This window comes from Alligator mississippiensis, chromosome 1 (assembly GCF_030867095.1).
Source record: "Alligator mississippiensis isolate rAllMis1 chromosome 1, rAllMis1, whole genome shotgun sequence".
In the NCBI taxonomy this organism is placed as follows: domain Eukaryota; kingdom Metazoa; phylum Chordata; order Crocodylia; family Alligatoridae; genus Alligator; species Alligator mississippiensis.
In genome coordinates this window covers 3,098,540-3,157,605 of record NC_081824.1, presented here as the reverse complement: position 1 = coordinate 3,157,605, position 59,066 = coordinate 3,098,540, and the positions used below count along the sequence as shown (strand labels likewise).

At 49.0% G+C, this 59,066-nt stretch overlaps 1 protein-coding gene across 2 annotated transcripts; it reads left to right on the top strand.

The window, feature by feature from the left end:
• Positions 1-7,005: 7,005 nt before the first annotated feature.
• Positions 7,006-49,922, top strand: LOC132243192 (nuclear GTPase SLIP-GC-like). Of its 2 annotated transcripts, none has more exons than XM_059727909.1 (19): positions 7,006-7,112; positions 9,104-9,266; positions 17,564-17,665; positions 18,146-18,254; positions 18,865-19,087; positions 19,678-19,899; positions 22,262-22,489; positions 23,343-23,518; positions 24,308-24,326; positions 30,233-30,322; positions 32,291-32,399; positions 33,176-33,309; positions 34,723-34,887; positions 36,163-36,320; positions 39,030-39,168; positions 40,841-40,949; positions 46,297-46,433; positions 48,278-48,368; positions 49,438-49,922. In XM_059727909.1, exons 2-19 carry the CDS (start codon positions 9,239-9,241, stop codon positions 49,497-49,499), a joined length of 2,301 nt encoding a protein of 766 aa, XP_059583892.1. In that variant the 5' UTR covers positions 7,006-7,112; positions 9,104-9,238; the 3' UTR covers positions 49,500-49,922. The 2 variants fall into 2 exon arrangements, with proteins under 2 accessions (XP_059583892.1, XP_059583893.1); XM_059727910.1 differs by having other exon boundaries at positions 7,027-7,112; positions 9,108-9,266.
• Positions 49,923-59,066: the final 9,144 nt, after the last annotated feature.

The window sequence follows — 59,066 nt, the reverse complement described above, 5'->3', positions numbered from 1 at the left end:
GGGGACAGCAGGGCAGACCCTACACTGAGAGGCTACTGGACCTGTACCTGTTCAGCCTCCACAAGAGAAGGCTGAGGAGGGACCTTGTGGCTGTCTATAAACTCACAAGGGGGGACCAGAAGGGTTTGGGGGAGACCTTGTTTCCCCTAGCGCCCCCAAGAACAACAAGGAATAACGGCCACAAGTTGTTGGAGAGTGGGTTTAGATTAGACATCCGTAAGAACTACTTCACAGTCAGGGCGGCTAGGATCTGGAACCAACCTCCAAGGGAAGTGGTGCTGGCTCCTACCCTGGGGGTCTTTAAGAAGCGGCTCGATGCCCACCTGGCTGGGGTCATTTGAGCCCAGTTTTCCTCCTGCCCAGGCAGAGAGTCGGACTTGAAGATCTACAAGGTCCCTTCCCACCCGACTGCTATGATTCTATGATTCTACGATTAGGGGCTGGCTGCTGCTGCAGAGACTAGACGCTGGACTAGATGGACCCCAGGATTCATCCAGCTTGTCACTTCCTATGTCAGGTGCATACACTGCACAGAGGGAGATGAAGAAAAGCAGTCGGAAATCCAGGGATGCTTCCTGAGCCCCTTTACCTCTCAGGGTAGTTACCCCACACTCTGCTTTGCAACAAAGCTATCACATTCCACAATGCTTAAAGCTACTAAAGTGAACCCATCCAGAGCTTATATCTGTGCTGCAAAATGTCTGCACCCATTGGACAAACAGCATCCCTGTGAAAGCATCAAACCTGACAGTATGGACAGGAGAAAGCAGCAAATGAGCCACAGGCAGCCAAGACAGCCCATGCAGAAGGGCTTTTCCTATCAGGGTTTAGATAGGTAATTCTTAACCTTCAGGTGCCTCAAGATCTTTTCAGGCATGCCACAGAGGGCCACACAACGTTAGCACTGTTTGGTGGGCAAACATGATTAATGAGATAAACCCAGAGATTTCAAACAGACAATCATAGTGTTAAAACCTCTGACCTGCTGTGGCCATTCTGAGTTTTTTGCAGAAAAAGAATTGCTCTACTATTTTCCTCTAGTCAAAGATCAAGTGAAAGCTCAGGGCTGGTGTCTTCCAAAGGAGGCCTTGAGTCACTGAATCATAGAAAATGAGGGTTGAAGGGACTTCAGAAGGTCACATCTAGTCCAACCCGCTGCCCAAAGCAGCCCCAACTACATCATCCCAGCTAAGACTTTGTCAACCTGGGTCTATCAAAACCTCCAAGGACAGAGATTGCACCACCTCTCTGGGTAACCTGTTCCAGTGCTTCACCACCCTCCTAGTGAACATGTTCTTTCTAAAAGCTAACCTCAACTTCCCTTGCTGTAACTGGAGCCCATTGCTCTTTGTCCTGTCATCTGCCCCCACTGAGAACAGCCCAGCCCCATCCTCTCTGCAACCCCCCGGCAGGGGGTTGAAGGCTGCTGTTCAATCCCCCTCAGTCTTATTTTCTGCAGACTAAATAAGCCCTGTTCCCTCAGCCTCTCCTCACACCACGTTCCCCAGCCCTCCAAGCATTTTCATTGCCCTTCACTGGACTCTCTCCAACTTGTCCACAGAGTCTATAGAAGTTGAGAACCACTGGGTTAGATAGTAAAGTTTCTCTCAGCAACACCCTGCTTGAATCATTCCAGACTCTACACATATTCCAGCAAGAAACCCCCTCTATTTCTTAGAAATCCTAGAAAAATCATAGTAAATTAGGACTCGAAGGGACCTCAGGAGACCACCCAGTCCAACCCCCTGCTCAAAGTAGGACTAAATAGATCACTCCAGCCAGATGTATGTTGAGTCAGGTTTTCAAAACGTCCAAGGATAGAGATTCTTCCATCTCTCCAAGTAACCTGATCCAGTGCTTCACCCCCCAGCTAGTGAGAAAAGAATACTTTGCTTACCCCCTTATCCCAAGCAAGAAGAGGGTAATTTGATAGCCTCTTCCCCCACAAAATAGCAATAGACTCATACCTAAATGATTCCACTGTCTCTGAAATGAGTAGCCTCTGAATGACTGCTGATTTCTCCTCCTTTTTGTGAAGCAGCAGAAATGAAACTTAGCCTACAGCAATAATTGACTACATGCCAGGCTCCTCCTCACTTCCTACATACCCTGGCAACTCAAGCATTTGAAAGATCATGGGAATGGTTTTTAAAACAAGAGCTTGAGCTTTGGCTATTTGCTTGCTCATTTTGGAGCCATTAGACTGCATGCAGATCTCACTTCCCTTGGTATGAATCTCGCGCCGCACATAACTGTAGGAGCTTGGATTTCAGGAGCAATACAAATGCCTGTGGAAAGGCTTGTGGTAAAATCACAAGCATTGGCAAAAGCAGGTGTTGCTTAATTGGTTAAGCACTGATGCTGGATTTGACCCATAAGATAGAGTTCCTTAATGCTCTAAATGTATTTGCTCCTCTAGGGACTAGAGTCAGACCCAACCAAAGCCCTGGATGTAGCCGTAACCCAGTGTTGTGTGTATGATATACAGTATCTGGGTCTGATATAATTAAGTCTCAACCAAGCTCAGAGATGCACTTCCCTCACGCTGCAGGTCCTGGGTTCAATCCTTCGCAATGACCATGACACCAACACTGCTGAGTTGCTAAGAAGTTGTTCTCTCCAGTTTTCATGGAAGGTCCCTCTTCCTCATAGAGAATGGAGCCGGAGCCATATGCTAAACACATCGATATACCGTTACCCACCCCCCAGTCAGAAGACCCATGAGCAAGGCAGCCCTCCTTCCTGGGAAGGCTTGAGGCAGTGTCATCCCTGCTGAGGGGAGCTTGTGGGAGGGGACTGGGGTGTGGAAATGCCCTCCACTGTCTCTGAGGGGACTTCCAAGTGGGCATGGGCAGGGATGGGGAACTTGCCATAAAGGATCTGGGAGCAACCACCATTTTGTGGTGGAGTTTGCACCCGTGTGGCTGGGAGAGAAATGCTGGCCTCCATGTTGTACCAGCTTGGCTGGAGCAGGGGGTGGCCTCCGTGCTGAGGGGATCATGTGGCAGCTGTGACCTCAGCTTTTCAGGGTTTGGGGGCTGCACCACTGGTCACCCTGCACTTTGTGGCAGGCACTTAGGGAGCAGCCTGCTTGATGAGAGGCAGCTTGTGGCAGGAATCTTCTTGAAGAGAAAAATAGTGGACATAAAAGCGTTGGGTTCTGTATCAATAGAGGACAGAGGACAGAGTAGCAGAAAACTGGAATGTCTTCTATGATGGCCACCCTAGACTCAGGGTCCTCCATGTTGTGATGGAGGTTGGCAGTGATGTGGTTGCCTGTAGCCTGAGGTACCGTTTGTGCTGAAGTGTAGTGGGAGAAGTGGGTGCTGCCATGGGGGGGATGCTCTGGAGTGGAAATGGCCAGCAGATTCAGGGGGGACTCGTCACATCTGGGGTGGCATCGAGGGGTGGGAGGATGTTTGCACTTTGCTAGGGAGTGTCTGTATTGGGGTTGTGGTTTCACCCCACACTTTGTGAGGGACCATGAGGCTGTGGGGCAGCCTCAGCTCAGCATTTGTGTTCATCATCCTTCCTGTGAGGCAGCTTGGGACTAAGTGGTGAGGAGAGAGGCAGCCATGTTGTGAGGTAGCTTGGGGCTAAGTGTGAGGGAAGATGGCCTGCTGTGGCTGGAAAATCATGTTAATGCTGGGTGGTGAGAGGCAGTGCCCCTCTGTGTGGGTGAGAACTCGTGGCTGGGGGTCAGCATGTGGGTTTTCACCCCCCTTTGGGGCAGGGGAACCGTGCTGAAGGATGCTTAGAAGAGGTTGGTCACAGGAGGCTAAATATGTGGGACATGACAGGGAGCTGGAGACTCCTGTCACCAAACAGGATCAGACTCATTGATTACAATGGGTGAGTAAACAAGTGGGCAAGATAAATGCTAGCCAGAGGGCAGGCAGCGGGAAGGAAGGAAGAGTGGTAGGAACTAGAGCAGTCAGTCCCCTCCATGGGGGGCCCTGGGAGCCCCCCAGCATTTATTTGAGAAACAGCAAAGGCATGGCAGGAGAGTGAGGAAGAAGGGCTATTCCCATTTTATAGGTGAGGAAGCTGACTCACAGATGGGGACAATGGGACATGCCCAAGGTCTGTGGCAGAGATAGTAATACCCCCAGGCAGCTCTAAGGCAGGCGGGAGTGGAGGACTAGAAGAGGGTATCTTCCCTTGAAGACCTGAACAGCCACAGGCTCCACTTGTTGGCAAAGGCTTTCTTTGTTTTATTACTCACAAAAAACCTACTTATGCTCGTGATAGTGGTATGGACATAAGTTGCATACCTAGACTTTGCACAACCAAGGGTTTCCAGGCCCTCCATTATGCCCCGAGAAAAACAACTTTTATTTTCATCAGAATCTTTCTGTACCATTCATAAATTAATAGAAATCATAGGAATTAAGGGCTGGAAGGGACCTTGAAAGATTGTGGGGTCCAGCCCCCTGCTCTAGGCAGGTATATTGCTGAGATCAAATGATCCCAGCAGGTGTCTGTCCAGTCTCCTCCTGAAAACTTCCAAGGTTGGGGTCTGCACAACCTCCTTGGGAAGTCTATGCCAGATCCTGGTCACTAAGCCTGTGCGAAGTAGCTATTTGCTTCAGATTCAGCTGATCTGGGGGACAAGGATTCAATCTGGTGATTTGAATCACTGCCCCAACTCGATTCAGCCGATTCTGATTCAGAGATTTGGCTGCTGCCCCACCCATCCCCTGCCTGCTCTCCCAGCTCTGGCAATGGCTGCCCCACTCTCACCAGCTTCTGACTCTTTGAAAAAGAAAGCCCCAATTCACCAGGTGCTGCCCCTGCTGCCCCATACCACATGGAGGGGCTCTGCCACGGGCCTCCGCACCCACCCACTCTCCCAGCCCCCCCCCCCCCCCCATGGCTGCCCCTCCTGGCCCAGCTCCCAGCCCTTACAAAAAAAAAAAAAGCCCTAACTCACTGGATCCTGCCCATGGCGGGTGAACTCCTCTGACCCCCACCTGGCCAGCACTGCATGGGGGGCTCTGCACAAGCCCCCAGAAGCCCTGAGGCTGCTGCAGGAGCCAGTGAGTTGGGGGGGTTGGGGGTTATTTTCTTAAAGGGCTAGAGCTGGAGTCAGTGGGGCAGGCATGGGAAGGGCTGGGAGAGCCAGTGGGGGTCAGGGGGCCCATGGCAGAGCCCCCCCATGCAGAAGAGGCAGTGAGTCCAGGCCTTTTTTAAAAGGGCTGGGAGCTGGTGTAGGCAGGACAGCCATGGTGGGGGAGCAGGCAGGAAATGGGGCTTGGCAGGGGTCCCCCCTGTGGTGGGCCAGTAGGGGAGCTCCTGTGTTGAGCCTCCCACCTCACTATGCCTGTCCACCTTCCAGACTCCACGTGTCTCTCCAGGGGTGCCTAAGCCCTAGCAATCCCTTTTCAAGCCCCACCACAGAGTCTGGGGCTAAAGTGTGCTGCCACCACCCCGAGAAGGAACTGTTTGGGTTCTGTGTCCTTGGGGAGACACAGGCCTAATAGTCCTATGGGTACTTGACCCAATCCAAGAACTTGGGGCACTTCCCCAAGTCAGGGGCCCAGAAGGATAGCCTTTCTTAGTCCGCAGACCCAAGGGGCCTCCTGGGTATAATTAAATGCACCCCTCAATAAGTCTCCCACACTACGTACAAAGGAGAACTTTATTGGTTACAGAGGGTAGGGTTAGAATAGGGTCCAGGGTAGAGCAATACCAGAGAAATCCCATCGAGCAAACTCCTGTGGCTGGGGTAGCCTTTGATCTCGCATCTGAGTTACTGCAAGCTGTATATCTAGTTGGATCTCAGGTACCTTACTCACAAGGATCATCCAGAGGCAGCTGGAGATTCCCTCTGGAGGCAAGCAGTTCCTTGATCATGAGTTTTGAGAGACAGAGCCAGTTTCAGATGGTCCAGCTCTTCTTTGTTCCTGAGTATCCCTCATGGCTGCTGTCCCCCTCCTCCTGGGCAGTCCTTAACTTATATAGCCCTTGTGAGCTCATTTACCTGATCCAATGGAGGTCAGCACCTGTTTGCTGTGAGCCAACTAATTTGAAATGCATCACTAGTTGCCGGGCAGACTGTAGCCAGCCAGGAAGGAAGCCCCTCACCCAGGTATGTGATGCCAGTCACGTAGGCAGAAGGAGCAGGTTCCCCCCTCCCTCAGGAACGTATCCAGCTCAGGTTACCCAAAGAGATGGGGTAAAGGTATGTATCCTCTGCTGGGCCCATCCTAATCACAATGTCACAGAGCCGAGTTTTGTGAGGAGAAGCAAAGGTGGCTTTCTGCCACACCCCCATGGTCTCTTCCCCACTCCTCCAGCCTCCCCTCCCCTGGCCCTACTTACCAGCTCGAAGTCCAGGTCCAGCTCCCTGCTGCAGCCAGTGGGGACTGCCCAAATCACCACAGCTCTCAGTCTTTTCCAAATCAGTTCGGAGAGCTTCAAATCAATTTGCACTTTTTAATCAGTCCCCTGATTCAATTTGGATTCAGAGTTTTGGCCACTGATTTGGGCCAAATCTCCTCCAAATCAAATCAGCACCCAAAGCTTCACACAGCCCTATTGGTTACCCTTACCATAAAGAAGTTCTTCCTTACATCCACCCTGAAACCATCCTCTAATGGTTTATGGCCATGCTCCTTGTCCTCTCCTGGGGCACCCTAGTGAACAGGTTTACTCCCAGCTCCCAATATTCACCCCTACACACTTATAGACAGCCACAAAGGGGTGACTTGGTGGCAGCCTATAAGTACTTAAGGGGTGTACACTAGGATCTGGGGAACACTTGTTTACCAGGGCACCCCAAGGGATGACAAGGTTTAATGGTCACGAACTGCTGGAAGGCCTTTTTAGACTGGACATAAGGAAGAGCTCTTATGCTCACAGACAAAAGCCTGAAACTGGGTTGTGAATGCAGTAGAAAGGCTCCAGAATCAATAAGGCAAAAGAATCTACAATTGATTTTTGCTTTTTAACCGCTGGAGCTGCTTGCTTTTTTAAATTAGAGAAATAGGGAGGAGTCTGGCACTAAATCAATTGTCGTTTAGGCTTCAGTTTCGTTTCTCCTGTTCCAGGAAATAGACAATCACCACCGGCTCAGAAGCCGATCTTTTTGAAGAGGTGCAGTACTTCAGGTATGTCTATTGTTTTCCTGTAAAGTTGGTAACTTCTATGTCCTTTGGGGTGCTAAGGGTGGGCTTGTGGCCACATTCCAGCAGTTTTGGTTAAAAATAACTGACAGCTTCTTTCCTGTTGGAAGTTGTCAGGATTTGCATGGGCTTTTGAGCAGAGTAAGTGGTGAACACCCTGTGTTACCATTATCTCGCCCTGGGAAGTGGGCTGATTAACTGCCTGTAACACACTGGTTGCAGTGTGTTCTCACCGTTCAGTGTATTTCATCCCCTGGGCAAGTTTCTGTTTCAGGTAAGCTGGTAGTTTGGGGCCCTAATTGAAGTTCTGATGGGGATGTCTTTTTAACTACTTTAATGAATGTGAAAAAATGAATGTTTCACTGGAAAGAACAGACACAAGAGAAACTTCCCACGTTCCTGCAAGAATCAGGTTGCTTTTCGTTAGGTGCCTTAATGCTGACTTTGCCAAGCAGTTCCTGTGTTTGTATGTCAGCTAGGCACACAGGAGCTGACTAAATGGGTCGCATCAGGGGTCCAACTCCTCCGGAGCTGTGTCTCCAGCAGCAGCTGGCCCCTCTGCTTCAGTGGAAGATGCAACCAAGTGGGGTGATACCTGTTGTGCTGAGCTTCCAGCCTGCTTGGATGGGCTGCCCAGGGAGGAGTCAGTCCTGTGTCCAAATCTCCATTTTCTTTTTCAGTAAAGCACCCACCGTAGCCTCCCCCTCCCAGAGACTCCTTCCCTTTCTAGAAGCTGCTGTGTTTTTTCCTTGCTGTCTGGCCTTGAGTCCCTGGTCTCTGGGCTTAAGAGCAACTTCTGGGAATAAACTGGAGCAGCCTCACAGTGAGCTCCTGGAATATGCTGGTTGCCTTGGATGGGTAAGGTGTGGTTGGGCCACTCCATGCTGGGACATGCCACTGCTATGGTACAGAGCCAGCCATCTTGTTACACACCTGTAGAGGAAATGTTCTCCCTTCTCCCTTCTCCTTTCCAAAATGCCGGGCCAACATCTAAATCTTGTGGCTGCAATTACAGATGTTCTTCTTATCTGTGAAAGGGTCCAGTCCTTCTTCCAAATGTTACAATGTTACACCGCCTTTGGTCTCAATGCCTCCCACAGACTCTTTGTGCTTTATGGGGACAAGAGGATTTATGCGCTTTTTGGGACAATGAGGATTCCCTTCTATCAATCACATATTGGTTTTGAAGTTTTAACTTATGAAAACAAATTGAAGACCCAGTTTCTGTGATTTGCTCTGTATGGGTTGTAGGAGTTCTGGTTGGGTTAGGCTGTAGTTATGTTAAGCCAGGGGTGGGCAATTATTTCAGTTGATAGGCCACTGAATGAGTTTCGATGAGCTGTTGAGGGCTGCACACACACAATCTTTCAGAAGCTATTATTTTAACAAATTATAGCTACAGAGCAAATCATATATGAAAAGTCAAACACCTACTATGACTGGGGATCTCTGTACATTACCTCAGAAGTGTCTCCCGCGCTAACTGGTTTTCCTTTAGCCGCTTACCCCCCACCCCCTCCAACCCAACTGGCAGAGGTTTTAAATATACCATGGTTTTTACTGCCCCAGTGATCACCGGCTGAAAGCCCAGCTGGCAGGGCTCCTCCACCAATCAGGGTTGGAGGGACAAGGGACAGAACTAAAAACATGAAAGGACCCACTACCGGGGGCACTTCTGTTGCAATATACAGCCCTTGACATGCAATGCCATTTGGCTCAGCATACCACAGCTGGCCCTGGCTCTGGGCAGGGGCACAGACTCTCGGTAATTTTCTGGATCATGCTAGTACAGCCGTCCGGTGCAGACTCCCCATGTAAACAGGACCATAGCATGTCCAGGCTCCAAGTGTCCCATGTAACAAGGAAACAGTGATGAAAGTGCTGAGTAGGGTGAGAACGGCACCAGCCGGGGCCTGGTGGGTGAACACAAAGCAGGTGGGTTGGAAAAGGTAATGCCAATCTGTTCTTCCCCCCAGACAGCCTCCAGAACCCAGACATCCTGAAAAGTCACCTTCACCACATTCCAGTCCTCATACTTCCTGGTGTCAAAGAGCAAGAACAGCCCAGTGTGAACCAGCACTCCCTGCTCACTTTGGAGCTGGGCTCTTACAATGGCAAGCAACGCACCACAACACCCAGGTAAGAATGCGCCCTGTCTTTTCTCTGCAGGATAATGTATAAATCAATACACAGCAGCCATGGTCACTCTTGTGTCCTTTTTCTGACTCAGTGAAGCTTAAATTCCTTCTTATGCAATAAAAATAACTGAGCAGGGACTAACCCTTCTTCTCCAGCCACTTGCTTAGGCACTCTTCAGGGAGGCAGAGAATGCAGATTTGAATCCTACCACTCAGAACTGAGAGTGGGACCCATGTTTTTTACATGCCAGGCATATGCTTTCCCTGCTGGTCCATCATACAGATGTGGACTCACTATTGCTATTTTAAAATACATTATCCACTTGCTACTGACTTTTGTGCGGAGCTGGATCTGAGAGGTGCAATCAGAAAACACCTATCAGATCTGAAATGTACAGATACCTAAGGCCAGATCCTGTTCTATCTATTAGCTACTTAAGAGAGAACAAAGGGGCTCCCACTGAAATTCCCAGGAGACAGGTGTGACAGGGGGCCGTCCTAGAGCCAGTTACAATGTTGGCCTGCCCACCTGTGTAGGGCAGGCTGCCTGCCTGACTCATCTGCCATGCCTTTGGTGTAACTGAATAGTTGTTTCTATGCAGGAGGCTGCCCATTTAATGCCCTGATGCCAAGGGTGTAATACACAGCTCCGACCTGCCCTTTACAATGTCCCATGTCTCACAGATAGCATCCAAAATCACTTCTACATTTATTCCCCTGGCCTCATTCCTGAGCTGCATTTGGGCTCTGGCTCAAATTTGGCCTCAGGTGTCGGTAGACATGCCTAGTCCACAAGCCCCTTCACTTGGGCCTCCACTCATGTTCCCCCCACACTGGGGCCTCTACCTCCCACACACACTCTGCACTCCTTGCCTCACATTAGACTTCTAGCTCCTCCCACTTTCCCCTCTCATGGGGGCTTCTGGGCCTTACAACCCTTGGGCCTCAGTTGACTGTCGCTTTCCCTGGACCCCACTCTTGGACTACGGCCCACTCGGGCATCTGTCAACGTATCTGGACCTCACTCCTACTCAGACCTCCCGCTAGACCTCACTCTTATTTAGGCCTTGGGCCTTGGGCCCTCCTGGTCCCTGTGTCATCACCCAAGTAGCCCCACCACACCCTCCAACCCCAGCAGGGTGTAGTTTTAGGTAGGGGAGCATGGATGGAGATTTTTTGGGGATGATACCAATGGCCAGTTTTTAAGGAGTCATCGGCTGATACCTATCTGATTCCAATTCCAATATGCAGCTGGGTAGCTTGGAGACCAGCATCGGGCTGGTAAGGGGTGAGAAGATGTTCTTCCATCTGGGCTGCTTATTCCTGGGTACTCTATTACAGCCTCCACCACATCACATGCCCTCAGTCACTGGTTCAAAGTCACTCAGTCCCTCCCTCCACAGGATTCCTCTCATCAGGTAGCTGAACTTCAACCTCCATCATTTCAGTGTGCTGGCCAGCTGACCTGCCTGTCCTGTCTTAGCAGTGATGTCCCCCTCTTCGAGGAGAACTTCGGCCTGTTTTAAGCTCTATCCCTGCCTCTAGGCCAGTCAGGGTGCCAGTAGCACCCTGCACTGCAGCCTTGGCCTGTACCTTGTGGTGGGCTTACTTGCCCTGGCCCCCTTGCATTGACTGGTTGAGAGCCCTGGGTCAATCACCAGGAAGCTGACTCCTTTCCTCAATAGGAGTCCTCTCCTGAGCCCAGCATAAAGCCAGAAACTCATACCGGGCTTGCCTACAGCCCAGATATCTTATATCTGGCAGCCCTTTACTCCACTGGGTTCATGTGAACACCTGACTTCATCACCAGTTCCAACTGGGGCCAGCCTAACCTCTCAGAGCCTGCTCTTATACTGAGGCTTTTCAGACCTGCTCCAGTCATGTGGCCTCCTGGCTGTCATGTGACCACCTGATAGGCTCTGCTGTCACCTGCTGGCTGCCTCACAGCCTACTCAAGCCCTTAAAATGGCAAGCACCCAAAAGTGCACTGCCACAACAGGTTTAAAACCAGCAAGATAAAGTTCTTCTTTGTGCTTGTGGAACCATTGTCCCAGGAGGTTGTAGAGGTGGATAATAAAGCCAGTGAGTGTTCAGCGTTTTCTATATGCCAGATGCTTTTCCCATGTCCCATGTTGGGCACACAAACAATGGGGCCTTCCAAATAGCAAACTCCTTTTTAAAAAAAGTGAAACCCATTGACTTGCATTAGTAGAAACATTAGCAGCAGATTGAGGGAAGTGATTCTGCCTCTCTATGCAGCACTGGTGAAGCCACAGTTTGGGCCTCCCTCTACAGGAAGGATGTGAACACATTGGAGAGAGCCCAGTGGAGGGCAGTAACAATGACTGGGGGTAGGGGTGCTCTGATAGAGGTTTTGGGGGCCAATACTTAAATAGCTGATATTTAAGGAGGCATATCGGCTGATACCCATCCAATATCCAGTTAGGGCTGTGTGCAACGGCACTGTTCCATTTTGCCTTGATTTTCGACGGTTCGACCGAACAGTGTTTTGTGTCAAATTTCATTTCAAGTTGAAACAGCCATTCCATTCCATTCCGTCGAAACAGAAAAGCTGTTTCAATGCTGTTCTGATGTTTTGCTGGGGACGGGAAGTCAGACCAGCTGGGATGACTTCCCATCCCCAGTGCAGGATCGTGCCAAGGTGGAAGGCAGCCCAGCTGGGCTGCTACCCAGTCCCCCATGCTACATCGTGCCAGGGATGGATGGGGAAGCAGCCCATCTGGGCTGCCTCCCACCCCAGCACAACCCACCTGAGCTGACTCCCCATCCCCAGAGAAACATCAAAGCAGCATCAAAACAGCCTTTCTGTTTCAACAGAATGGAACGGAGCGGCTGTTTCAACTCAAAATGAAATACGATATGAAACACCATTCCACTGAACCGTCAGAACTCACGGTGAAATGGAACGGTGCCATTTCACACAGCCCTAGTGTGGGCCTCACTCTCACCTTCCCAGATGGGCTGCTTCCCCATCCCCGGCCTGATCTAGCACAGGGGAAGCTGGACTGCCTCTCACCCAGCGTGATCCAGCCCAGCTGGTCTGACTTCCCATCCCCAGTGAAACATCAAAACAGCATTCAAACAGCCTTTCTGTTTCGATGGAATGGAACAGAACAGCTGTTTTGACTTGAAATGAAATTCGATACGAAACACTGTTCCGTCGAACTGTCAAAACTCAAGACAAGACGGAAAGGTGCCATTTCACACAGCCCTAGTGTGCTCCGCACTCTCACCTTCCCAAGAATCCACTCCAGCCTAAGTACCAGATAGGGTTCTTTATTTTAGCTCTAACTATTTACAGAAAAGAAGAGAAAAGATTAATAACAAATATAAGACACATATATACATATATGCATTACATAGGTTCAACAACACACATTAAAACCCATAACCAAAATATTATCTATAAACAGCACTAGTGAATAGTCCATCCAAACGAGTGATCCCACATACCTCATCAATATATGTCCATTCACAGATTATAGTCACTAACCCTCAGTTCCACTAGGGCTTCAGCTCACTCTAGTAAAAATAAATGGCAACACTGCTGTTGCTATGAGTGGTCACCAGATGGGAGCGCACAGTTCCTACAAGCATCTCTGGAGTAGAGCGCGTGGTCCCAATATTTCTTTCAAGCAGAAACCTCTGTCTGGATGGCAGCGGGATGATTCCTTCCCTTTAAACACATTTCTTATAAGCAGTACGAGGTTAAATGCTTCCCCATGTTCCCTTTCCTTGTGAAACTAGGGTTGCTTAATAGAGGCTGCCTCCCTTTACCAGCAGGTCCCCTGTTCCTGCAGCCTAAACTCTCCCACGGCTTCAACCCAGCTGCAAGCACAGACTCTCCACTGCCTTTTCCTGGGGCACCTGAGTCCTGCGTTTGCACAGCTTCTCTCCAAGATAAGGGACTCAACTCCTTAATGAGAACCACAGGCTCTTTGTCTTTCCTGGTGTGCTGGCTCCCCCGAGCAGGCTTTCAGTGCCCTCTCTAGGTGGAGAGACTGTCCCAATCCTCTTCCTTCTCTCTATTTCCCACTGTCTGCTGTGTTTATATCCCTGACACAGCCAACCAGACCCCTCCATTGTGCTGGCAATCCAACCAGCTGCATGCGTATTTTTAGGCTTGCACCTTTTCAAAGCTCCTGCATGCAAGCCCCTTCCTGCCCCTTCTGCAAAGGCATTGCTTCCCTGCCCAGCCTGCTGTCTCTGCAGCCAGGCAGCTGTTAGGTTTAGTCTGCAGAAGAGAAGACCGAGGGGGATTGAATAGCAGCCTTCAACTCCCTGCAGGAGGGTTCAAAGAGGATGGTGCTTGGCTGTTCTCAGTGGGGGCAGATGACAGGACAAGGAGCAATGGGCTCAAGTGGAAGCAAACTTTCTTACGTGGAGGGTGGTGAGGCACTGGAACGGGATCCCCAGAGAGGTGGAGTCTCCATCCTTGGAGGTTTTGAAGACCCAGGCAGACAAAGCCATGGCTGGGATGATGTAGTTGGGCTGGTCCTGCTTCAAACAGGGGGTGGGGCTAGATGTGACCTCCTGAGGTCCCCTCCAGTCCTTGTTGTCTATGATTTCTATGTGTCTATGCTGACCTTTTCTCCCTCAGTCTTATTTCTTTGTGGCAAAACAGTTAATAAGGAATTAATGGTGGTCAATATTCTGATTTTTATTTTTCAGTGTAATAAGAACACTAGCAAATTGCCCATCAAGAATGATGGGGAAAGAGGGGCTGGCAGGGACAGAGCCCTGCATCCGGCCCTGCTCCCCGTCTCTTCAGGTCCGACCCTGTTTCACCCCCCTCCCCTCCCCTCTCCCCTTTGGGTGCAACCCTGCTCCACCTCCTTCCCCCTGCTTCAGATCTGACCCTGCCTCCCCATCCCACCAGTTCTAGTCAGACCCCCCCTCACCACTCCCCCCAGTTTGGGTCCACCCCGCCCCACCACCCTCCCCCCTGGTTCAGGTCTACCCCAGCCCAGCCCCCATACAGGTCCAACCCTGTCCTTCCCCCACCAGTTTGGGCCCCACCCCCCACTTTGGGTCAAACCCCACCCCCTCTCCACCCCTGCTTCGGATCCAATCCCACTCCTGCCCTTCTCCCCAGTTCGGGTCCAACCCTGCTCCCCCATCTTTCCCCCCCAACCCCGCTTTGGGTCCAACCCTGCAATGAGGAAGGAGCTCCCAGCTCTCCTCAGGTGGCCCCACCAATTATAAAGTGCTCTTCCTGATTTTATTTGTGTTGTTTTTTTGCCACTGTGGAGGTGGGTGGAGGGAGCTGCTGCACCGGAGGCTGCAGGAGGAGGTGGCACCGATGGCACGGCTCCTGTTTTAACTCAGCTGGCCCCGCCCCAGGCCACCCAACTTGCACAGCCAATCAGCGTATGTGCAGTTGGGCAAAAGTACTACAGACACACAGACTAAGCCTTTTATTATATTAGAATGAGGCTGATAGCAGCCTTGTGGGTCACCAAATCCAACCCACCGCTACTGCAGGCACACATGCCATTTCTATCCATTTCTTCTGGTTCCCAAACTGCCTTTTTTAGCCCAAGTGCTGCTTTCTCCTGGATGCCTGCCTCCACGAAGCATTTATGGAGGAGAGCCATATCCCTTCAAAACCTTCATTTTATTTGGTGAAATAAGCCAAGCTCTTAAGGGAAGCTCTCCTAACCAGCCTGGTGGCCCTTCTCTATACTCACTATAGTTTCATTTTTCTTAAGTCTGGGGGGCTACAACTGTGAACAGTATTCCAGATGAAACCCCACTAGTATCTTATACAATGGTGTTAACATTTCCTCATTGCTACTGCAAGTAGCTCGCTTCATGCATCCTAAATTTGCATTTGTCTGTTCCAAGCGCACGTCAGTTTGGTGGCTCATAGAAATCTTGGTATGTACCAATATACTTTTATATAAAGTATATTATAATGATCGTGATATAATAATAATATCATGATCATTATAATAATTAAATATCATATATTTTTCTCCTCTTTCTTCCCACCTGATCAGCACCTGTTGATGCCAGAATCGCTGGTATTGGTCTTTACATGCATGACCATACATTTCATACCATTCAATGTTATCTCTTTACTGTCACACCCATGCTGCTGTCTGCTCCCAGTTTAGTTTACCCAATTGTTAGACCCTGACTCCATGCGGTGCCCAATGACTTGGGAGACAATGGTCCAATTACCCATGGATCCTGTTACTCATTAGCCAGAGCACAGCAAGGAGCAACCACCAGCACACATTGCTTGCAATAGCTTTTTTCAGAATGGAGACAGCTTCGGGCGAGCTCCCACACTAACAGAATATGGGGAGCAGCCAGGAACAATAGTTTTTTTTCCCCATATTCATACACTTTGGTTTATACTCATTAACATTTACCCTGCCTTGTTCCACCACCGGTTCCACCCATTTCTCCTCCCATCTCAAGCTCTTCCTCTGTTTACTATTTGCTTCATTAGCGTGGAATTGCCCATACATTTCATTCATTTACATGACTTTTTGCTATGAGCTCATGTCTAAGACCTTGGCTTCTCTTCTTCAGTCAATGGGCTGACTTTGACCGAAACCTGGAAGCTTCCGGAGGCCTCTTTGCCAATCACCATTCACCTTTTTGCATATGTTCATCTTGGATTCTGTTACCAATTACATGTTGTTTTTCACATTCCAGTCGGCTTTTCTCTCTCAGGTTGTACCATCTTCCACATTCCTAAAACTTTACCTCATTTAGAGCACGCAGAATGACACAGATCCACTCGCTGCTTTTCCTTCAGAAAATGATTGACACCATTAAAACGGTTACTTAGAATAAGCAAATGTTGGCCAAGATACCATTCTGCCTTGTGGTCAACAGCTCTGCTAGGCCACAGGTCATGCCTTGTATTCAGCTGCAAATCCCATGATCTCTAAGATCCAAATTATTGTCACCCTAATACCAATGACTTTGTAATGCAAAAGGCAAAAACACCAGTGGAAACAAGGGCTCACTCATGCCCTGCAGCAGCTACCCGCACGAGCCACAGAGCCAGGCTCCCTTTGTCTTGTTCTAAGTCCCTAGGAGGCTCTCCATCTGGGCTTCCCAGTGACCTAGCTACACCAAGAAAGTGTTTTTGCTTGGACTGGCAATTAAGATTGTGTCCTGTGAAGTGGGAGGAGGCAGGTGAGTCTGAAATCTGGGTTTCCTATGCCTCAGACAGGTGCTTTAACCACTAGGCTACTGAGCTAATAGGAGGCTCTGTTATGCTGCTCTCTGCTCAGGGTCAAATGATTGCTAGCTGTGCATTTTGCTGTCCACAGTTCTGGGGTTTACATGCTACTGTGCAGCCAGGGTGAAGATGAATGTCAATGGAGAAGCAGTAGGCTTTAAGGGTTCCAGGGCAGAAATGAATCATGTCTGGATATGCGTGGTAGGGACAAATGTATTCACAAAGGTGACAATGGAGCTGCATGAGGCATTTTGGCATAGACTAGAAATAAATACTAGTGCTGTGCAAAACTTTGGATCATGATTCAGATTTGGAGATGATTCGGATGATTCAGAGGCCGAATCTATGAATCTGAATCAAATCGCTGGAAGCTTCAGGCTTTCCAAATCGATTCGGAGCTTCTGAATTGATTCAGAAAAGATTCAGAAAAGATTCAAAGATTTGGCCATAGGGTATAATGGGGAATCAATGAAATATCTATGACTTGGTTGTCTTTTGGCTGAGTCAGATGAATCAGGCCTAATAAATACACATCCCAGTACATTCAGGCTGTTACACAAAGTGAAGCAGAATGTGTTTAGGTACCTGAGACACTTCAAATATACATGTGCGCCCCTTAGGCATCTTAGCAGTGACCTAGAAATTTGCCCGTGTGTCTGCACAGATGGAGATGGAGCTGTGCCTGGATCTGTTAGCCTATAAAAATCAGAGACTAGGTCGGAGATGCTTTAGCTGCAAAGTAGAGTTTAGCCCTGTGTTCTTATTGCAGTTCAAGTTTAGAGCTTCGACAGCCTAAACCTGAAACCCTCTGCATAAGGAGATGAGAAGATGTTCTTTCTCCTGTTCTTTGCCTGTCTCGGCTATTTGGGCTGCAAGTTCTTAGTATCTGTGTGTACAGCGCATAGCACAGCAGGGGCTGCACCCTGGCCTGTGGGTGTTAGTGACTGCAAGTAACCACTCTGGGCTTGGGCACAGAAGCAGAATCCTACCTCTGTTGCCACCCGTAATTATTTGGTTGCTGAAGCCATATCCAGACAGCCCATGCTAATGGGAATACCCTTTACTCTGTCCAGGTGCTGAGGGGGGAGAATCAGCAGAAGGGGTTCCAAACAAAAAGAGAAGGAACAACAGATACCGAGCTTTCCCAAAGGAACAGAAGAGGATCCTGAAGGCCTGTGAGTATAAAAAACCACTGAGCACTGCTGATCCTAGGGGGCCGTGCCAAGGACAGGCCTGAAAGACACAGGGCTGGGGGAGGACAAATCTGGAACTCCCCTCCGTGCAATGGAAAGGACAGAAGCCACTCTGCTTCCTGGGTTTGGGGTGTAGGACTGCACTTAGTGATCTCCATGTGGCTGCTCTGCTCTGTGCGACAGACAGGGTCACCTCGGAGCCCCACAACAGACTGACTCTACCCAGGCACCCGTGCTGTACCCATGGGAGCATCCACTGTGACTGGCAGCTGGGGAAGAGGGCTCCTCTGCCCTGGGCTTGTCCCACTGCTCGGCATCCAGCAGAAGCACCAGTTGGAGTTTGGCCACAGGCCACACAGCAACCTGGGTCTTGGGCACTCTCCCATCCTTGTACCCAGCCTTGCTTTTGAGATCTGATCACGTCCCCAAACAAGGTCCAGCCATGTAACTGTCCTCTTACAGATGAAGATATGGAAAGTGAGACAAAGAAAACTCTGGACACTGCATTTGAGAAGCTGCTCAATGTACTACCCTCTCTGGACAACATGCCGGATGGTGCTTGGTATCTCAAGTGAGTCTGCAGCCCAGTTTCTCCCCTATTGAGTGATTAAGATATCCAGGGCTTCACTTACCTGCTCCAAAAAGAGATCCAGGTCATACCAGGCTGATCTAGCCCTAAGCAGCTGCTCTGTTCAAAAGACTTGTGCAAGTCTGTTGGGGCAACAGGAATTGCTGGACCAAAGGTCCATCTCATTCAGTGTCCAGTCTGACAGCCACCAGCACCAGATGCTGTTTTAGAGGAAGGTGCAAAACCCTGCAGCTACAGACTCCCCCAGTAGGAATCAGGCTCCACAGCCTGCTCCGGTGGCAGTGACCCTTGCAGCCTCCTGAACAGGGTGCAGTGGGGAGGACAAGGCCCTTAAAAAAACAAACTTTACCCTGTCTGCCTGGGTAGCAGGCCTGATCCAGTGTCAATGGGAAGGGGGTTCTCATTGACTCCACGGGGTTTGTGTCAGGCCAGAGCAGACTGGGCATCCTGCAGTCTCCACCTAGCAGGTCCCTTTGGAGGGTATTGTCAAAGGGAGCATTTCTGTTGGTGAGTGAAGAGCTGCCTCACCCCTCCCAAATGCATGGAGCACTGCAGTCGTCCAACCCCTTTCCTGTCTCCTTTTCCTCCCCAGGGACCGCCTCTCCGCACTGAAGGCAAAGAGCTCCTTGGACCCCATTTACATTGGGCTCTTTGGCACCACAGGGGCTGGAAAGAGCACGCTGCTCAACGCCATCCTGGAGAAGAAGTTCTTCCTGCCTGTGTCGGGGAGCAGGACCTGCACCTCCTGCATCGTGGAGATCAAGACCAGCCAGACCAAATACTATGAAGCAAATATCCACCTTCTCTCAGATGAGGCAAGGCTGGCTCTCTTGTGCTCTCTTGAGGTGGTTAGCTGTGTTAGTCTGAAGTCAAGCAGAAGGCAGGGCAGGCCCGTGGTAGTTAAGACGGTACGCCTAGAAATCATAGAACAACCATAGAAATCCTAGAGCTGTGGGGCTAGAAGGGAGCTCCAGAGGTCATATGTAGTCCAAACTGTGCCCGAGCCAGGATCAGCCCTATCCAAACCTCCAGTACAAATAGATAGTCGAATCTCTTAGAAAAAGTATGATCAATCCTGACACAACACCAGACATCATACCTGAACCTGCCACAGGTAAAGCAGGAGAACCGTGGTGGCCAACATCTGGCTTCCGTAAAAGGCATAATAGCCCCACTTCTCCTCCCTCCTGAGTACTCAAAGTCCTTCTTATTCATTCTGACTGAAGAGAGATTAGGATTTATAACACCAGCCCCACCTCATCCAAGCTCTAGATACCCTGCTATTGAAACCCAGTACCAGTGCTGGTAGAGTCGCATCCAGTCCCAGCTATACTAACAACCTGATTCAGTTCCCACCCCACCGCCCAGTGCCCCACAAAAATAATCATTTGATCTTGTCTGGAAGGAATGGAAGAAGGAGCTGAGGAATCTCGTGGAGCTTCTGAGCAAGACGGGGGAAGAGGACGAGGAGGGGAGCCATAATGATGCTGATGTCGAGGAAGTCATTCAGAAGCTTCAGAGTATTTATGGGCAAGGTGCTGAAACCAAATGTTATGAAGACTTATTGAAGATGAAGCCAGTGATAAAAATTCCCACTTTGAGACGTATTCCACTCAAAGGAATGTCGGTGAGTGTGTTCATACCCTTCAGGGCCAGAAATGGCCAGGGGTGGATAAAAATGGGATGTAATGGCTCAGCTGCCCCTCTTCCCCCTTTTGGACGGAACCAGAGCACAGGAACCAAAGTCCCCAAAGTCTGTCAGAATCCTCACTCCCCCTCCATGCTGAAAGACACGCCCTCCCCTTCCTCCCCCTCCACTGTCCCAGGGCTGGGAGACACTTCAAAACCTCTGCAGCCACACTGCTCTGCTACTGTCGCTGTTCCCAGCTGAGCCCACCCCCATGCAGCCTGGATGCAGGAGGCTTTGAATCTCCCCCACACCTGGGAATCAGGGAAAGCAGCAGCCCCAGGCAGGGGAAGAAGAAGGAAGGGGAGGGGAGGGGACAAGGCATGCCTTTGAGGATGGAAGAAAAGGTGGGGGGATTATGACTTGCCTTAGGGAATTTTTAGAAGTCCCCAGAAGCTCCCATGGTGAAGTTTACCTGCACTGGCAGCAGTGGCAGGGGATGAGGCTGGCAGCACAGGAAGCAGCCACTTCTGCAGTGCGGCTGTCTGCTCCTCCACTCCCTTTGGCCAAATCCTGGGTCTGCCCCTGGAAATGGCTATTGGGCTCAGCTAGACTGATTTTCAAATCACAGGCCAGGGATCCTCCCCTATAGATCTACTGCCATGGAGTCCAGTGGGGGTGCAGGGAGACTTGTAGTATCATTCCCTATACTTCTCCTGATGAAATGACTGGGGAAAAGGGAAGTTATTCGCCCATGGTCATACTTCTCTTCTTCTGCCTGAATCCACCGAGGGATACCCTCGTGGAAACTATCCTCATCCATCCCACAGCAGAACTGGTGTTTTCTTCCAGCCTCCTTCTCCCATCTCCTTCTGGGGCACAGGGGAAGCCTCACTCCTGCCCTCTGGCCCTGGTTAGAAGTGTTCAACCAGGAAGTTTTCCTATTGGAAAAAATACATTGAATTGAAAGAAGATTTTTCTGCTGCCAACTGCCAAATTCAGCCAATTGCTCAGTCTTCAGCCAGGAAAGTCATAGAATCACAGAAAATTCGGGTTGGAAGGGACCTCAGGGGTCCACATCCAGTTCATCTCTCTGCTCCAAGCAGGACCAGCCCCAACTACATCATCCCAGCCAAGGCTTTGTCTACCCGGGTCTTCAACACCTCCAAGTATGGAGACTCCCCCATCTCTCTGGGTAACCTGTTCCAGTGCTTCACCGCCCTCCTAGTGAGAAGGTTCTTCCTAATATCCAACCTCAACTTGTCTTGCTGCAGCTTGAGCCCATTGCTCCTTGTTCTGTATCTGCCTCCACTGAGAACAGCCCAGCTCCATCCTCTTTGCAACCCCCCTGCAGAGAGCTCATGGCTGCTATTCAATCCCCTTCAGACTCAATCAGCCCATTTCCCTCAGCTTCTCCTCACCAGTCCTGTCCCCCAGCCCTACAGTCATTTTCATTGCCCTCTTGTCCACTTCCTTTCTGTAGTGGGGGGCCAAAATTGGACACATGACTCCAGATGTAGGCTCACCAGTGCCAAATAGAGGGAAGAATTGCTTCCCTTGATCCACTGGCAACGCTCCTACCAATGCAGCTCAGGATGCCATTAGCCTTCCTGGCAAGAAGAGCACACTGCTGGGTTATATTCAGCTTCTTGTCCACTGTCACCTGCAGAGCTGCTGCCCAGCCAGTCACTCCCAGCCTGCACTGGTGCATGGAATTGCTCCATCATAAGTGCAGGACTTTGCACGTGTCTTTATTGAAATCAAACTAGAAATGTTTTGTTTGGAACCACCCTCTCAGAATGATTTTATTGTTCTTGTTTTGAACCAAAATATTTTCTTGTCCTTTACAGTCACGTTTTGGACCTTCCAGCTTCACACCAGGATGTTTCTCTGAATCATCCACAGGAAAAGCTTTGCTTTCCTAAGCAGCTCTCCTGCTCCCGACCCAGAGGCAGTCCTAACCCTGTACCCAGCAGCCTCCCTGGTGTTCCCCAAGGACCTGTTCCCAGGTCCTCTGGCAAGGTCCTGAAAATGCTGCACCAGCTGTGGGGGCTCCACAAACTTTCAGGTGTTTCTGCAGCACCAGAGGGAGGGATGGCAGGCTTTCTCCCATCCTGGCTGTTCAGCCCTTGCTGCACATTCATTAGCCTGGGTGGGGGATATCTGGGTACAAAGCCTAGTTCTGTCAACTACTTGATGTATGGCCTTGGTCAAGTGCCTTTTCTTCCCTGTATCTTAATTTCTTCATCTGAGGAAAGGTAGGAAACTCAAGGCTCAGTGCATCCTGGGAGGTTGGTTCCTGTTTGCAAATGACTCTGCCATCTAACAGCAGAGGTATAGATATCTGTTTCTTATGTCCCAGGCAGATGAGCTTTCTGAGAAACTGGACCCTTATGTACGGAGGCGGAGTGACGAGGATGAGAGAGAGCCAGCACAGGATGGAGACAAAGAAAAGATGCGATTCTGGCCCCTCATCAAGCATGTGGAAGTGACTCTCCCGAGGTCTGACGTGCTACCGGAAGGTGTCGTGTTTATAGATATTCCAGGGACTGGAGATTTCAACAGCAAAAGGGATCAGATGTGGAAAGAGGTGATTTGTCCGCTGGGCTGTGTGTGGGAAAACCACTGAGCGGGTGTTTGGCAGTTTAAAAGTTATGCCTAAAGTAATCTGTTTCAGATTAATAAAGGCAGGCACGCTTGGGAGAGAGCAGCAGCACTGCATTTGGTGAAATGGATGGAAGTTGCATCTGTGCCATGCTCTGAAGGAGTTCAGGGGCTTTCCAGCTTGGGTCCATTACAAGGGCCCATAGTGCCTTTCTGCATCTGCAGCTCATGAGGAGGAAGAGGCCTGGCCTCTCAAGTGCAGACCTGCAGTGTTTGCAAGTACCTGCAGCTCCAGGTGCCAGGCTGTTCTCGTGCCATGCACTGGTGCTGCTCATATGTCCATTCCAGCCCCCAGCCCAGCCTTCCTGCCTGTGGGCCTAAGTTATGCTCTACCTGCTGTAACTAAAAGCCAGCCCAGGACATTTCTGGCTTGCTCTTACAAATCCTGAGCACTCTCCATTCCCATGGAAGTGAGTAGGAATGCAAGGGGCACATTTCTCATAGTGCCATGGGCTAGTGTCTCATTTCTTTACCCTGCTCTGTGTGGAAGGCTGCTGTCTCCACCAGTGATAGGCAGCAGCAAGAGAGACATCAGCTGCAGTTAGAGTAGAGAGCTGCCTTGACACCAAGCAGGGAAGGCTGGGGTGGCTGCGAGGAACAGTTCAGGTTAGGAGCAAGGTAGAGAAGGGTGACATGCTGACTGGGGGTGGCCTTTCTGTCAGCCTCTGGGGCTGAAACGCCACTCACCCAGCCCTAGTTACACTACTGTTTCCCAAGGGTGTGTCTTGGCTTGTTATTTTGCTTCTGGATACAACTCTCTCTCTCTTTCTGTTTTAAAGGGCATCAATAAATGTTCAGTCATCTGGATTATCAGTGCAATTGTCCGAGCCCAGGGGGAGAGAACCCAGGAAGTGCTGCTGGCAGAGAGCATCAAGGCTTACCAAAGTGGGAGATGCACTGACATCAGCCTGGTGGTCACAAAGACGGATGACCTGAATCTTGATGAATACAAAAAGTAACAGAACAATTATCCTGCCTTTGTGGGGGCTAAGGTCCTTCCTTTGAAATTTAAATATCCTTGCTCCTGCCACCCTTCCTTACAGGTCATGTTCACTGAGCTTCTGAAGCATCTAGCAATCGGTTTAAGCATGTGTTAGGGATTTTGCTTTACTCAGGTGATGGAGCAAGGGCAGGGTGATCCAAGCTAGATTGGTATTTCCCTCCCCCTGCTGGAATTTGTGGGGAATTACACACGGGACTTAATTCATTCCAAAGCCCGTGGCGTGTAAACACAAAAACAACGCACCAAAACGGCCCAGGTTAAAATTTTTAAGGCGAGGTAAATTAACAAAGGTGAAACATTGTGTTGTGTAAAAATGCCAACAGTTCCCAACAGTATTTTGCAACACAGAGATCCCTGTCTATATCCAGTTCCAGCCAGGGAGGAAGGCGGTGGATGGGAAGGACACGGAGGGGTCCCCCAGTTTCTACCCAGCAGAAACTCTTTTACCCTGCTTTCCCAAAAGTTATTTGTCCCAGACCCAAATCCATTCTGTTCTAGCCATACTGTCTTTCTTAGTTCTGAGAAAAAGTCAGAAATGGTTGGGGAAGGGGAGGGAATGCATTTTAAAACAAATACAAAAAAAATAAAAAAAAGAAAAAACAGGGGGTTCTGCTATACTTTGAACAAAAAGCTCTGTTTCCACCTTCTGACCTGGGTGTGCTAAATGGAAGGAATTTTTAAATTTTGCCAAAGTTGGCATTTAAAGTTATGCCTAAAGTTGGCATTTTCACTTTTTTTCAGGGAACGAAGACACAGAAATGTGAGTATTTGCATAGCAGCTGTTCTACTTCTTCCAGATGGAAGCCTTTGAAATGTATTACTTATTTACTTATTTATTAGATGCTATCGTGTGCCCTCACCCTGCCAGTCTCCTTTTCTCCACACTAAACATAGACTCATAGATGATGGGGATTGAAGGGACCTCAGGAGGCCACATCTAGTTCGACCCCCTGCTCCAAGCAGGACCAGCCCCAACTAGATGATTCTAGCTAGGGCTTTGTGTAGCTGGATCTTAAAAACCTCCAAGGATGGTTAGTCCACAACCTCTCTGGGCAGCCTGTTCCAGTGTTTCACTACCCTTCTAGTGAGAAAGTTCTTCCTAATAACCTCCCCTTGTATGGCTGCCTTTAACCCCTTTATCACCTTTGTAACTGAGTTCCAGATCTGCTCCAGTTTCTCTATGATGTCCATATCATCCCTGAAGCTCAGACTTCACCACTGCCCTGTAAGAAGTATTATCACCTCCCATTTCTTGCCCACAATACTCCTGTAAATGCAACCCCAAACTGCATCTGCTTTTTTTGTGACTGTTTCATGCTGCTGCCTCGTGCTGAGATTGATTCAACATAACCCCTGGCTTCACAATTATCCATAAATGCTCACTTGCATCTTATACTCTCCCCATCCTTGTAAGTTAAAAAAGTTTGCTTTAACACCACTCCAGTTTGTTCCAAATTAACAGATTGCAACTGTTTACTGGAGTGGAACATAAGTCTAAAGGAAACTTGTGTGCTATATGAAGGTCACACAGTGCAGGTACTAATCAAAAGCTCCATTATCTTATGATTCCTGAACAGGCAAGACTGAGCCAGACCAATTCCTTGTGTCGCAAGATGATTCCCCTAGGGATATTTTGTATATACAACTTAATCACATTGGAGGTGTATCATGTACCAGGGTGAGATGCATTTGCAGACACTATCAGCAGACATTTACTCTCTGTCACAAGTGTTTGTCCCTCTATTTTGGGGGTTTTTCCCCTTTCAACTTCTGCCTCTTGTAGCTTCTTCCATCTTTCACTAAAGATCTTTTTGGGGGTAAGACTCTCAAGTAGGATGGTTGGAGAATTACAAGCCTTCACAGCATACCTGCCCTATCCAACACTGAACAAGGATAAGGCTTCCTGCAGATCTTGCCCAGAGCTGGTTTGGACTTTCATAGATTTCATAGCAATTAGGGGCTGGAAGGGACTTTATGAGATCACTGAATCCAGCCCCACTGCCATGGGCAGGAAGTCTGCTGGGATCAAATGATCTCAGCAAGATAAAAATCCAAATGCCTTTTGAATGAGTCCAGGGTAGGTGCTTGCACCACCTCTGGGGGGAATCTGTTCCAGACCTTGAACACTTGGACTATGAAGAAGTTTTTCCTTACATTGAGTCTGAAAGTCAAGAAAGGGAGGAAAGTGGATCTGGCAAACTATAGGCCCATCAGCCTGACCTCTATTCCAGGAAAATCTTAGAAAAGATTATCAAAGAGGCCATTCTTAACAGACTGACCAATGGCAGCATCCTGAGGGATAGCCAGCACAGGTGTATTGCGGGTAGGTCTTGCTTGACCAATCTCATTTCCTTCTACGACCAGGTGACCTATCACCTGGACAAAGGAGAGGAAATTGATGTTGTATACCTTGACTTCAAAAAAGCCTGCAATCTGGTATCCCATGATCACCTCTTGGCAAAACTGGCCAACTGTGGCCTGGGGTCCACCATGATCTGCCAGCTGGGGAATTGGCTCCATGGTCAGACCCAGAGGGTGGTGGTTGATAGAAGTCAATCATCGTGGTGCCCTGTGACCAGTGGGGTCCCCCAAGGCTCTGTCCTTGGACCTATATTGTTCATTACTATATCTTGTACTATATCTTCATTACTGATGTGGACATAGGTGTCAGAAGTGGACTGGCCAAGTTTGCCAATGATACGAAATTTTGGGGTAAAGCATCCACACCTGAGGACATGACAGTGATCCAGGCTGACCTTGAGGCTCAGGAAATGGGTGGACGAGAACATGATGGTGTTTAACACCAAAAAATGCAAGATCCTCCTCGTTGGGAAGAAAAACCTGCAGCTTTCTTATAGGTTCAGCAGTGTTACGCTGGCTAACACTACAGATGAAAGGGACTAGGGAGTCATGATTGACCACAAGATGAACATGAGCCTTCAGTGTGATGCTGCAGCTAGTAAAGCGAGCAAAATGCTGGCTTGCATCCATAGATGCTTCTCAAGCAAATCCCAGGACATCATTCTCCCCTTAAACTCGGCCTTAGTGAGGCCGCAGCTGGAGTACTGCGTCCAGTTTTGGGATCCACAATTCAAAAAGGATGAGGATACGTTTGAGAGAGTCCAGAGAAGAGCCACGCGCATGATCACAGGGCAAGAAAACAGACCTTATGACGACAGGCTGAGAGCTATGGGACTCTTCAGCCTGGAAAAGCGCAGGCTCAGGGGTGATCTGGTGGCCACCTATAAGTTTATCGGGGGTGACCACCAGTATCTAGGGCACATTTGTTCACCAGAGCGCCCCAAGGGATGACGACTAGGTCGAATGGTCACAAACTACTACAAGACCGTTTCAGGCTGGACATAAGGAAGAACTTCTTTACTGTCCGAGCCCCCAAGGTCTGAACAGCCTGCCACCAGAGGTGGTTCAAGCGCCTTCATTGAACACCTTCAAGAGTAAATTGGATGCTTATCTTGCTGGGATCTTATGACCCCCGCTGACTTCCTGCCCTTTGGGCAGGGGGCTGGACTCGATGATCTTCTGAGGTCCCTTCCACCCTTATGTCTATGAAATCTATGAATCGGCCTTCTACAAGTTTGTGGCCATTAGACCTAGCTATCCTTGTATGGTTAAGGGCTTGCAGACCAAGCCCTATGAGGAGAGACTGGGGCACCTGGACCTCTTCAGCCTCCGCAAGAGAAGGTTGAGAGGCGACCTTGTGGCTGCCTATAAGTTCATCACGGGAGCACAGAAGGAAATTGGTGAGGATTTATTCACCCAGGCGCCCCCAGAGGTTACAAGAAATAATGGCCACAAGCTAGCAGAGAGCAGATTTAGACGGGACATTAGGAAGAACTTCACAGTTCGAGTAGCCAAGGTCTGGAACGGGCTGCCAAGGGAGGTGGTGCTCTCCCCTACCCTGGGGGTCTTCAAGAGGAGGTTAGATGAGTATCTAGCTGGGGTCATCTAGACCCAGCACTCTTTCCTGCTTATGCAGGGGGTCGGACTCGATGATCTATTGAGGTCCCTTCTGACCCTAGCATCTATGAATCTATGAATCTATGAATCCCTTGGGGAGCCCTGGTGATCAACTGTTTTCCCAGATCCTGATGCACTCCCCTTATAAACTTATAGGCAGCCACCAAGTCCTCCCTGAGCCTTCTCTTCACCAGGCTGAAGAGTCCAATGTCCCTCAGTCTCTCCCCATAAGGCTTGCTCTCCTGGTCTTTGATCAAATGGGTGGCTTTCTTTCAGGCTCTCTCAAGCTTATCCACATTCTTCCTGAAGTGAGGAGCCCAAAACTGGACACAGTACTCCAGCTGTGGCCTCACTAAGGCCAGGTAAAGAGGGAGGATGATGTCCCTGATTTTGCTTAAGATGCATCAGTGGATGGATGCCAGAGTTTGGTTTGCTTTGCTGGCCACAGCATTGGATTGGTGGCTCATGTTCATCTTGTGGTCAATCAAGACCCCCAAGTCTCTTTCAGTCACAGTGCTAGCGAGCGTACAACTGCCAAGCCTATAAATATGAGGCTATTTTTTTCTCCTAAGGTGTAGTACCCTGCATTTCTCTACATCGAATGTGATCCAGGTCGCCCTGTAACCCCAGCCTGTCCTCCAGAGTGACCACCTTTCTCCATAATTTAGTGTTATCCACAAACTTTGCCAGTCCCCATCTGATGCCCAACTCCAGATCATTAATGAAGATATTGAAGAGTACCAGACAGAGCCCTGAGCCCTGGGGGTCTCCACTAGTAACCTTGTGTCATGTTGATTTATTCCCATCAACCAGTACCCTTGGATCTGACCCTGGACCTAATAGAAGAGACTGGGATGGAATTCTTCCACAACTTATATATAGATGGCCACCAAGTCCCCCTCGGTCGTCTCTTCCCCAGGCTGAACAGTCCCAGATCCATTAGTTTTTCCTCATAAGGTTTTCCCTCCAGGCCGTTAATCATTCTTGTGGCCCTTCTATGGACCCTCTCAAGATTGTCCAGGTCTTTTTGAAGTGTGGCACCCAGAACTGGACACAGTACTCCAGCTGGGGTCTCATCAGTGCCAAGTAGAGAGGAAGTATCACTTCCTTAGCCCTGCTTGCTATACATTGGCTAACACATCCTGGTGTGCTGTTAGCTCTGTTGACTACAGCATTGCACTGGTAGCTCACGTTCATCCTGGTATCAACCATAACCTCGAGGTCCCTTTCAGCCTTCTTACTGGCCAAGAAATCTCCTCCTAACCTATATTCATGCTGCTGGTTACTTCTCCCCATTTATCCTTATTGAACTGCATCCAGTTTCACGCCACTCACCTTTGCAGCTTGTCCAGGTTCACTTGGATCTGCATCATCACCCCTAGCATGACCACTTTTTCCCATAACTTAGTATTCTCTGCAAACGTGGCCAGTGTGCTTTCTACGTCCTCATCTAAACTGTTGCTAAAGATGTTGAACAGCATGGGGCCAAGGAACGAACCCTACAGGATATTACTGGCCACCTCCCACCAAGATGATACAGTCCTATCCACTAACACTCTCTGGGTTTGACCCCTTAGCCAGTTCCCAACCCACCTGACTGTGGACTCTGCCAGCCCACAAACGCCCAGGTTTTGTTTTTTTTTAAAGAGCATCATGGAAGACTATATCAAAGGGCTTTCTGAAATCCAAGTATATGACATTATGAATTATATAAGGCACCAGTATCCAGCAGTGTAGTGTGATTTCAGCCAGGCCTTTTCAACTTCAGTGGCTTGTCTTAAAAATGTGTCTATTCATGATCTATGCAAGGCAGCAGCGTGGGATTCCAGACAACCCTTTGGGAAGTATTTGTATCCATGCAGCCATCAGCTTTGGATGTCTCTCTGGCTGTCACAGGCCATTGATTCATGCTACAATAAGACCTACTTAGACTTCTGCTTTGGAATCACCTGTGGCAGAGCACCCAAAGGACCAATCATTAGAAGAAAGAAAAAAAACAAACAGCAGCTGGAGAACTCTTTGAGATAATGTCTGTGGGTGCGTTCTTTCACTTGCCATCCTTCCCCTCTGCTTTAGGTTCCTCTAAACACTATGGACTCTGTGGTGCAGAAGGAATTGTAGGAGAAGGTGGTGATGTGATGCCTTTATATCCTCAGTATGGTGTTTGAGACCACCTAAGCACATGCATGGATCAGGCAGATACTGCTGGCAAAAATGCTCCACCCATAGGTGCATCCAGCACCTGTGTCAAGCCACAGTGAAGACAAAAGATACTGGTTATTAGAAAACTTAGATTCTTAGAAAAACAGGGCTTCAAGGGGCCTCAGGATGTCATATCTGGTCTAACCCCCTGCTTATGGCAGGACCATGCCCATCCAAACCATCTCAGTGAGTTTTTGTTTAACTTGCACACAAAAACTTCCAGTGACAGAGACTCCACCACCTTTCTAGGCAACATGCTGCAGTGCTCAGTTACTGTAAAGGTAAGAAACTATTTATTGAGAAAGGAAAAATCTTTTCCCTCTGGGCTCAGCAAAAAATTACTGGGCAATGTGCCTTGGGTTGTGTGAGGCTAGCAGGTGGACTAGAAGGTCCCTTCTGTTCCTAGAAGCTAGGAATCTCTTAAAGCATCTTAGCATTTTTTTCTGGGAATATCTATGGTAATGTTTGTTTCTTTTCTGAACCTAGATCCCTCTGGAGAGCAAACATGATGCCATTTTAGAGAGAAATGCAGCTTTGAAACAGGAACAGGGCAAAAGAATGAAGGACAAGCTAAAGGTAACATTATACAATGTTTAAACCCAGGCTTCACCTACACCTCGAATACTGCATGTCATGCTGGCTATCATTCTCCATCCCCTTAAAGTAGGAGTCAGTATTATATATTCTGTGGGATGGATCCAGCCTGTGGAGCCAAGGGACTTTTCTGTAGGGGGGCTTTTGGTGGCTTTCTGGAGGTAGGGCACTTTGGCCATGCTGGGACTGGTTAGTAGGAAACTCTACCCATACTTCAGCAAGAGGGCAGGGAAAGCCATGGTAGCAGCAGCCAGGTTGGAGCATTGTCCCGCTTTGGACCCAAGCCAGGTTGTCCTGGTCTTTTCCTGGTTCCAGAGAAGGGCAACAAGGTTGGGGACATGGAGAGGCTTGTGTGCATGGAGAGATTACAGAAGTTGTGATTTCTCAGCTTAGAGAAAAGACAAGTGAAGGGGAAATGACAGACTTAAAAAATATGGAATGATGTGAGAAAGCGGATAGGGCTTTGCAGTTTGCCATCTCTCACCACACCAGAACTAGGGTGCAGATCAGGACTGTCCTAGGGAGTGAGTTTAAAACAAAGGGAGTTTTTTCAAACAACATGTCACTAACCAGTGGAGCTCACTGCCACAGGTCATTGCAAAGGCTGATCATTTCACCAGGCTTAAAAGGGGATTGGACAAATAAATACAGAGCAGGTGCCTCAGTGGGTGTTAGAACTGGAATCCCATCCTGTGGGGCTACACAGTCGTTGTCTGTAGTACGGTCATGGGGAACTAGACAAGGCCATTTCCTTTCTTTTTAGAATAGACCATTTATTCCCCTTGTGTTTTGGACACACTGGTTCTGCGTGCGGCAGTGATTGTTGGACCCCTCTGAAAGGAGAGCTGCTTTTACCATGCGGGGAGCTGATCCTTCTTTCTAATCCTGCTTCATAGGTCTCCAAGTAGCTCCAACACTGACCTAGCTTTAAAGTATCTAGTTTGAGTACTGCTAGCTGTATGGCAATGTCACCACGGGACTGAGCATGGGGTAGCTGGGAAAAAGGCTTTCAACCCACCCTGAGCTCTATACTGAAGTAGGTAGTGGTAGCCAGCACTGCTTGCCCTAGCAAGTTTGAAGCTATCCTGGGGGCGTCAGTTCAAGCTGCGGTCATACCGGTGACAGAAGAGCAGTCGTGCCCTCCATTCTAAATAGCACATCCAGGAATTAAATGCAATTTGTAGACCCTGCTGAGGGAAGAGATGAGATAGAAAGTTGGTGCAGCAGAGAGGTTTGTAAGGGGAAAGCTGCACAGGAGGAAGTACTTGCAGTGACACAGGCCTGGATGGATTCACTATAAAGTAGGTCTGTGCAAAGCGGCTAGTATTCACTTCAGATTTGATTGGGTGATTTGAATCACTGTCCCAATTCGATTCAGCTGAATCTGATTCGGAGATTTGTCTGCTGCCAAATCTCTGAAACTCCGAATCAGCCAGGCCCATCCCCCACCCACCCACCCAGCAATGGCTGTCCTGCCCGGCCCTGCTCCCAGAACTAGTTAAAAAAAAATCCCCAGTGCTCACCGGGTGCCGCCAGGTGGGGGTTGATCTCCACTTCTTCCCACTGTCCCATGCTGCATGGGGGGCTCTGTATAAGCCCCCTGTGCCCCCATCACTCCCCCAGCCCTCCCACAGGTGCCCCACCTGGGCCTGCTCCAGCCCTTTACGAGAAAAAAACAACCCAGAGTCACCACTTCTGCTGGCGAAAGCAATCCCTGCTGCCCTCTCCTGCCCCATACTATGTAGGGGGCTCTGCAATAAAATCAGCACCTGAAGCTTTGCACAGCCCTACTGGAAAGCAAACTATGGAGCAGAGCTGAGTTTGAGAAAGAGTGAAGTTGGCTTAGGATGCACAACTGGCTAAACTGACGCTTGCGCTGTGAACTGCTGCAGAATTCCTTGGTGCCGGGAGGGTTTCTCTGTGTAAATCCCGTGTGCTTGTGTGCTTTAGAGAAAACTGCCAAGTGACTCAGAGATTCTGGACAAGACCGATTTTGTCTACACTGTCAGCGCCAATGGATATTGGGATCAAACACTTAATCTCAACAAGGAAGAGTCAGGTGACGTTAAATCTTTCTTTTGACTATGCACAACTGGAGAACAAAAGCCAACCAATGCAAGAGCAGTACTGCTGCATTCACTTTCCCTCGGGATCAAACTGGGGTTTCTCACCAGCAAAGACTTGTTTCTCACTGGCAGGTTGTACATTTGAGACAGCTAATTAAATGTTCTTAAACATTCACATTTCTTGGCTTAAGGACACATGGGGCCAGACCCCTTTTTCCCCACTGAAAGCAGCAGCAGGGCCCTCTCTCCTGCAGGAGCAACAGGTGTTTAAGCAGTTGTTCCTTTTACCTAACCCCCTCGGGTGGCAAAGATGGTGTCAGGGCTTCTGATCCCTCGGCACTAATTCAGGAGTCCCTGCCTGAGTCTGCCAAGCAGGCTGTGCTGTTCCTCCCCCCGCACACTGTTGGGCTAGTGTTGGCAGGTCCCCCCACAGCTGGGCCTTGCATGTGGCAACTCCGATGCTGAGCAATGATTTCAGGCCCTCTGCCGACTCTGGCAGATGCCACTGTGGTAATTAAACTGGGGTCATCATCGCAGGCTGTTCTTTATAAGTGTTTAAACCTTGAGCTTTATTCAAATTATTTGGGATTCTGACACACACAAATAACTCAGAAGTTGGGGCTCTTGATTTCAGCCTACCCTGCCTTCTCATTCATCCAGCCTTGTGTCACCTACAGGAGGCTCCCCAAGGTCAATGTTCTCCATGTGAAATCTATTGCAAGAACATATTCCAATGGATTTCTAACTCCATTGCTCTGCGCTATTTCAGAGATACCCAAGCTGAGAGACTATGTCCGGAGTGTCTATCTGAAAGAGAAGAAGAAGCTGCTAATGGATTATGTGAGGGAGACACTGGTCATTCTCTCAGTGGTTCAAAACCTCAGGAAGACACCTGAATGCTTGGTAGGTCCTGAACTGTGACATGATTCGGATTCGGATTCAGAGATGATTCGGATGGTTCAGAGGCCAAATCTATGAATCTAAATTGAATTGCTGGAAGCTTTAGGCTTTCCAAATCAATTTAGAGCCTCCTAATCAATTCAGAAAAGATTCAGAGATTTGACCATCGGGTATAACGGAGAATCAATGAAATATCTATAGCTTTGTTGTCTTTTCGCTGATTCAAATGACACTTGCAGGGATGGTAGCCCCTGCACCTATCTCCTTAACAGCTGGCAGGCTTCATGGCCACAGTAGGGCCTAGCAGCCAGGCCTGCAGTAGTTTCCCGCCCCACCCCCCATGGCCCAAAACACACACAGTCAGTTGCACAAGCACCCATGACATGAGTTTTGCCTGTCAGCAGCTAGAGGTGCAGGGCCCCAGAATGCAGAAGCCCCTGCACCTGTCTTCTTGAAACTTGGCAAGCTTTGTGGCCTCCACAGAGGCTAGCATGTCTACAGTTTTGACCCTGCTGTGGCTTAACACATACATGTGACGTGAGTTTTGCTTTCAAGTTTCTGGGGTACATTTTCCCCCAAACTCCTGCACCTATCTACTTGAAGCTTGGCAGGCTTTGTAGACTCAGCAGTGGCTACCATCCCTGCAGTTTTTACCCCTCTGTGCCTTAACACACACACAGTGTCTCCTATATCATGAGGTTTGCTTGTCAGCAGCTTGAGGTGCAGTTTCCCAGAAACCCCTGTATCTATCTTCTTGAGTCCTGGCACACGTCATGCCCTCCATACAGGCTATTACTCCAGCAAGTTTCATCTTAATCAAACAAAAGACAACAATGTTATAGATATTTCATTGATTCTCCATTATACTCTATGGCCAAATTTCCAAATTGGCTCCAAATCAACTCTGAACGTTCCAAAATGATACAGCCGAATCAAATTGGAAAAACAATTTGGAACTCTGAATTGATTCTCTGGCATCCAAATTGGCCTAATCTGAATATAATAGTTCCCTATTCACACAGGCCTATTGGGTACGGGATGAAAAATGAATCCCTAATGACGATTTGACTGTGTGTGTACGTGGAATTTTTCGAGGGCCAAAACTAAGAAAGAATGATTCTGCAGAATTCCTCTGCACCCTATTACTAACCTTCTTGCCCAGTGATTTCCTGCCCCTTCTCCCAGCTTCCCAACAAGCCTTGATGATAGAGCCATGGATAAGTATTGAAGAACACCAAGTACGGGGTAGGTGACACCATCTTTCCGCCCCCTGATAATCTTGAGATGCCCTTAGGGAGGTGTTGAACCAACAGGAGCCAGCCTTGCAGTTTCTAGAGGGAAGAATGTCTGGAAGATATTTCTATTATCTCCAGAGCTGGGTGATCAGTGATCAGTTATGGGGTTCTTCTATTCCAGGATCAATTTGGTGAGCAGGATCACTTGGAGAACTCTGTCAAGAAGGAAATTATGGCTCTGGAAGAACAGGTTAAAAAATGTTTTGACCAGATGAATCATTCCCTTGATGAAGGTGCCAAGGAGGCCATTAAATCTCAGAAGAGAATTATCAATAAACTCCTTGATGTGAGTATTGTGTGCTTACTTGATGTCTGCAGCTTTTATTCACTGACTAGCAGTTGCCTCCACATTCCCTCTCTGCTGCATATTTTTATTAGGGTAAGCTTTGAAATCTATGGGTGAAAGACAATATCATTATGTTTTGAGAAGATTAATGAAGATTTCCATTGGGCATTGGGCAAAATGCACTTGTGAAGAGTAATGTTCTATAGGCCAGGGTCCATTACCTACCTCACATTGACCTTTAGTTTCTTCCAGTGGGACTTCAGCAGTCCTGCCCATAGAGTAGAATCATAGGGAACTGGGAGCAGAAGGGACCTGGGTCTTCAAAACCTCCAAGGATGGAAAGTTCACCACCTCTCTGGGGAGCCTGTTTCAGTGCTTTACTACCCTCCTAGTGAGAAAGTTTTTCCTAATATCTAAACTCAATTTGTCTGGTGCACCTCAGTGTGTAAAGATAAAGAAACTTAGCTCAACAGGGCCACATTCTGCCTGTGACAACTGGCCAATTAGTTTTGTAGGGCCTGGGAAGCCTATTGACATGCAGATGGGATAACCGAGGCAGATCCACATAAAGACTTATATGGACCAAGTTGCCAAAATCCAATATATTTACAACCCCCGCCCCCCAAGACCCTCCCAGCTGCTGTCTTACCCTCAAGTCACCAAAGATCAAGGTTATGTTTCACTAAGCACCTAAAGCTTTGCCTCTGGGCACACCCAGAACCACTTTGACATTTGACAGACCTGAACAGTTTGCCCTATCAGGATCTACACACTAGACTTCCCCCAGGTGCCTCACCTATGTGACAGGAATGCTCAGTGCTGGCTTATTGGGTCCATCTGTCCACAAAATGTATTGAATCCAGAGTGGAGGGAGGCATCTCCCGGGAGGGTTGAATAAATTGAAGAAAGGCTGGAGTGGAGACCTCCACACTTCTACTGGCTAGGTTAGGGGGGTTAGTGTGCTGGTGACTGTGGATCTCACTACAAGGAAATTAACTTTCCTTTCAAAACATAAAGACCATTCAAATCCAATTCAGGGCTGTGGTTTCCATGGAGGGTTGGCAGTGGGGTGTCACATCACAGCTTGGTGGGGCTGCAGCCCTCATGTCAATTTAGCTCTGAGGCTCTGTTTCTGCTTCTCCCCTGGAGAATGGAGATGATCCTCCCTGGGTTCTGTTGCCTTACCTATTTAAGGCTGTGAAGCCTTCAGGGAATAAAACTATAATGAATTATTCCTACCACACTTTAATCACAACTGTGTTTCCAATTTTACAGAGAGACAATGGAAACCAAGGTTATTATAATACCCTCAAAGCCCTGTGCCTGAGGCATGGCGTGTACGCATCCCGGTCCTGCGCCCGTATAGACATCAATGATGCCCTCGCTCAGCCCATCTTTGATAAAATTGACATGATCTTTGGAAACATATTCAGGTGAGAGAAACCCTGCCCCATGTGGCCTGCAGAGATGGTACCCATGGCAGTGGGACCAGGGAACCCATTGTGGTATGCATAAGGCATGGAGCAGCAAAGAGAGCTCCTTCTCAGAGTCTCACAACCTGAAGATCACAGAGGGAGGGTCAAGTGGATGGAAGAGGCAAATGTTAGGGGATGGGTAGGAGGGGAAGTAGCAAAATGAATAGAAAAGAAGAGTTCTCAGTTGGTTGCTTGCCTAACCCGTGCCAGCTGGAGCAACCTGTAGGGAGCGTAGGGGATTTAACAGAGTCACGTGAGTGTTCAACCACTTTTGTGATGACTACTTAAGCACGGCTGCTCCTAACTTCCATTTGTGCAAAGGCAAGAGGCGGTGGGGGTGAAAACTGCAGGGGTAGTAGCCACTGCTGAGGCCACAAAGTCTGCCAGCTTTCAAGGACATAGGGGTTCTGGGTTCTGGGGCCCTGCACCTCTAGCTGCTGACAGGCAAAACTCGTGACATGGGTGCTTGTGCAACTGTGTCTGTCTTGGGGCATGGGCGGGTGGGGAGACTACTGCAGGCTTGGCTGCTAGGCCCTGCTGTGGCCACAAAGCCTGCCAGCTGTTAAGGAGATCGGTGCAGGGGGGTTCTGGGGCCCTGCACCCCACACTGCTGACAGACAAAACTCGTGACATGGGTGCTTGTGCAACTTTGTCTGTCTTGAGGCATAAGCAGTTCCCAGATCTGTATTGATTCTTTCCTCTGCTTAGTCTTTGGTTTTGTATGTGTTAATCCTTGCTCATTAACTTATTATCTAGTAGCTAGCTACTGTGTATTGAGCTGGTCTCTGAGTGAATCGTGATTGATTGGTAACACAGTAGCTTGGCAGCCCGGCCTGCAGTAGTTCCCCCTTGAAACTTGGCAGGCTTTGTGGCCTCAGCAAGAGCTACCACCCCTGCAGTTTTCACCCCACTCTGGCTTAACACACACATGTGACATGAGTTTTGCTTTTAGATGTTTGAGGTGCAGTTTCCCAGAAACCCCTGCACCTATGTCCTTGAAACCTGGCATGTGTCATGCTCTCATCCCTGCAAGTTTCATCTGAATCAACAAAAAGACAACAAAGTTATAGATATTTCATTGATTCTCCGTTATACCCGATGGCCTAATCTCCGAATCTTTTCTGAATCTTTTCAGAAGCTCTGAATCGATTCAGAAAGCCTAAAGTTCTGGCGATTCAGTTCAGATTTGTAGATTCAGCCTCCAAATCATCCAAATCATCTCTGAATCCAAATCATGATCCAAAGCTTTGCACAGCCAGGGGACCACCAAGGTCCCAGGAGGAGACAAGACCCTCACCCCCCACCCCCACCCTGCTTCTAGGCACGCAGTAATTGGGAATATTTTAAAAATGGGTACACCAGAGGTGGGGTGGGGGGAGGAGGGGAAAGGGGAAGGATTAGGCTACAGATCAGTGCCTGCTAAGGAAGAGCTAAGCTGTCTTAAGTGTTTCCATGGTTTCCAATTGTGTTCTCTGAAGCAAAATGGCAAGCGTCCCTACAATTGTTCTGTAAATGATGAATGATCGAGCATGGACAAATAGGTTTAAAAAAACAAAAAACAAAACCCAATTGCTGCTCTGCCCCAAAATTAACCACGCCAGTACATTTCTTGGGGACAGCACCCAAAAACGCTTGTCTGATCAACAGGAAATTTGTGCTTATGCGAGCGTATGCTTATGCTGGCTGTGGCAGGGGGACTATTGATGGAACCGCAAAAAAAAAACCCAACCCATCTCACCCCATGTCTCCCCATCTCACAACGTGTCACCCCATGCACCCCATGTCTCACACCATATGCTGGTTGCTTATGAGGGCTTATGCTGCCCGTCATCTCACCCAATGTCCCATCCCACTGTCACACCCATGCACCCCATGTCTCAGCCCATTTCCCCAAAATTGACAAAGCTAGTAGATTTGTGGGGAGAGCACCTGGAAATGAATCACTGGGTGAATGGCAGAAAATTGAGCGGGGTGGGAAAAGTCTAACTGAAAGCCACCCAGAGAAAATAAACCTAAACTGCCCCTTGCTGTAATTAAGTACTAGGAGGTCAGCAGGGTAAAACTGTTAGGAGATGCCCTCTAGCATCTTTTAGGATTAATAGCACATTAACCAATTACGAGTGGTAAGTGTGTTATGTATGCGTTATGTGCAAAATAGTAAGGGGAATCATCTTGGTACATTGTGCCAATGAAATAAACCCAGAGAATATCTTTAGTTAGAAAAAACCAATAATGTGTACAACTGCCTCCAGAAGCTAGTGCCCATTTGGACTTTTTAAGTGGCTTCCGGAAGTGAATAAACATCTGTGGGGCATATCCTGTGCCCCCAAGAAGATGGGCTCACCCCATTAGCAAGGCAAGTAAAGTGGAGATGCAGAGCAAGGAGCTCACATGCTTTTATCTCCACTTCCCAGTAGTTTCTTGTGGTTTACTGTAGCTGGCTGCTGGTGCATTTCCAGAGAGCAGCTCCTCCAATGAAATGAGCTCAGGACAAAGGGATATGAAGTTTACCAAGGGGAATGTCCCAGCAATGCCAGCTGTACGCTCCCTGGTCCCTGCTGCCCCAGCCCCGGGCCTTCCGTCCTGCTTCCTCACCAGCTATATGTAATGTGGTAGGGAAACAAGCCTGTCATCCTTTCCATGATCAACCCTTTATTATTGCAATAGGATCCAAAGAGGCACTCGAGCCACATTGAGAGACAAACTGAATACCTTCATGGACGCTGTGAGGAAGAAATTTGAGAAGGTTGGGGAGGAGAATTCAGCAGCTGATAACAACTGCCAGCCCAGCTTCCTTATGCAAGAAGTAAGTACATGTTAAAAGGGAGGGGGCCAGGCCAGCAGCCGGAGGACAAGTGTTTAGCACTGCCAGCTGCAGACCAGGCCATAAGCTCTCCTGTTGTCCTGTTTCTTCACCCTGTTTCTCGTGACTCTGGAACCAGGGTTCATCTCTGGTAAGAGAAATGGCCATGAGCAGCTCTGCCTTGTACCCAGCAAACCCAGTACACAGCATTTACTGCCTGGAAGCAAGAGCCAGAACATCAGGTGCTGCAGAGCCAAGAGCAGAGAATAACCCCAGTCCTCTGATTGCAGGCTTGGTTGACTCTGGAATTACTAAGAGCACCCTAATGACTGCTCAGAGTCGGATCAATCATCAGTTTGAGGTCAGAAAGAAATTTTCCCCCTGGTCAGATTGGTACAGGCTGTTGGGGTTTTTGCCTTCCTCTGTTGCAGCCCCTGGCTGCCTGTCATACAGCCCTCGATGCCTTGCCAAAACTCAGTAAGCGGCCGTCTGCCCAAAATAATTGCTCGCCCCTGCTCTGTAGCCTCTGCCTGGTCTCTCTGGAGCGAAGCGGGATGTTGGCTACTGTGGTCCCCCTGATTTACTTGTGGCAGGTTTGGGTCTTACACCTTGGTAGGTGGCATCTGGGTAGATGGTAGTTTTATTAAGAGGATATAAACTTGTACAGGACAGTTTGGACGGGGATAATCCTGCCTCAGGCAGTGGATTGGACTAGATGACTTAATGCAAATCCCTTCCAGTCCACTTTCTCTTTGATTTCTATCATCTAATGGCTTATGTAAGTTATGTCTGCAGTCATGGCTCTGTAAAGGCCATCTTGCCAGCTGGGCTAAGTGGGTGTTTTTAGTCAGTGGCATTGGCTTTTGGCACTGAGGGATTCCCCTGTGCCAGGGACATGCCTATCTGCTTTGCATGTCAATCAGAGACAAGTCCCTGCACATGCCAAAGAAATCTGGTTAGACCAGCAATAAATAGCAAGAATTAAAAATGACCCAGGGCATTTTTATGAGATAGCTCATATTCCACTCTGCCCCAGTGCTACCATAATTGCTAGAGCAGTTGTGTTTTATGGGCCTGCTGTTTTGTGGACTACCAGGATGAAAACTGAAAGGCCAGTGGTAAGCATTTGGGAGGGCCAACTGCCCAAGACCTTCGCAGATTAGTTCTAAGCTTGGTATCTAATACATGTAGTTACCAAACCTGCCCTGATCCCTGGTGAGGGACTGTAGTCAGCTACATCTGCAGGGCCAGAGATTGGACAGCCAGGATTTGACAAGGAGAAGAAACAGTCAGATGGGCAGAAACTCCAGCAGAGATTCAAGGTGGGTGCACTCGATCAGGGAAACATGAGACGTAGCATGGAAACAAGGGGTTGTCACATGGGTGGGGGGGGGCAGGAGTTAGGAAAGTAGAAGTTAGTTAGGGTGGGATCAAAGGTCCCATAGCCTTTAGACAGAGAAGGGTGTTGCACAGCTTGCAGGCTGTTCATGGTTTTCTAAGCTCTGTCCCTAATGCTTCCCAGTCCTACAAATGTCATTTTCATTCCAGGGGTAACCAATAAGAAGACCCTAAGGGGTCCTGTTGGCTTTGTAGTCCAAACTGTTTCTTTAGACCATTTGACAGAAAAAAAAGGACTGAAGGGACATTGACACATGCTTCAAATTAATCCTTGCAGATGAAAGTCATCATGAGTTCCCTTGACAGATACATCCTCCAGAAGAAGGCAGATATCTACCTGTCCCTTTCGCTCTCCATTCAGAATGATCTAGAGCCGTATTATGATGGTAGGACTGATTCCCCTCAACTGTTCTGCATTTTGTAGTCTTAGTTTGTCCTCCGAGCCCTTGGGATGTTTTCCCCAAGTGATGGAACAGCATGCTTTAATATTTTGCTGTCTTCCAGAGCTCACACACAGGGACCCTCCCAGTTTCATTAGCACCAGCAAAGCAAGCAGGAGAGCATGTGATTTGATGTTTTAGGTGATGTAGATTTGATGGGTATTGCACCATGTTCTTGGGGGAAGATGTCAACATCCCCAAGGATACCCCCCAAATCACTTCTGTTATTGAAAGTCTCCTCTTGCTCCTTGTGCTTATTCAGAGCCTCCCAGCATTTAAACTGGCCTCTGAACGAAAATATTCAGCAGCTAGGGATCAGATTGTTATCCTTGTTGATGAGTGGAGGGGTTCCAGAAGGGCTGAAGCAGCCTGGGAGGGGACGTGGGATCCTGTGTGGAGGCAGGAAAGGGTTGAGGATGAATCTTAGCCCAGGGGCTGGGGCTGGCACAAGTCAGTCCCTACTTGGTGCCACGCTGGCACCCACAGATAGCAGCAATACCCATGGGCAGAAGCTGACCTCCATCTCCTGACTGGGATACATGGAGGCATGGGGGATCTGTCATGCTGAGGAATATGGCAAGGTCTTTATTCTCCAGGGCATCCAGCCCAGCTCTCTTTTCCAGCACTAAGTTCATGTCACTAGAAGAGTCCACTGGGTATCTCCTTGGCAAGGGGCATCATTATCATATATTCATAGAGGTAGGGTTGGAAGGGACCTAAGTAGGTCATCAAGTCTGACCCTCTGCCCTGGGAAGGAGTGAATACTGCGCTCATATGACCCCAGCTAAGTAATTGTCAAGCGTCCTCTTAAAGACCCCCAGGGTAGGAGCCAGCACTACTTCCCTTGGAAGTTGGTTCCAGATCCTAGCCGCCCTGACTGTGAAGTATCGTCTTCTAATGTCCAGCCTGAACCTACTCTCAAGCAACTTATGGCTGTTATCCCTCATTACCCTGGGAGGTGTGCGGGTGAACAGGGTCTCCCCCATTCCCTGCTGGTCCCCCTGGTAAGTTTGTAGATGACTAGCAAGTCCCCTCTCAGCCTTCTCTTGTGGAGGCTGAACAGTTTCAGGTCTTGTAGCCTCTCATCGTAGGGTCTGTCCTGCTGCCCCTGATCATGCGGGTGCCCTCCTCTGGACTCTCTCCATGCTGTCCACATCCCTCCTGAAGTGCGGTGCCCAGAACTGGATGCAGTACTCCACCTGCGGCAGGACCAGTGTCGCGTAGAGGGGGAGGATCACCTCCTTGGACCTGCTCAAGATACATCTGTGGAGGCATGACAAGGTGCGGTCAGCCTTCCTGACCGTGTCCTCACATTGGGAGCCCATGTTCATTTTGGAATTGATAATGACTCCAAGATCTCTTTCTGCCTCTGTGCATTTAAGAAGGGAGTTCCCCAGCCTGTAGATTTACTGCTGGTTCTTCCTGCTCAAAGGCAGTACTCTGCACTTATCAGTATTGAATCTCATCTTATTCTTATTCACCCACCCCTGTAACCTGTCCAGGTCCACCTGTATCCTGTCCCTTTCTTCTAGCGTGCACACCCTGCCCCAGATTTTGGTGTTGTCAGCAATTTTGAACAGGGTGCTTTTCACCCCCTCATCCAAGTCACTCATAAAGAGATTAAACAGTGTGGGCCCGAGGACCATCCCTGGGGGACCCCACTTCCCACATCCCTACAGGTCGAATATGACCTGTTCACCACCATGCTCTGGGTGCAGTCTCTCAGCCAATTTGCAACCCACCTGACTGTATAGGCATCAGTGTCAAAGTCGCCTAGCTTTTTAATGTGAATGGGGTGGGAGACAGTGTCAAAGGCCTTCCCGTAGTCCAGAAAGACTACATCCACTGCTACACCTGCGTCCAATGATTTTGTCACCTGATCATAGAAGGCAATCAGGTTGGTCTGACAGGCCCTGCCCCTAATAAACTCATGCTATTTGCCCCTGAGCATTGTCCCCCCTGCTGCTCCTTCACAGATGTGCTCCCGGATAATCTTCTCAAAGAGCTTCCCTAGGATCAAAGTAAGACCAATAGGCCTATAGTTGCCTGAGTCTTCCCTCCTTCCTTTTTTGAAAATGGGGACCACATTGGCCCTCTTCCAGTTGTCTGGCACCTGGCCAGAGCACCACGAGTGCTTGTAAAGCTGTACCAGGGGCCCCATGATATCCCCTGCCAATTCCCTCAGCACCCTGGGGTGGAGAGCATCTGGACCTGCTGATTTGAACATGTCTAGCCCTTCCACAAGTTTCCTAACTCAGTCCTTCCTGACCCTATGCCTGGCGGAGTCTCTCCTGAGCCCATCCTGAATCTCAGTGGAGGAGTCCTGGTCCCTGCACAAAAAATGGAGGCAAAGAATTTGTTAAAAAGGTCTGCCTTTTCCTCTGGTGCAACCACCAGATTGCCTGGCGTATCCCGCAGGGGCCCCACATTACCCGGTGCTTGCTTCATACTCCCTATGTATTTAAAAAAAGGACTTTCTGTTGTCCTTGATCCTTGATGCTAGCCCTAGTTCCATATCTGCCTTAGCTTTCAAGCTTTCAGTCCCCCTACAAGCCTGAGCGATGGAGGTATATTCCTCTTTGGTGATAGCCCCTCCATTCCACTGGGTGTATGCCTCTTTTTTCTGGCTTTCAGGCATTCCTGAATGCCTTTGGTGAGCCAAGTGGTCTTTTGAGCACTCTTGCTCCCTTTGATTCTCATTGGGAATGTCACCCCTTGGGCTCGGAGGGTCATCTTCATAAGGAATGACTACTCATCTTGGACACCCAGTTCTTGACCTCTCCAGGATCCCAGTGCTTCTCCTACCAATCTTCTCAACTCATTGAAGTTGGTCCTCTTGAAGTCAAGGTCTGTTGCCTTACTGCAGGCCCTTGACACCCTGCACTGGATGGTGAATTCCAGTAGGCAATGATCACTGTTACCCAGGTGGTCAAGAACCTGGAGTCCCCTCACCAGGTCATCACCTGTGGCCAGGACAGCATTCCTTCTGGTGGGACTGTGCACCTCCTGGGTTAGGTGGACATCCTGGATTACAGCAAAGAACTTTCATGAGTGGTCAGACCTGGCTGACTGCTCCTCCCAGCAGATGTCCAGGTAATTTAGATCACTCATGATGACTACATCCCTTGCCTTAAGTGCCTCAGCAAGCTGGCCTGAGAATTCATGGTCCAGCTCTTCCCCTTGGTTGGGTGGTCTGTAGTAGATCCCCACCATTAAGTCCCTTTCCCCACAACCCCCCTGTATTCTGACCCAAAGCACTTCAGCTTGCCCTCCTCTGACCCCATCCTGTTAGTTGAGGACGTGTATTTCTCTTTGATGCAGAGTGCCACACCCCTGCCTTTCCTCTCCATTCTACCCCACCTGTATAGTCTTCAGCCCCTAATGTTTACTGCCCAGTTATGGGATGAATCCCACCAGGTTTCTTTGAGCCCTACTATGTCTGGGTTTGTCCTACCTATCAGGAGGGTGAATTCCTCCTGCTTATTTCCCATGCTACAAGCATTAGTGTAAAGGCAATTAAGGTCTTGTATTGGTACATGCACCCTCCCCTCCTTCAATTCTTAGGGCAATCTGGACCCCCATCACTTACCTGGGTACTCCTTGTGCTTGTCACCCATCTTGGTTGGGAGGTGTCCTCCTGTCCTCCTGTGGCCCCATCCCCCAACAAAGCTAGTTTAAAGCATGAGATCAGCCAACCTGGAAGAAAAGACACGCTGCGACTATTAATAGCACGGCTCTCTGAGCACTCGTGGGGCACTGGTCAGGTACCAGAGGATTGGAAAAGGGCCATTGTGGTACCCATTTACAAGAAGGGGATAATAGAGAACCCTGGCAATTATAGGCCAGTTATTCTTACCTCAGTCCTTGGGAAGACCTTTGAGAAACTATCAAGGAGCATATCTCCAAGGGTCCAGCAGGGGAGGTAATGCTCAGGGGCAACCAACATGGGTTCACTGAGGGCAGGTCTTGCCTGACTAACCTCGTTTCTTTTTATGAACAGGTCACAAAGTCCCTGGACAAGGGTGTCGAGGTGGATGTCATCTTCCTGGACTTTAAGAAGGCCTTCGACACAGTTTCCCACCACATTCTCTTAAAAAAAAACTTGGTGACTGTGGAATTGATGCCTACACAGTCAGATTGGTGGGAAGTTGGCTAGATGGTCACACCCAGAGAGTGGTGGTAGACGGGTCATTTTCGACCTGGAGGGATGTGGGCAGTAGAGTCCCCCAGGGCTCAGTCCTCGGGCCCGCACTGTTCAACATCTTCATCAGCAACTTGGACGAGGGGGTGAAAAGCACCCTATACAAATGCGTGGATGACACTAAGATGTGGGGAGAAGTGGGAATGCTAGAAGGAAGGGAGAGGCTACAACTAGATCTGGACAGGTTACAGGGGTTGGCGGATGAGAACAGGATGGGTTTCAACACACACAAGTGCAAGGTGCTGCACCTGGGGAGAAGGCACCAGCAACACACCTATAGGCTGAGGAGCACCCTTCTTGTCAACACGATGGCAGAAAGGGATCTTGGAGTCATTGTTGACTCCAGGTTGAACATGAGCCACCAATGTGAGGAAGCTGTCAAGAAGGCTAACCACACCTTGTTGTGCATCTACAGATGCATCACAAGCAGTTCCAGGGAGGTGACCCTTCCCCTCTATGTGGCACTGGTCAGGTCACAATTGGAGTACTGGGTCTGGTTCTGGGTGCCGCACTTCAAGAGGGGTGTGGCTAGCATTGAGAGGATCCAGAGGAGGGCCACTCACATGGTCAAGGGGCAGCAGGGCAGGCCCTATGAAGAGAGGCTAAAGGGCCTGAACCTGTTCAGTCTCCATGAGAGAAGGCTGAGAGAGGATCTGGTGGCCACTTACAAACTCACCAGGGGGACCAGAGGGAATTGGGGGAAGATCTGTTCCCCCAGGCACCACTCAGGGTTACTAGGAATAACGGCCCCAATTGTTAGAGAGGAGGTTCAGGCTGGACATCAGGAGACATTGCTTTACATTAGGGCTGCCAGGCTCTGGAATGGGCTCCCAAGTGAGGTGGTGCTCTGTCTTGCCTTGGGGGTTTTCAAGAAGAGGCTGGACAGATACTTGGCTGAGGTGATATGATCCCAGAACCCATCCCTGCCTGGGGCAGGGGGTCAGACCTGATGATCTGTTTAGGTCCCTTCTGACCATGATACTATGATACTATGATACCACAATTTTGTACACCTAAACCCAGTCCCAGCCCTTCTCCCCAAACCCACCCCAGTCTGCTGCAGTGCTGTGACACTTCCCTCCTTTGCAACAGAGGCAGCTAAAGTAAGGGGGAAGCAAGCCTGCCAGAAGATGAAAACGATCCTCACGGAGAACATAGAGAAAGAGGTGAAGAGTGGGATGTTTGAACAGGCAACAGAGAGGATGAGGGAGCAATTCCAGAAGCTGAAGGTAAGTGATGTTTTTCCCTTCTCCTTCAAGCACAGCCCATGGATTGGGCAGTTCTGTACAGAACCCAAAGCAGCTCACACATCTGCCTAGGCAGGGCAGGGGGAATTTAGATCAAAAACATTTAAAGAAATCATCTACCCCAAGGGATGTTTCTTGGCCACTCAGTGCAGAAGTGACTTCATTTTGATCTTCCAGGTGTCCTCAGAGGCCTTCACCTTGCAAACACTTACACATGCCCTTGGCCACAAGCACATGAAGAACACCACTGACTTCAGTGGAAGCAGTCTCAGGCTTAAAGACAAAACACATACTAAATAATACAATCCACACCACAGACAGGCACTGTACAGACACCAGGCACAGCAGACATAGCTTGCAGCAACAAAAGTCTATTTCTCCAGGAATAACAGGTCCTTTTTAACACTAGGGACTGCGTAAGAAGCAGCATTATCCCTCTTCGCAACATGCCCACAGGAATAGAGGGCAAACCTGTTCTGAAATGAATCCAAGCATGGAGCAATGCGCTCAAGTTGCAGCAAGGGAATTTGAGGTTGGATATGAGGAAAAACTCTCTCACTGGGGGGGTAGTAAAGCACTGCAACAGGCTACCCACAGAGGTAGTGGGACCTCCATCCTTGGAGGTTTTGAAGACCTGGATAGACAAACTGAGGCTGGGATGATGTAGTCTTGGCTGGTCCAGCTTGGAGCAGGGAGTTGGACTCAATGTGACCTCCTGAGGTCCCTTCAACCTCATTTTCTATGATTCTATGATTGTATCTTCCTATTTATGTGTGCAACTTAGCAACGCCCACTAGGCTCACCTAACCTCCCTAGGAGCCCCTGTGAATTCCACTTATGATAGCATAATCTCCATGATGTATAGATGAACATTAGGTTAGGAAAGGTCTCTGTTCCAGGGGCTAATTTCCTAATTCCCATGACCTTCTGTTGATGGAGCTCTCTGTTTTTTCTGGTCCCCTTCATCTGCACCTCTGAGTTCCCCTCTGTTCATTGGGGAAGGGACAGCATAAGGGGCTGTCCCTCAGCTGGTGTGTCATGACCAGCGCTCTTTGGAGTTTATGAAGAAAGACTGATTTAGGCTAGGTAAGGATCTGACATGCAGACTTTACCCTAAACTCAATTAAAAAGCACCATGGAGATCAGTACCTGAAGCCCTCACCTCATCACAAGAGTTTTTCTCGTTCCTATTGAGGTTGTAAAGTAAGCAGATACCCAGAGCAGCAGTCTTTGCAGTTAAATCTCCTGCCATCCCAGCAGGCTGTGCACAGGGTCGTTTGGCCTGAATGGTCTATCAGGCTTGCTGTTTCTACATCCGATTGAGGCAGGGATTAAATCCTAGGCAGGTCAAGTCAGCCCTTCATCCTTCTGAGTTAGAAGCAGCTTATTGTAGTGAGTGCTCTGGAGGAGACCATACAGCTCTGCTCCAAAAAGTGATTGTGAAAATGGCATTGTCTTCATTGTCCTTCCCACAATGCCGGGGCAACTGGGCTCCATTCACAAGCCTCCTGCCAGCACAGTGACCTTACTTTAGCAGTCACACAGAGCTTTTTTCCTGCACATCCTAATGAGCAATAAAGGTTCTCCAGGGCAAAGAAAGCCCCTAATTGTACCTGTCTCTTCCCAACACACACAGACACTGCCTCCGCTATTAACTTATGACAGTTATATGCAAAAAGGCTTGGTGTCTCTGGTTGTATAACTTTGGTGACATCTGCCTGACTCCTTGCTGAGACTGAACAGCTGTGACTGATCGATTGGCTAATGGGTGTGAAGGGCTGTGAGATCTGTTCCATGCTCACGTGCTGACCACTTCTTTGCCACAGAATGATATGACAGAGAAGCTGCTAAATGACTATTCCAAGATGATCAAACTTGCCTTTTCTCACTGGGAAAGGGATGCTGGGGACCTGCCAGGTAAGAGTCTGAAATCTCCTCTCAGGGAGCTGTGTGGGTGGAGTTGAACTTCCTAGCACCCTTCTTGTGCCCCAGCTCCCTTCCTGTCTCCCCCAAGTAAATGAAATTGGATGACAAGAGGTTTGCTGGCCTGGAAGCTGGCTTTCCTACTGATGGGGAGGAACTTAATGAGGTCTGGAAGACTCATTTAAGGGTGAAGTTCCTTCAAGTGAGTGGGGTGACAGCCACTGAGCTGTGATGTGGGATGGAGCTGGCTGTTTGCCCCAGGGCAGGGGTGGGGATGAGCTTTGGGACAGAGCTGTTCCTACCTCCTCCCCCTGTCAAAGGGGTTTGGTGGAGGGTGCCTGTTGGGGTTGTGCAACACCTTCCCCAGGACAACAGCATGGAGGCGCTCTTGATTGCAGAGCAACCTGCACTGTATCCGGAGGAAGGGCTACATGGCAACCTCAAACCCTGGCCTAGGCCAGGTCCCTTTGCACAGACCACAAACTCGTGAGCCAGGAGCTGTGCACTGGGTGTTGGACTGGACCTTGTGAGAACACACAGGTTTACCAGGAAAGCTGGGACCTGACCCCACTGCTGCTGACTTGTAGCCCAGCACCATCACTAGGCTGTTTCTTCTGCTGGGAGAGCTGCCACCTACTCCCTGTGTGATGTGGGCAAGTCCTGCTCCCTTTTCTCTTTCTGTAAAATGGGATCAGTGCTCATTTGCCCACTTAGCAAAGTGCTCAGAGGTCCTGGCAGGAAAAGGACTTCACTGAGGTCTGAGGATTATCCCCCCCCCCAAAAAGTCCATTTGTAGAAGTGCAGGTAAGCACATAGATGTCCAGTGTTGTAATATTAATAGTTTGCTGTGTGGCTGGATCCCTTATTCCATGGGTTCTATGACTATGGTTGTGCAGGATACATCGCCTGAACAAATTTGCCTATAAGTTAAAAGAGTTGCCCTTTTTTCTATTCATTTGTGTTGCGGGTGGCACTGCTTTTCCTCCTGCTTAATGAAGGTGAAATGGCAGATCCTTTTTAAAATGTAAAACAGTCCTGTTTTAACTTGCTGTTCTTCTTTCAGATTTCAAGACAGAACATGAAAACATTAATGACCTTCTTGACTTTCTGGAAAACTGTGAATAAAAAGATCAGGGGGGATTATTTTAAAAAAAATATTTCCAATTCATCAGGTTATAGAGATTTTTTTCCTTCTCTTCCTTGCAACAAAGTTACAGGCTTTATTAGTTTTAATCATGCGTGATGTTAACAGAAGCATTTCAGTTCATTACTTTCTCACTTTTGCATATATATTTCACGAATTATTAACCTATTTGAGTGTAGCATTGATTAAGACAGAGATGTTAAAGACAGAGCTGATATGAGATAGAGATGATAAGATAGAGATTTCAATTAAGATAGAGATGATGAAGTGTTCAATCCACCCTGCACTGTGAAAATAGGAGAAAGTGAACAAGATACAAACTTGTTTAATGCATTTGTAACACACTTTAGCAGCAATTTATTGAGAATAAAAGTGTTTTTACTCATCGTTTCTAAAAAAAGGTTGTGGATTTTAAGAGCAAAATACAAGACAAGCACAAAGCTTCTGATGAAGTGTCCAAGTCAATGCAAACTGAGAGAAATATAAAGTTTACAGAAGTAAACTGCCCAGGAATTGTTGCCCTCAGCATTTGCCAGGTTCCCATGCAAACAGCCCAGAATAATTTCAGTTGTCAAAACAGCAACATTTTTCATTTTGGGTAGTTTTGAGAAATTTGATGAACACCTGAAAACGTTCTCTGGCTGTGGACTTGATTCACTAAAGCTTCTGGTTCTTTGAGCCCACTGCTGAGAGGATATTTGGAGCTTTTCTAACGTGTGTGTCTATTGGGGAAGCTTACGGGACCTTGGCAGAGGAAGGGTGGTCTTGTTAGCAGGACACGGGGTAAGCCTGTGTGCAATTTCTTGCTCTGCCTCTGTGGATGACTTTGAACCCTCTTTTTAAGGTGTGTTTTGTTACACATTTAACTCTGTTATTCAGATAACACATGCACAAGAATCTCAGCTGGGTTCGGAGAGGATTCATGCCTGGAGGGCCTCTTGGACGAGGTTATAGGCGCCCTTCAAAGCCACATAATAATCTACTAGTTAAGTTTCAGTCTCAGTACAGCCCTCTCTAGTGACCTGTTGAGGCAGCAAAGACTAGTGCAGACAGAGCATCGCACAGCAGTAGTACAGATATAATAACGTGGATATGGTTTGCTATGGAGATGTATAACTGGCCCGTGTCAGACACCTGGATTACCTGGGCACTGAAGATGTACCCAGTCTTGCCACCTCATTCTCCCAGCTGTGAAAATGGGCATAAAAGCCCTCCCTTGTCTTGAGGGCTGTGAGCCTGTGTGTGGCCTGAGGAGAGTGGGGGGCAATGGTGACCAGCCCCGACCCCAAGAGCCTGTGAGTACTAGAAGCCCTGCAGCAAGCTGGAGATCCAGCTCTCCTTGGGGCGGTTCCCTTGGTAGCTGGAGGTAGCTGGATCTGAGCTGAGGAAGGGCTTAGTATTTGCAGCAAAGCCAGTGCTGAGCCCACGATATGCTCAGGAGAGGTCCCTTATGGAGCCTTATTGAACCTGCTGTGAGCTTCCCTGCTTCCCCCCACCTCAACACTGTCAGCAAGTAACGGAAAGGGTATCTAGCCTCCTGGATGGGCAAACAGTCAATATGTCACCCAATTCCACAGGTCAGACAGAAAGTTCTCAACAAATCGGGTGCTTTTCCCAAATGTTCCCATAACAGGGCAGAGTCTCCCTGTTACAGTGATGACACAACTTGGAATGGTGCAGCCGTTAATCTGTCACATATACATGGTAATTCACTGAATGACGTGCGGTGAACCACTTTGTCCATTGGGTGTGGCTACAATTTTTGTGTAACGAGCCCCCTTGTCCACCAAGTGTCACTACAGTTTGCAGCTATTTGTGTGTAATGAATGTTTAGGATGCCCTTGGCAGTCCAGGAAGTGGGGGAAGGAGGGAAGGGCCTGGTGAATACAGATGGCTGGCACCAAAACTTGCAACAGTCACAGACATATGTGCAGCACCCTGCACTTGGGCAGTGGGAACCAGCAGCACACCTATGAGCTGGGAAACTCCCTTCTTGAGAGCACAGAGGCAGAAAGAGATCTTGGAGTCATTAGTGACTCCAAGATGAACATGGGCTGACAATGCAAGGTCACGGTCAGTAGGGCTAACCGTACCTAGTCATGCATCCACAGATGCATCTCAAGGAGGGCCAAGGAGGTGATTCTTCCCCTCTATGCAACACTGTTCAGGCCACAGCTGGAGTACTGTGTTCAGTTCTGCGTGCCACACTTCAGGAGGGATGTGGACAACATTGAGAGGGTCCAGAGGAGTGCCACCCACATGATCCAGGGACAGCAGGGCAGACCCTATGAAGAGAGGCTACGGGACCTGAACCTGTTCAGCCTTCACAAGAGAAGGCTGAAGGGGGACCTGGTGGCCATCTATAAACTCACCGGGGGGGACAAGCAGGGCTTGGGAGAGACCCTGTTCCCCCTAGCACCTGCCACAGTAACAAAGAATTACAGCCAGAAATTGTTAGAGTAGGTTCAGACTAGACATACAAAGGCACTACTTCACAGTCAGGGTGGCTAGGATCTGGAACCGACTTCCAAGGGAAGTGGTTCTGGCTCCTACCCTGGGGGGGGGGGGGTTTAAGAGGAGGCTTGATGTCTAGCTGGCTGGGGTTATTTGAGCCCAGTTTCCTCTCCTGCCCCTGGGCAGGGGGTCAGACTTGATGATCCACAAGGTCCTTCCCGAGCCTACTTCTATGAATCTATGAATTACCAGATTGGTGAGGAAAGGGAATCCCAATCCTTCAATAATTTACTCTTTCAAAACCCCTGGGCTAATGCACTGCCAGCTAGCCCATCACATTTTAATCTCAGTGAAAGAGAAAGGGAGGTTTCAAGTATCTTGAAATAACCAAAGTACTTGGTCAAATCTTCAAATCAAGGTGTCTGTAATTAATTAATGGGTTACAAGGTCAGGATTCCTCATCAACACTTGGACAAAAGTCAATTCAGACATTCTGTCAGTTAATATTAGACTGTAATCAATTAATGATTGTTGAAATCAAATCAGGGCCCTCAATTAATTCACGGGTCTTCAAAACAGGTTTATGTCTCAAGTTAAGTCATGCATAAATAAATCAAATTCACAGCCACTTTTTAAATGCCGGGCTTGCAAATCAATATATATAGTACTTAATTAATTAATGGACTTAACATCATAATCAGCTATCTCAGACCCTCAAAAGGAGTAGAGAAACTGAGAGTGCTATCCCAGTGCCCATGGCACCAGGTCACTGCAACAGCTGATCCCTGTGCGCCTTTTCACTCTGGGTCAATGTGCATGGGTCCAGGTGTAGCCTCTCCTCAGCCTGAGGCTTCAGACATGCCTCCTTCCTGCATCACAACTGCTGGACCTGTAGAACTGTGGGGCTCTTGAGATTGCCTCCATCCAGCCCTTCTTCTCTCTCACTCTGCTGCTCCTGGCGTGGATTTATGTTGTCATCCCCTGAGCACACGCCGACGTGCAGGGAGCACGTACTCTTGAAATGGGGCAGCAGCTGTGCATGCTACTCCATCTCTTGTGACTCCCCACCTGCAAGTGAGATACCTCCATAGCCAGCCTTCATCAGACATTCTACCAGAGTGGTCTGAAGACCTCCTGTGTTGTTCAAGCCCCTCCCACAAGGTGACCAGACTCTTTGACCAATCACTCAGCAACACACTGAGCACGTCTTTTTAGATCGTTATGTCCTTAATTCACCCTATGTCCTGCATTTCTTGATTTTCAGTTCTGCTTGCAATGCCACCACCAATGACACACAGGCTACCAAGGCAGGCTGTGGCTGATGCAAACACAGACAGGATCGTGAACACCCTCAGGGACTATGAGCATTGGCTGCATGAAATGGTGAGACAGATCTATCTGCTTATGGAAGATTCATGGCCAACCAGCACAACAGAAACCACTCTGAGTCCAGGAGGCATTCCCAGACTTGGGAGGACTGGCAAATAATAGCTAGGATCCTTGTAACAATTATTTGATTGCTGGTTGTTGGCCCTGCTCCTGCGTGGAAGCAGGACAGGCCTGTATGGATACATATTATTATTTCTTAGATAGATTTTTTTCATGAATCATTCATTATTATGGTCGTTTGGGTACAAACTGTTCAGGAAAGAGAGGCAGGGAAGAGGAGGAAGAGATGCACTTTATGCTAAAGAGCCATATGGTTGCTTAGAGCTCCCGTATGAAGCTGGAGATAGGCCTGTTGAGAGTCTCTGGGTTTGGTTCTGAGGGGAGAGCAACAAGGGTCATGTCATGGTTAGGGTCTGCTATAGACCACCAGACCAGGAGGAAGGAGGAAGCGAATGAGGCTTTATTGAAACAGGTAGATGAAGTCGTGGTGCCCTGTGACCAGTGGGTTCCCTCAAGGCTCTGTCCTTGGGCCTATATTGTTCAACATCTTCATTAATGATGTAGGCATTGGCGTCAGAAGTGGACTGACCCAGTTCACCGATGACACCAAACTTTGGGGCATCCACACCTGAAGACAGAAGAGTCATCCAGGATGACCTGGACAGGCTCAAGAAATTGGCAGACAAGAACCTGATGGCATTTAACACTGAAAAATGCAAGGTTCTCCACCTTGGGAGGAAAAACCTGCAGCATGCTTATATGCTCGGCAGTGCTACGCTGGCTAGCACTTCAGATGAAAGGGACTTGGGGATCATGGCTGACCACAAGATGAACGTGAGCCTTCAGCATGATGCTGCAGCTAGTAAAGCAAGGAAAATACTGCTTTGCATCCACAGGTGGTTCTCAAGCAAATCCTAGGTCATCATTCCTCCATTGTACTCAGCCTCGGTGAGGCTGCAGCTGGAGTACTGTGTCCAGTTTTGGGCTCCACAATTCAAAAAGGATGTGAAGAAGCTTGAGAGAGTCCAGAGGACAGCCACTTGCATGATCAGAGGTCAGGGAACGAGACCTTATGATGAGCGGCTGAGAGCCATGGGGCTCTTCAGCTTGAAAAACTGCAGGCTCAGGGGTGATCTGGTGGCCACCTCTAAGTTTATTAGGGGTGCTCATCAGTATCTGGGGAAACATCTGTTCAGAGCACCCCAGGGGGTGACAAGGTTGAATGGTCAAAAACTCCTCTGTGACTGATTCAGGCTGGACATAAGGAAGAATTTCTTTACTGTCTGAGTCCCCAAGGTTTGGAATAGACTGCTGCTGGAGGCTGTTCAAGCACCTACTTTGAATGCCTTCAAGAGACAATTGGATGTCTATCTTGCGGGATCCTCTGACCCCTGCTGAGTTCCTGTCCTTTGGGTAGGGGGACTGGACTCTGTGATCTTCTGAGGTCCCTTCCAGCCCAAATGTCTATGAATCTATGAAAAAAAAGTTTCCTGATCACAGGCCCTCATTGTGATGGGGGTCTTCAGCCCCATGACATCTCCTGGGAGGGAAATACAACAGTGCACAGGCAATCCAGGACGTTTTTGAAGAGTACTGGGGACAATTTCCTGGTGCAAGTGCTGGAGCTACCAACTACTGGGCCATGTTCTTCATGACCTACTGCTCACAAACAGGGAAGAATTGTGGGGAATGTAGTAGTGGATGGCAAATTGGGAAGATGTGACCCCAGTATGATTGAGTTCAGGGTCTTGAGGAAATGAAGGAAGGAGAGCAGCAGAATAAGGATCTTGGACTTCATAAAACTAGACTTTGACTCACTTAGGGAACTCATGGGCAGGATGCCCTGAAAAGCCATCTGAGGGAGAGCGGAGTTCAGGAGATCTGGCTGTACTTTAAAGAAGCCTTACTGAGAGTTCAGGAACAAACCATCCCAGTGTGAAGAAAGACAGAAGACCAGCTTGGCTTAGCAGGGAACTCTTTAGTAAGCTAAATCACAAAAATGAAGCTTATAAGAAGTATAAACTTAGACAAATAACTAGGGAAGAAAATTAGAGTTTTGCTTGGGTGTGCAGGGAAGAAGTCAGGAAGGCCAAAGTGCAACTGGTTCATGTTCAAACTCAGCACTTTCAAGGGCCTCCGCTACCCTTAAGTCTTCTGCCAGGGAGTGTGGTTGATGACGCTTCACCCACTTCTGGGTGGGCCCAGAACACCTCACATTTCTCGACATTGAACTTCATCAAGTTCTGATCCACCCAACTTGATAGGCTGTCTAGGTCTGCCTGTATCTGTAGCCCATCTTTAAGCATGACCACACTTCCCCATAACTTGTTGTTATCCATGAACTTGGCCAGTCAGCTCTTGACCCCCACATCCAAATCATTAATAAAGATGTTGAAAAGTACTGGACCAAACACCAACCCCTGCAGGACACCACTGCCCACTTCTCACCAGGACAACACAGATTCATTTACTATGACTCTCTGGGTCCTATCCTACAGCCAGTGTCTCGCCCACCTGAGTGTCTGAGAGTTAAGCTCATAATCCTCCAATTTTCTCCTGAGGACATCATGGGATACTAGGTCAAAGGCCTTTTGGAAGTCAGCGTATACAATGTCAACCTGCTCTCTCATGCCCAGGTGGCAAGTTACCTGATCATAAAAGTAGATAAGGTTCGTAAGGCAAGACCTGCCCATGATGAAGCCATGCTGGCTGTCATTCGGAATCCTACTGTAGCAGGGCACTAAGGTGCCTGCTACTGTAGAGCCACAGTAACTACGCAGGTGCTGGTTGCTAGGGTAACCAGAGGGAGCTAGTGACTCACACATCCCTGGTCAGCTGACCAGAAGGGCAGGGCCTGGCTCCTATAGAAATCACAGGCCGGAGGCCAGGAGGAGTTCCCTGCTGGCGGCTAAGGGACAAGGAGCTCCGCCAGAGAGAGTAAAGGGAAGAGGCTTCAATATTGGTGAGAGATGGAGCACCCCTGGTGTGGCGATAAGAATGTTGGAGTCAGAGGGCTGAGATTTATGTTAAAGCCTAGGGGCTTATGCTTTGTGTTTGCTGTTTGTGACCGGTGGTTTGGGAGAGGCTATTAGGGGGAGGAGGAGGCCTCATACAGGCCCCAGCAGTGTGGGGATCCCAGCACCTGCGAGCGCCCAGCATTGAGGGTGCACTGACCCCAGCTCCAGAAAGGGGGCAGCATTGGAGAAGCCCCAGAGGGGGGGCAGTGTTGAGAAGCCCCAGACAGGGAGCAGCATCGAGAAGCCCACAGAGGGGGAAGGATTGAGAAGCCCCAGAGAGGGGACAGCATTGAGACACCCCAGAGAGGGAGCAGTGCCAGACAAGGCTGCGGAGAGACCAAGCGCCCAGTGAGGCACAGTTGAGAGACAGGGCCATGGAGAGCCCGAGCGCCCAGTGAGTTGCAGAGTGATACAGGGCCATGGAAGGCCCAGTGAGGATGAGGGGGCCAAATTACAACAAGGCCCAGACGAACAACGACGGTACCATCGGTGAGGTGTTGGCTGCGGTGTAGAGGAGGAAATGGAGCCTCAAATAGCACCCCCCTGGCATAGGGGCAGTAAATAAGCAGCCTCCCGCTAATTAACATCAATTAAGCAATTAACAACAAGGCAAGGCAGGCGAGAAGGCGGGCGGTTGGCCCAGGAACAGGTGTGCAGACCACGTTTAGATCGGCCCAGAGCAGGCGCCTGTTACAATGGTGCATTGGCCGGGAAACTTTCGTACGGCAGTATGCATCATAGGACGCTGGTTTGCCCGTATGAGGAAAAGAACCCTTGGGTCCACAGAGGGAGAGAAGCAGGAGCAGACGCTAAGCCTGGACCCAGAGTCACTGCCGCAGGTTTTGGTTCAGCTACGTCAAAAAAAATACAAGGCCTATGGGAGCAAGTTGCCAGACAACAGGCACTGTTAGCCAACGTGATTGAAAGCATCCACACATGACCGGCGTTCCGGGTGGGGATGTGTGGCTACAGAGCTAGAGGTGACTCTGAGGTGGGAGACTAGCCACCCGTCGTTATGGATGAAGTGACAATTGAGGGCAAGAAGGTATGAGCTATGCTGGACTCAGGCTCATTGCAGACGATGGTTCAGAACGACGCGCTACCATCTAAAGAAAGGGAAATAGTGGATCACGTAAAGGTACAATGTTGTTGCGGCGACTCCCTCGGAATCGACAGAGTAGGGGTCATACTTCAAGTAGGTGATAGGACCCAGCAGATGCTAGTTGGGGTCGCTGAGCATTTACCCTACCCAGTAGTACTGGGTTGTGACTGGCCTGAGCTGTTGGAGGAGATAGCCAGGGTGAGGCCAGAGGAGAAGGTTGAGGAATTCGTGGTCGAAAAAGAACAAGCATTCCCTGAAGAAGAGGCTGGACAAGAGGTGGATGTCACACCTTTGTGGGAAAATGAACATTTCCAGCTGGAGCAGAGTTGGGAGGCAGACTTTCGGTATGCATTGCAAGAACACCTAGCTCAATGAGACGGCTAAGTATTACGAGCAGAGCTGATGAAGACGTCACCGAGATTTGAGGAAAGGAACAGCCTCCTGTACCGAATTGAGTGAGGGAAGCCTGGAGGAGAGAAGGTCGTACAGCTGCTGGTACCTCAGCGATATTGACAGGCTGTCTTGAAGGTGGCTCATGAACTCCCTCTGGGGGGACATTTGGGCGGAGGCAAAACTGAAGCCCTCATTAGGGCAAGATTCTTTTGGCCCGGACTGTTGCGAGAAGTGGCAAGGTATGCTCCTCATATCACATGTGCCAAAAAGTGAACCCAAGGCACCCCCCAAAAGCCCCTTTAACCCCGATGCCTTTGATAGAGGTTCCCTTTGAACGAGTGGCTTTGGACATTGTGGGGCCACTTCCCCGAAGTAGCGCTGCAAACCAGTATATACTAGTCTTACTAGATTATGCAACTAGGTACCAGGAGGCTGTACCAATGGGGACCATACCCACTTCAAAAGTAGCAAACCAGCTATTGAAGATATTCTCTTGGGTAGGACTCCCTAGGGAACTGTTGACAGACCAGGGGACAGATTTTACCTCATGCATATTCGAGGGAGTGAGTAAAGCCCTAGGGATTAAACACCTGAGGACGGCAGTCTATCACCCCCAAATGGACGGACTCATGGAACATTTTAATCAGACACTGATACAGATGTTAAAGAAGTTTGTGGCTGACAGTCCTCAGGATTGGGATAAGATGATACCACCTTTGTTGTTTGCTGTAAGTGAAGCACCCCAGGCCTCAACCAGGTTTTCACCCTTTAAACTATTATACGTCCGGCAACCCCAGGGAATCCCGGATTTGATTAAAGAGAGTTGGGAGGAGCAACAGGGTAAAGACCAGTACTTGATCCAGTATGTGATACAGCTGCGGGAACGCCTTGAAGCCACTCGGAGTGAGGTCTTAGGAAATCTCTGGGAGGCCCAGCAACATCAAGTGAGATATTATAACTGAGGCAGACATGGTTCCTTTGGTGAATTTGATATCTTTTATTAGACCAACCCCAAAAGTTGGAGAATGGTTATTAAGCAAGCTTCGTCAGGCTAAGGAAGTTTCAGCAGTTGGTGTGTGCTCTTCCTGGTGGAATGAAAAGTAAAGAAATATTATAACTGAGGAACCCGGGACAGGAAGTTTGAGGTGGAGGACCGAGTGTTGGTTCTTTTACCTGACTGGGAGAGTAAGTTA

Bases quoted from the DNA above. Each gene is read 5' to 3' on its own strand.
- LOC132243192 (XM_059727909.1), top strand. From the start codon at position 9,239: ATGGCAAGCAACGCACCACAACACCCAG. The intron at 9,267-17,563 runs GTAAGAATGCGC...TACTCTGTCCAG, and splicing joins CAACGCACCACAACACCCAG to GTGCTGAGGGGGGAGAATCA. The intron at 32,400-33,175 runs GTGACGTTAAAT...GCGCTATTTCAG, and splicing joins TCTCAACAAGGAAGAGTCAG to AGATACCCAAGCTGAGAGAC.